At 49.2% G+C, this 63,397-nt stretch overlaps 1 long non-coding RNA gene across 2 annotated transcripts; it reads right to left on the reverse strand.

Annotated features, from left to right (window-relative positions):
• Positions 1-38,656: 38,656 nt before the first annotated feature.
• Positions 38,657-49,963, reverse strand: LOC117285371. 2 transcript variants are annotated; one of them, XR_004516388.1, is made up of 4 exons: positions 49,607-49,963; positions 48,587-48,703; positions 41,716-41,902; positions 38,657-41,025 (listed from the first exon to the last, which is right to left on the reverse strand). It is a non-coding gene; the product is annotated as an uncharacterized LOC117285371 (long non-coding RNA). The 2 variants fall into 2 exon arrangements; XR_004516387.1 differs by having other exon boundaries at positions 38,657-41,902.
• Positions 49,964-63,397: the final 13,434 nt, after the last annotated feature.

A 63,397-nucleotide genomic window follows, 5' to 3' on the forward strand; every position in this document is an offset into this window, starting at 1 on the left:
AAAAAGAAAAAAAAAAAAAAAAAGGCCTGGGATGTAGTTCAGTGCAAACGCCCTGGGTCCAATACCCTGGGTCCAAGCAGGGAAGCACAGCATTGCTGGCTACAGCCACCTGTGGAAGCGGAGCCTTTCTAGATGGGTCCCAAAGAAGAAACAGGTGAGGAGAGGGCGTGGCTGGGACGTGGTGGATGTGGTTTCGTGCTCCACATTCCCCAGCTGTGTGCTCTCCCGCCAGCTTCCTCTGTTTCCCGTCCTTCAGTGCGACAGGGTCCACGTCCCGCCCTCCCTGCCCCGTGTCTTCCTGGTGCTGATGCCCAGGTGGCAGGAGAACCGAGGGGTCAAGGTCACGGGCTTTGCATCGGGCCCAATGGGGTGCAGGCGCTGCCTTGGCTGCTCCGGGGTGAGTCACTAAATGATGAGGGCCCCTGGGAGCGGTGGGTATTGGAGCAAGGGATTCTGTCTCTTTGGTGAAAGGAGCCCAAGACGGCTCAGGCAGGGCGGTGGGCAGCACCTGAGGCCCCACGACGAGCCCTGGGGTCGCAGCAGGGTCCTCAGAGTCAGCGAAGGGGGGCGGCTTGGAGGAGCACGGAGCCGTGAGGCCAGGCGGTCAACCCCTCCGCGCCTCGCTTTCCTCTCCCGGAGAACCAGGTGGTAACAGTCAGGCCTACCTCAAGGTCTGCCTTTTGGAAGGTTTTGTGTTCTCCTGCTGTCGAGTTGTCTCTGAAGCCCGTGGGGGTTGGCTGAGTCCCTGGAGTACACGGAGAGGCTGGAGCGGGGTCAGAGACCCCAGTCCCCCGGGACCCCCCGGGTTCCTGGTCACCGGCAAGGCCACTTCTCCAGGGTCAGACGCGAGAGTGGGGCAGGGTGACCAGTCCAGGGGGACCCCTGAGGGGCCTTGGGCTCCCGGCCCCTGGCTGGATGGGGGGCCCTCCTCGATGGCTCTGCACCCCCCATCTCTGCAGCTGGGACCCTGGGGGAAAGAGATCCTAGGCTGCACGGCCCGATGCAGCCCGACCGCCCACCAAAATGACCCAGAGGGGGCACATGTCCCGCTGGCCTTGGTGAGGATCTTGCCCGCCTCTCGCCCCATTTGTACCTGTGTCGTGTGCCAGCTTCCTCCAGATCCCAGGCTGCGCAGGACTTTTGAACACGGCCTGAGGAGAAGCTGCTAGATCGCCCCACAGAGCCTTGAGAAAGGGTAATCACTGGCTATCCCAGAATGACAGAGGCCAGAAAAGCTTCCTTATTTTAATATTTTAAAAATGTTGTTCTTCCTCATTGTAGAAGTTTTTTTAAAAACTTGAAAAGATAATTTTTAAATCCTTTAAAGAGAGTAAGAGCCGAGCGTGGTGGTGCAGGCCTTTAATCCCAGCACTCGGAAGTCTGAGGCAGGAGGATTGCCATGAGTTTGAGGCCGGCCTGCATAGTGAGTTCAAAACTAGGCTGAACTACATATGAGACCCCCGCCTCAAAAAAATTTTTTTTAATTGTAAGTAAATAGTGATGGGCAAAGTCTGGGACTAGGTAGCTCATGACTGAGCAAACAGGATGGCCCATAAGCATGTGAAAAAAGATATTCAAATTGACTTTAGTAGATGGGAAAAAACAAGTGAATCCTGCAGAGTGGTAAAGTCTAGCGCCTCCTGCTGGTGGAAGGTAGAAGACGCGGCACTTGAGTCTGCACGTTGCTGGTGGAGACAGAAAATTTGACAGGCGTTTGGAAGGCAGCGGTTCAATTTCTTGGAATTTACCCCAAAGATATAAAAGACTCCGACAAAGAAGGATTTACATGCAGAAAAAGATACTGTCATAGTCATGGTCACCCATCGTATTTTGAGGCGGTTTTCTCTGGATTTGGAGAAGCCACGCCCCCGATTTGGCCTCCCCTTAGCCAGACACACACACATTCCAGGGGGCTCTCAGATCAGATGTGCGCTGGGGTCTCCCACAGTTCACTCTGTCGCACAGGGCCCCGTGTCAGGGGCTGCAAGGTAGAAGTCAGTGTACAAGAGGAAGGGGCTGGAGCAGGAGGGGGCTTGGTGGGATTGGCTGGGGCTTTGATCCTAGACCCTGAGCAAGGATCTAGCATCAGCTTCTTTGGCTTCTAAGGACGCTGAATGCATCACTGTTCCCAGGGATGGGAAACAGGGCACAAAAGATACAATGGATAAGGTAACCACTAGCCTGGTGCGGTGGCCCTTGCTTGTGATCCCAGATCTCTGGGAGGCTGAGGCAGGAGGATGGCAAGTTTGGGCCCAGGCTGGGCAACTTACCAACTTAGCAAGATCCTGTCTTGAAGTAAAAAATTAAGAAGGGCTAGATTGTAGCTCAGTGTGAAGGCCCTGGATTCAATCCACAGTACCAGGAAAACAAAACAAAACCACCGACCACCAGTCAAGGTAATGACTGTATAAATGGTTATGTCCATATGATAGAATATTATGCAGTCACTGGAAAATATTCAGTAGAGCTGTCTGAATTGGAACAATGCCCAGGAAGTGAAGAGGTCAAGGTGCAGGACCGTATATTATTTTTAATGGCTTTCTATAATATGTTACTATGGATTGGATGAGTCTGACTTGAAGGCCCTTATGCAAGGGGCTCAGTCCCAGCCTGTGGTGCTTTGGGAGGGGTTGGAACCTCCAGGAGATCAGGTCTCAGGCTGGGCCCCCAAACCCTCCTCTTCCTTCCTGTTTGCTTTGTGGCTTCCAGGAAATGAACACATTCTACCACCGAGATGCCCTCTGCTGCTATAGGCCCAGGGCTTCGGGGCCAGGCACCCAGGGACTGAAACTTCTGGAAACCTGAGCCAAAATAAGCGTATCCTCTTTTTAAATTTATGTGCTGTCTTTTCATGGTAACATAAAGCTGACTTTTTTCCAACATTCCCATTTAAAAAGAGAAAAAGAAACGGCGACAAGTTCTATATTCATAGATGCACGTAGAAGTAGACGGGTAGGACTGACTGAGAACGGGTAACGTGGAAGGAAACCCTGATAGTTGGCCTGGAGTGTGGGGTGCTGTGGGAAAGCAAGACACAGAAGAAGAGGAGCCGGAGGAGAAAGAAACCTGACTGGTAAATACAGTATTATATAGTAGGTATAGGTTCAAAGATTTTTAAACCAGAAAGTTGGTGGTGCAGTAGCACGGACAGACGAGAGGGCTGGAGTGGTGCCAGGGACCCCCCTCGGGGGCTGCGGTTTCCACACAGGCAAGACAAGACAAGATGGTGGCTCGGGCCAGCAGTGGCCGTGGACACAGAGAGAAGGAAGACTGTGAAGGGCACCCAGCAGATAAAGTCACCAGGACAGAGAAGGGCTCCGTGAGTGAGGTGGCAAGGAAGGGAGGCGCCCAGGATGAGGCCCAGACTCTGACAGGGAGAGCCTGCTTCCTCCTCTCCTCCCTCTGCCCCCCTCTGTCGAGTGGCCTCATACTGCAGGCAGGGGCCTCCATCCCTGCGGCCTAGGCAGCTTCTTTACACTCAGGACCACCCTGTCAGGGACCCCCACTGTGCAAGAAGGGCCTTCTGTGAGTTCAAAACACCCCACCGTGGGTGCTAAGAGCCCCAGAAGGGGCCGGCGATTTCAAGAAGAGGAGGGAGGAGACACTTCCCCCGAGAGGGCTTCCGGAAGGCTTTGGGGAGGAAGTTGGCTTTGGAAGGCTGGGTGCGATCTGGACACACGGATGTGGGCAGTTTGTTGTTCAAAAGGAAATGCTTCCCATTTTTAAAGGATCAACTTGAAGCCTGCCTTCCTGCCGACTGGGTCCTGCTGGAGGGAGTGAGTCTTGTTTTCTGAGCGCGCCGAGACCCTTCCAGCAGCAAGGCTGTGCTGGGGCCCCTGTGTCGTGTCTGCAGGCCTGGCCGCCTCCCTGCCCCGGAGCCCGCACCGCCGCTGCCGGTGTGCTGAGCTGTGTGCAGCGCACACCTGTGATCCCAGTTCCTTGGGAAGCCTCAGGCAGGAGGGTCGCAAGTTCAAGGCCAGCCAGGGCAACATGCTGACTCAAAATCTCCCCCCCAAAGCGCTGGACACCGATGCACAACCGGCCTTGCAGCCAGTTTTTTGTTTGACCTCCCAGCTCATCTCTACCAGTGGGCTCAGTGACATCCGCGTGTTTATCTCTCTCTGTTCCGGAACTCAGCAAACGTCTCTCAGGATCTTTATTTCCTGAGTCACCCTATGAAAACCCGTTTCTCGGAAACAAGGACTAGCAATTTGCATATGAAGCTTTTACCATGTGTCAGGCCCTGCACAAAGTGCTTCATGGACTTTATCTACATAGGCTTTTGATGTCCATTTCACAACCAGGAGAGGAGAGACTCAGCCAGACCAGCAACTTCAGAAGTAACAGCAGGGTTTAGATTAGAATCCCAAACACATAAGAGCTGCTCTTCCCATGAATATATAAAACTCTGTACACACACACACACATACACACACACACACACACACACACACACCAAGTCCCCACGTGTATAAAGTTAAAGGTTAGTCTTGCTTGAGTTGACAAGCCAAGACCATGAACATACATTATTCATTTAAATTTGTGCAAATGGTGACATCTCCTTTTCGAGGGCCAAATAATATTCTACACATACATATATGTGTGACTATTACATTGACTTTACCAATTCATCCGTTAACAAGCATTTAGTTTGCTTCCCTATCTTGGCTCTGGTGAATAATGTTGTGGTGATCATGGGGGTGTGAAAAATACCTCTTAGAATACTGATTTCAAGTCCTTTGGAGAAACCCAGTAATAGGATTGCTAGATCATATGGTAATTCTATTTTTAATTTTTGATGAACCTTTATACGTTTTTTCATAATGGCATGTTTTTAGCCAGCTTGTTTCATCATGAGGTTAAAATACCTGACATGCACAACTTTAAGGAAGGGAGGTTTGTTTTGGCTCCCAGTTTCAGAGGGTTCAGGCCGTGGACAGCTGGCTCCAAGCCAGGAACATCACAGCAAAAGCGCCTGGTGGAGAAAAGCTGTTCACATCATGACAGCCAGGAACTAGCGAGAAGGAGAGAGCCAGGGAGAGGGAGGGCCAGGGGCCAGGAGAGACGTTTTGAAGATCCAGCCCAGTCACACTTCCTTCAGCCGGGCCACACCTCCTAACGCCACATTCAGCCATGAACTCATCGATGATGGATTCACCCATCCGTGAGGTTGGTGCCTCATGATCTAATCGCTGTCCAAAAGTCCCACCTCTGAACATACGGGCTGTAGGGGACATTTTTGATCCATAACGTGATAACACTAACTTTCATTCCCACCAACAATGTACGTTGTGTTCCCCTTTGTCCAAATACTTGCCGACACTTGTTAAATTTGTCTGTTTTTCCCCCGGGGTTGGGAATGGAACCCAGGGCCCTGTGTGCATTAGGCAAGTGTTCTGCCCCTGAGCTGCATCCAGCCCTGTCTTTTGTCCTTTCAATTTAGCCATTATCCCCCCCCAATACCAGGGATTGAACTCAGGACTTTGCACTTGCAGGGCAGGTGCGGTACCCCTGAGCTCAATCCCTGGCCCTCGATTTAGCTATTCTAACCGGTGATCTCTTGCTGTGGCTTTGTCTTGCATTTCCCTGATGGTTAGTGATATGAAGATTTTTCATATTGTCTGTTGGCCTTTCGTCTGTCTTCTTTTGACAAATGGCTATTTTTAAAATCAGTTTACTGATATGAGGAATTTAAAATAGTCCAAGTCATGGACATACAGAATAGATCTCAGGTGATCAAGAGTATGAGAATCCTTTATCCTTTCTTTGTGGCAACTGTCAGCTGTGCTGAGGATCTTATGAAACAGGGACCTGAACGGGTCAACAGAGAAGCAATAAATATAAAAGTTGTTAGTGTGTAATAAATATTCCATTCCAACTGTGTGTAGTGGCACATGCCTGTAAGTCCAGTGCTTAGGGAGGCTGAGACAGGAGGATCACACTTAGGGAAGCTGAGTCAGGAAGATCACAAATTCTAGTCTTGGATAACTTAGTGAAAATAAAAACTTAAAACACTCGGGATATAGCTCAGTGGTAGAATATACCTTGGTTCAATCCTCAATTCTGGAAAAAAATGTCTACTTTTCTCTCTCTTCTTTCTCTTTCCCTGGGATGATTAAGAACCAGACTTTGAAACCAAGAAGGTCTGAGCTAAAACGCTCATTCAGCTACTGGCCTTGGGCAAGTCCTGTAACCTCTCTGGGCATTAATTCCCACATCTACAAAGTAGATGTAGCAGAGAACAGTAGCAGACCTATTTTGTTCCCTCTTAAATGAATCAGGAAATATGCATAAGGAACTTTAGCGGTGCTAACTGCATAGCAAACATTCAACAACTTGGTAGTTGCTGCTATGAATCCCCCCTGCTTTGAGAGTGGCCGGATGACCTTGGTAAACCCAGTCTCTGTGGGACCCAGTTTTCTTCTGTGAGTGAACAGGTCTGATGATGTCTGTATTTCCAAGGGTAGCACAGTGGACAATTTTCCATGATAAAAAGTGAACAGGGGTTACTTTAAGTTATGAGTACATTTTGATGTAAAGAGAAAAAAAAATAAGACTAAGAACACCCATGATTTCATGGACATTGTTTGCAGTGAAGCTAAGTAAAAAGCAATGATTTAAAATAATAAGCCTTAATTTAATGACAGATGAGGATGGGTGCGGTGGCACACACCTGTAATCCCAGCACTCGGGATGCTGAGGCAGGAGGATCTCTGTGAGTTCGAGACCAGCCTGGGCTCCATAGTGAATTTCAGGTCAGTCTCAATTACATAGTGAGACCATGTCTCAAAAAACCAAAAAAAAAAAAGACAGATGAGGTGCACAGATATGGCCGAGGTCGGAAAGGCAACCTGTGAGCAGCATGGGTTTGGGAAACCTGGGCCCGATGGTCTGGCTTTGATTACGCGGCTACCTAGGTAAACTCTGACTTGCAAGTGACTGGGTAGGGGGACCCCTTGCATTCCTTCCTCCCACTTTTATAAGTGGCCTGGCTCCTATGGGCCTCGTTGCCAGGAGTGTGGGCTAATGCTCTTTCAGTCCACGTTGCAAAAAATAACATAAATAACTCATCCCGGGACTTCAAACATGCCACCTCAGATGTATGGTGGGAGATTACAGGTTTCTGAGAAGCAGCCCCTCCGTCCTTCCATGGCTTACAGGCTTGCTGGAGAGCCGAGATCAATGCTTTGGTTTTATGGGCAGCTGGGACACGTGACTGGGCCCCAAATCCTTTGCTTTATGGGTTGTTTACACATTCCTGGTGAGAAATGGTTTACATTCTGGGCCCCCGAGCACACTCCTAAATCAGCTGCCGGGTTCTTGCAGTTGGACTGAAAGGGATCTGTGTGTCCCTGGGCACCAGGAGGTGAGGGAAGAGCAGAGGCAGGCGGCCGAGGCTGGGAGGGGCCTGCGGGGCCCCCAGGTTTCCTGTCCCTGGCACCTGGGAGCTGTTGCTGAGGTGAGGAAGCTGAGCGGGCCCTGCAGTGGGGAGCAGCTGAGGGGGACACTCGCATGGTTACACAAGGCGTCCTGGGCTCGTGCTCCCTGTGGACTCTTGGCACACGTCGGCTCGCTGAGTTTCCGCCGTGGCCCTGGCAGGCTGGAATCATTCCCATTTTCGGTTGAAGAACCAGAGGCTCAGAGGAGCAAAACGAGTTGTGCTCAGCTCCACAGCCGGCTTTGGAACGTCCACGAAGGATTCCACCTCTGCTGTGATCAAGGTGGTGGTGGTCTCACCACTCTGCTTTCTCATCCCTGGGGCTCGACAGAAGCCATTTGGGCTGGAATTCAGAAGACGTCTCCTGTCATGGGGAGGCAGGATTAGGAGAAGGCAGTTCCTGTCTGGTTTTCCCCTGACTTGGCTAAGTCACTGTCTGAGAATCCCATGCTCCACAGCTGACCTTGCGAAGCTGGTGCCTGGCTCCCTTGGGAACCATCTTCCGAAGCTCAGCGGTGCCCCACGGGCCCTGCCTGGCCCTCCCTTCCCTCCCCAGGCTCCTGTGTCTCCCTCCATCTCCCTTTCTTCTGCGGGTCTCCCTTCTGCTCCTTTCCCCTCCACTCTGAGAAGTCCTTGCGTCCCTTCTCCCTGGTCTGGCTCCTCAGCCTCAGCCCTGCCCTCGGCAGGTGTGCAGTCTTCTCTGAAGAAGCCACTCCGATGGCTGGGTGACCCTCCGCTCCTGGGTGTTCTCTACGCCATCCTGGAGCGTTCGGCCAACCTCCGAATGACATGGCTTCCAGCCCCTTCCTCACGCGGCAGCTGCTTCTGAGGGCAAGGCAGGGGGAGGACCCAGATGTGCACCGTGGGTTAGCAAGCAGGCTGGGCCGGGGAACATTCTCTCTCCCACTGGACTGTGTGCAGGCTCTGGAGCAGGCAGCCCTAGATTATCGTCCCGTTTCACCCTCAAGACATTTCAACTCTGTGAACCTTGTTTTCTCCTCTGGGAAACAGATGTAACAATTTTTATGGACTTCTGAGCTTTTCATTTTGCTGCATTTGACTGGGTATCGTAGTTTCCTCTTCTGCTCTCAGACTACATGGTTCAGGCACATCTCACCTTGGATCCAAAGACTAAAAGGCCCAGCACCTCCATTGTATTACTCCTCGCCTACAGTGATTGGCTCGGAGATGGACATGTGACCCAGCTTCAACCAATGAGAGCTCACCTGTGAAGGTACAGCCCGTGTCTCTTAACAACAGGTGTGACATGGAGGATGTGCAGTGTGGAGTCACTTTGGTGGTTGCTCTGAAGGAACAGCATTTCAGAGAAAGGAACAACCCACCCAGAGAGGCCAGGACATAGCAACATTATTTGACTGCCAACATTAAGCTGAGACATTTCAGATGCCTGAACCAATAAATTCCTCATGAAAGATTACTAAGAAAAGTGGCCACCCGTCTCCAACCGTCCCTGGACCCATGTGTTTGCAATATGAACTTTGTAGCAAGTCCCATCATGAAGTGGAATCCTTTTCCTCACTCCTGGAATCTAGGTTTGATCCTGTGATTTGCTTTGGCCAACCGGGGACAGCAGGAGTGATGATAGGCTGATTTGGAGCCCGGGCCTCAAGGGACACTGACATTTGCTGTTTTGCCTGTGCACAGAAGCCCAGCCTGGGTGGCCCACAGCCCACCAGCAGCAGATGCATGGAGAACCCCAGCCGAGGCCGACAGAGCTGACCACAGAACGCCCAGCCACCTGGGGCCTTAAGCATTGAATTTCGGAGTGGTCCATGTACTGAGAGCTGATGGATTCCCTGGTTTGCTTACACTGGCTGGGTTTTATGTTGGTTTTGATCAGAGGATCCCAAACTCTGCACCTGAGCTGCCTGTCTCGGCGAGCTTTGGAGATTAGAAAGGACCTTGGCAGCATGCCTGGCAGAGTGGGGCTGAGTGACAGCTGTCATCATACAGGGTCCGTGCCATGTGCTACCAGGCACTTGGGAGGAGAGCGAGGGGTCTGCGTATAGCTCCCCTTCTCCTGGAAGTGGACCCCCAAGTGTCCTCTGAGAAAACAAGCTGCTACTAGTTCTCTGTCGTTCAGTTATGGATGGAATCATGCACCATCCCTGCTTTATCTATTGAAGTTCTAACCCCGAGTACCTCAGGATTGCCCATGCTTGGAGACAGAGCTTCTAAAAAGGCCATTAAATTGAAATGAGGGCATTAGGGCCATGCATTCTTTTTTTTTTTCTGACAGGATCTCATTAGGTAGCCTAGGCTGCCCTTGAACTCAGGGCAGCCCTCTTGCCTCAGCCTCCCAAGTCCTGGGATTACAGGCATGCACCACCATGCCCATCTTGATGTCCTTCTAAAGAAAGGAAATTTGAGCACACAGAAAAGCATATGAAGAGAAAAGGCCATGTTAGGACCCAAGGAGAAGATGGTTATCTGCCAGCTTCAAGAAGCCAACTCCATCACAGCTCCGTCTTGAACTTTCAGCCGCCAGAACCATGGACAACGCACTTTTCATAGTTTTTCAACTACCCAATCTATAACATGGAGTTACAGCAACACTAGCGAGCTAATACAACTTCTTTAACGTTCATCTCTCACGAGTTATTTCATTTCTCTAAAGTCATTTCTCATTTGTGAAAAGAAGCTTAGAATACAGAATCACCAGGGAGGGCAGGGTGGGAAGGGAGCAGGAGGGCGTCTCCTACTGGGCTTCCCTGGACCCCACACAAGATAAAAACACAGATTGGATCTGCAGTCACTATTAGTCCTAATTCCTGTATGTGGAAGTTTTGTTTATTTAGCAACAAATGTGTTATGCGTTATTCACAAAATTTAAATATACTCAAAACTGCTTTTTAAAAGTCCTATTAAACAGCAGCCCCTTTCCCACACGTATGTATACATAAGAAAAATTGCACCTATACCATGCATACTATCCCTGACTTCCTTCCTTCACCAGTAATACATGGAAAATAGTTCCCAAACAGTTGTGCTCTTCAAGGCCCATGACAGTCCTTCTTGGCTGGGAAGGGGCCTTGTTAGGAGAAGCAAAACCAAGTTTCAGAGAAGGCGGGGAGGGAGGGAGAGAGAGAGAGAGAGAAAGAGAGGCCCTGCTTCCTCTGGGGAAGCCAACAGCCCCTCCTCTGGGCTCCCCTTCCGGGATGTGGTGGGAAGAGCCGCTCCCCAGCTCCCCTCCGAGGCTCCTGACCCCGCCTTCCCAGGTGTTAAAAGAGGGGAATTTCGGCCTGGAGGGAATGTGTACAGCTTACTCGAAATCCTTAAAAATAAAAAGTCATCATAAACCGACAGTTCCTTAAATTTAACTGTGCAAACAGTGCCGCTGTAATATTTGAGCTTCGCCTGAATGGGCGTTCTATCAAAACCACATGGGCTCCCACCTGGCTCCCTCGCTGAAGGCCCGATCTGCGGAAATTCTGGCAGGATGTTTGTTTGGGCTAAAGGCGCAGACCCTGCTTGCTCTGAGTCACCTTTATTACAGGGGCCTTCCTGTTTGGTTGGCAGGACCGCCTAAGGCTCCAAGGAACTCCTCCAGGGCCTGGAAAGCCGTAGTGGCGTGGCCTTCAGACTTGCTCCGTTTGAACCTGCAGAACCTTACCTGATTGAGCGGTGCCCCTCTGTAAGATCTGTGTGTGTGAGATGGTAACACTTCCTCCCTAGCATGAAGGCTAAAAGGGTTAATTCAGGGACCCGGCCCCAATGCCTAGAACACAGTAGGTGTTTGTGTACCTGTGTGGTCGTCTGTGTTCCTAGGAACAGAATTGCGGGGCCGTACGGTAAATTGCTGTATTTTACCCTCTGAAGGAAATTTCAGAAGAATTGCAAAACTACCTTACCGTTTTATACTCCAACAAACTCGCCGGAGAGTTCTAGGTGCTCCACACCCTCCCCAGCACACGATGCTATCTGTGTTTTAAATTTTGTGATTCTGATATGGAGCCTTTCATACTGGGTTTTTAGTCAGTTCCTTCCGTCTTATTGATATTGACCGTCTTTTCATACACTTATTGGTCGTTTCTCCATCTGTCCTGTTGTTCTCTTTGTTTTAAATTGGTTTGTCTTTCATTGCTTGATTGGAGTCTTTATATATTCTCCATATCTTCTCAGATGTGTATTAAGTTTGCTTTCATCCCATAGATGACCTTTTCATTTTTAATGATGTCTTTTGATGAGTAGAGGTTTATGTGTGTTTTTTTCCTCCTCACTGAGTTGACTGGTACATTTTAGGTATACAGTACAGTGACATTGATCATTCAGATCTTGTACCTTTTCTCATTTTTTTCCCCTTGGCCCTGCCCTCCCTTCACCCCCCCCTTCCCTATTTACAAATACTTTATTTCCATTGTTTCATTTTCTCATGCTTTTTTCTTTTCCCTTATTCCCCTTCCCCTACCCTTACCACTTCCCCTACACCTTTAGCCCTTTTCTTCCTATTTCACATGGTCAATTATCTCATTAGGATCTTATGTACCATTATGGTTTTTCACACCAGAGAAACTATTTGGTATTTACACGTGTGACTTATTTGTTTCACTTAGGAGTATATCCTCAATAGGTATCCATTTTCCTATGAGTGACTCTGATTTCTCATTCTTTATGGCTGAGTAGTATTCCATTTTATGGAAAAAACACATCTTCTTTATCCAGTCTCCAAAGTTTATGTGTTTGATGAGGTTCAATTTATTGATTTCTTTTTTGCATAGACCATTTTTAGAACAATTTTAGGTTTACAGCTAAATCAGGTGAAAAGTTTCCACGTGGCCCTCTCCCACCCTCCTACGAGTGACATCCCATACTATAATAGTGCATTTGTCACAATCCATGAACCCACATTGAGATTTTATCACCCTGAGTCCATAATTTAGGTTATATTACGTTACATCACGTTCCATTCTTGGTGTTTTCTTTTCTGTGGTTTGAGCAAATAAATAGTGACATGCATTCGCCTTGGTAGTGTCCTAGAGAACAGCTTCACTGCCCTAAAAACAATCTCCCTCCAAACTCCTGCCCTGGAAACCACTGATGCTTTTAGTCTCTCCATAGTTCTGCTCTTTTTAGACTGTGATGCAGTTACAGTCACACAGCATGCAGAGTTTTGAGAATGGCTTCTTTCCCTTAGTGATATACATTTTAGGATTCTCTATGTCTTCGTAGCTGGATAGCTTATTTCTTTGTAGTACTGAACAGTCTTCGGCTGTGTTTATGAACCACAGTGTGTTTATCCATTCACCTGTGAAAGGGTGGCTTGGCTGCTTCCGAGTTTGGGCACTTGTGAATAAAGCTGCCATAAATATTTATTTGCAAGTTTTTGCACGGACAAAAGATTTCAGTTCGTTTGGGTAAGTAGCAAGGAGCACAATCTCTAGGTGGCAAGGCAAGGCTGTGTTTAATTTTGCAAGAAACTGCCACACCGTCTTCTAAGGCGACTACACCATTTCGTATTCCCACTAGAAATGAACGGGGGTTCATACAGCAGCACGTTTCCATCAGCACTCCATGTCTGTTAGGGTCTACATTGAAAACGTCCTCCAAAATCTCAAGCTTTTAAAGATGGGGCTTTCCAAAGGTGAGTGGACCGTGGGGATACTGTACTCACATTGCGCTGATCCACTAATGAGCTCATAGATGAACGTTCTGCAGGAGGTTGGGCCCGGGTGGAGATGGGTAGCGGGGGCGTCGTGGGGAACGGCCTCTCTCTCACCCTGTCCCTCCCCTTCCCCTCCTTCCTTCTTAGCTGCTATAGGTTGGACTGCTGTCCTCTGCCACACTCTTCCACTGTGCCATTTCTCCCTGGGACAAAGCACCCATGGACTGAATCCTCTGAAAACTGTGAGCCCAAGTACACCACTCCTCCTTTAAGTTGTGCATGTTGGGTATTTTGTTGTCATGTCAGGAAAAAAGCTAATACAGTGTTCTTAGTATTTTTGGTATTCTGCTAGGTCTGTGATGATATCTCACTGTTATTTTATTTTTTATTATTTTGGTTTTTTTGAGACAGGGTCTCGCTATGTAGTTGAGACTGACCTGGAACTCACTATGAAGCCCAGGCTGGTCTCGAACTCCCAGCGATCCTCCTGCCTCAGCCTCCCGAGTGCTGGGATTAAAGGCTCACTGTTATTTTTAATGTGTAACTCCATAATGACCTCAGATGTTGAATATCTTTTTGTATGTTTATTTTCCATTGGTATAACTTCTTTGGTAAGGTGTCTTTCAGGTATTTTAAAAAATAAATTATATTTTATTTTATCCTATTCCCCCCCTTAATCCCTCTCCCTTTCTATGTACAAAAGCTTTGTTTCCATTTTTTCCTTCTATTTCCCTTTTTTTTATCCTTTCCTTCCTTTCTCCCTCCCTTCTCCCTGTTCCCCTTCCCATTTAACATTTTCTTCCTATTTTCTAAGATCTATTATACATTTTAGTCCTTATTTCCACTTTAGGTTTCTCACACCAGAGAAACAATACAGTATTTGTTGTTGGTGTTGTTGCTGTTGTTTTTCAGACAGGGTCTCACTATGTAGTTGAGACTGACCTGGAATTCACTATGTAGCCCAGGCTGATCTCGAACTCACAGCGATCCTCCTGCCTCAGCCTCCCAAGTGCTGGGATTACAGTGTGCCACACACCTAGCAACAATGTGGTATTTAAACATATATGTCCGATTTATTTCACTTAGGAGTACGGTCTCAAGGTCCACCCATGTAACTGTAAATGTCGGAAGCTCATCCTTCTTCATGGCAGAGTAGTATTCCATTGTGGGGAAAAAAACATCTTCTTTATCCACTCATTAGTTGATGGGCATTTGGGCTGATTCTAAGGTTTTTGGGTTTTTTGTTGTTGTTGTTGTTGTTGTTGTTTTGGTTTGGTTTGGGGTTTTTTTGTACGGGGATCAAACTCAGGACCTTGAACTTGTGGGGCATGTGGCAGCACCATTGAGCTAAATCCCCAGCCTGCCAAGATTTAGCTATTACACACTGTGTTACTGTAATCATGGGTGAGCATGTATGACTGTGGTATAATGCTTTTAATTCTTTTGGCAAGTTATTAAGAAGAGGTCATGGCTGGGTCAAAATGGGGCTTCTAATTCTAGTTTTTTGTGAAATCTCTACACTGACTTCTACAGTGGTTGTACCAGTCTACACTCCTACCAACAGTGGAGAAGGGTTCCTTTTCCCCACACCTCCACCAGCACTTGCTATTGGTTGATTTTTTTTTTTTTTTTTTTTTTTTTTGAGATAGGTTCTCACTATGTAGTTCAGACTGCTCTCGAAGTCACTGTGTAGCTCACCTGGCAGCAATCCTCCTGCCTCAGCCTCCCAAGTGCTGGGATTACAGGCATGGGCCACCACGCCCAGCATTGGGTGATTTCTTGATAGCAGCCATTCTTTCTGGAGTGAGATGGAATCTCAGTGTTGTTTCACTTTGCATTTCATGAATGACTGGTAATGTTGAACATTTTTTCAGAAATTTATTTGCTGTTTCTAATTCTTAACCTGAGAAGCATCTTCTCATTTCTGATGTCCATTTTCAGATGAGGTCTTTAAATTTGGGGAGTCTGAATTTTTGAGTGTTTTATATATGCTAGATAATAGTCCTTTATCTGACTAGCTGGTAAAAAGTATTTCTGCGTGCTGTATGTTGTTTTTTCTCTCTATTGGTGGTTTCTTTTGCTGTGAAAATGCTTTTTAATAAGATGAGGCTGCAGTCATTGATCCTTTGTAGTATTTCCTGTGTGGTCTGGGTTTTGTTCAAGAAGTCTGCCTAGTCCTATGTCTTCAAGCATTTTACCTATTCTCTCTCCCAGCAGATTTAGTGTTTCTGTTTTAATATTTAGATCTCTGATCCATTTCAGTCCTTTTTGATTAGTGCATGGTGAAAGATATGAGTCTGGTTTCATTCTTCAACATGTGAAAAGCCAGTTTTTCCAGCACCATTTATTAAAGAGGCTGTCTTTTCCAGTGAAAGTGTTTGGCTCCTTTGTCAAAGATGAAGTGGCTGAGTATTTCTGGAGTTGTCTCTGCATCCTCTAGTCTGCTCCATTGATCTGCGCATCTGTTGTTTTGCCAGTATTATGCTGTTTTTATCACATAGCTTTGTAGTGTAATTTAAAGTCAGGGATTGTGATATTCCCTGCCTTACCTTTGTTGCCTAGAATTGCCTTTGCTATTCTAGGTCTCTTCTGGTTCCAAATGCATTTTAGGATTCTTTTTTCTAAATCTGTAAGATATGCTGTTGGTATTTTGATTGGGATTACATTGAATCTGTATAACAATTTTGGAAATATGGCCATTGTCACTGTATTATTTCTTCCAAGAAATATCTGTCCATTTTCTGATATCCTCTTCAATCTCCTTTTTTTTTTTTTCCAGAGTACTGTTGTTTTCAATATAGAGGTCTTTTACTTCCTTTGTTCAATTGATTCCTAGATATTTCATTTTTGGGGGATGCTATTGTGAAAGGAATTATTTCTCTAGTTTCTCTCTCTGTGAGTCTGTTATTGCTTTGTTATTGGCTATTAATTTTTGAGTATTTACTTTGTATCCAGCTGTGCCACTGATTTGGCTATCAAATTTAAGTCTTAAGGCCCAGGGATTTAGATCAGTGGTTCCGCTGCCTGCCTCACAAGCACAATTACCTGAGTTTGATCCCCAGTACTCCCCCCCAAAAAATCAAATCATATGTAAGTCTTTTGGTGGAGCTTTTGGGGTCTTCTATGTAGAATATTATGTCATCTGCAAATATTGATAATTTAATTTCTTTTTCTGTCCTTATTCCTGTTATTTCTTTTTCATGTCTAATTGCTCTGGCTAGTGTTTTCACAACTATATTGAACAGGAGTGGTGACAGTGGACATCTTTGCCTTATTTCTGATTTTAGAGTGAAAGCTTTCAATTTTTGTCCATTTAATATGATGTTAGCTGTTGGTTTGTCATAGGTGGCTTTTATCAGATTGAGATAAAGACCATTTATACCAATGTTCAATAGGGTTTTTATCATGAATGGGTGTTAGACCTTGTCAAATGCTTTTTCTGACTCTATTCTTTCAGGTATTTTTAAATTAGTTTGTTCACTTTTTTATTGTTAAGTTTTAAGAATTCTTTCTATATTTTGGATAAAAATTATTTATCATATTCATCTTTTGTAAATACTTTCTCAAATCCCTTAGCTTCTTTTCTCATTTTCTTGAAAATTTATCAGTTTTTACCTAATACAGATTTTGTCTAAGAATTACTTGTTTTTCTAAAGTTTATGAAAATACTGTTCTAGCTTTATATAGTTTTTCTTCTGTATTCAGATCTTTTATCTATATAGAATTATTTAGGGATAATAATGCGAGGCAGGGGTCAAGATTCACTTTTTTCCACATAGGTATTCATTTTTTGCAGTAGAGTTGGTAGAAAATGTTTTTCCCCATCAGATAACCTTTATATCCTTGTTGAATTCAACTGAACGTGTGTGTGTGTGTGTGTGTTGTGAGTGTGTAAAAGTCTATTAATAGACACTAATCTGTCTTATCTATCCCTAAGCACAATCATATTGTCTTGATTTTTGTGGCTTTACAGTAATTCTTGAACTCAGGTAATACAAGTCCTTTAGCTGTATTCTCCTTTTTCAAGATTCATTTGAATATTCTAGGTTTATGTTTTCACATAAACTATTGTATTTATTTGTGCTTTTAAAAATCCTGCTGAAACTTTTGAATTTTGTTGTTGATTCTATATATAAATTTTGAGTGAATTAGCATCTCTACAATTGTCAGTCTCCCAACCCAAGAACACTATTACTTCCCATATATTTAGGTTTTTAATATATTGTATGAACATGTTATAGTTTACATTTGTTTTTGTTAATATTTTATAGTTTCTAGTACAACTAAAAATGCAACTTTTAGTAAATTTATTTCTCAGAAACTTATGGGCTTTTAAAGCTACTATTAATTATTAATAGTAGCATTTAAATTTTTTAATAAAGTATAAATTATATATTTTACCCTGAATAGATAAAATTAATCCTTTGTCCTGAGTTTGGTAGTTTTTTCTGTAGATTTTTTTTTAAATTTCTGCACAATTGTGTAATCTGCATAGAAAGGCAATTTTACTTTTTGAATTTTACGCCATGCCCTTCATTCATTTTTCTTCTCTTACTACAATGACTGGAGTAGCTCACAATGTTATAAACAGAAGTCAAGAGAACTTCTTGGCGTGGTTCACAATTTTGAAGGAAAAGCACTCCATTTCTTAATATTTATTATGATGTTAGCTGTAGGATTTTCACAGATTCCCATATCAGGTTGGAGAAGTTCCCTTCTTCTGAAAATTGTTCGTTTTTTAACAAATCATTTTTGGATGTAGAATTTTGTCATATACTCTATCTGTGTCTAGGAAGCTATGATTTTTCATTGTTTATTAATATGACAAGTCACACTGTTAACCTTTTGAAAGTTGAATGTATCTTGTATTCCTGGAATAAATTTCATCTGCTCCTGATGTATTATCTTATTTTTTAAAGTGGTGATTTTGATTTATGTTGCTGTTGTTGTTGTTGTTAAGGATTTTTGTGTCTCATAAGAAATCTTGATCTATTATATTTTTTCTTTTTTGTTACTTTTTTTTTCAAATTTTGGTGTCAGGATTATGTTGGGTCATAAAACATGATTGAAAGTGTTCCTTATTTGTTTATTTTCTGAAAGAAGGTATATATAAACGATATTGCTTCTTCTTAAATATTTTATATGAGTTACCAGTAGTATTATCTGTGTCTAGATTTTTCTTTAAGAAAAAGGTTTTAATTATAAATTTAACTAACAGACATAGGGTTGTTAAAATTTTAGACTTAAACTAGTTTGTTAACACAAATTTGTCTACTTTATTAAATTTGTTGAATTTATTTGGCAGAAAGTTTGCATTTTAATATCTTTAGGATCTTGAGGGATGTCTGTTATCATTGATGTTGGTAATTTATATATTTTCTTTTTTTCTAACAGTTTTAGCTAGGTATTCAATTTTATTAATCTTTTTAAAAAAAACTTTTGGCTCTTTTGCTCTTTCCTTGTAGTTTGTCTATTTTCTATTGTATTGATTTCTACTTCTATGTTTATTTCCTATCATCAACACAATTTGCATTTAATTTGCTCTTCTTTTTCTACTTTCTTAAATTGTAAGCAGAGGTGTTTTTTTTTTTTTTTTTTTTTTTTTTGTTTTTTTTTTTTTTTTTTTTTTTTTTGGTGTTTTGTTTTGTTTCTTGTTTTTTGGTACCATGGATCAAACTCAGGTCCTTGGGCTTGCAAGGCAGATGGCAGGACCACTGAGCTAAATCCTGGGCCCTCAGGTTATTTATTTTAAATCATTCTTCTTTTCTAATGTAAGCATTTACAGGTATAGATAAACATAAGTTATATATAACTCTCCAAGAACTTTAACTGTCCCACAAATTCTGAAGTTTTTTCTTATCATTCATTCCAAATTATTTTCTTTTTTCTTTTTTACTGGTATATACTTGCAGTACAAAATGCTTACATTCAATACATTCATTTTTGGGAAATTGACACATGTACCAATTGTGTCTTGATCATTTTTTATATCCTTTTTTTCTCTCTGTCTTCCTATCTTCCCTCTCCCTCCTCCATGGATCCCCTTCCCTGTCTCTTAGAAGTCTATTTCCTGGGTGTGGGATTTAGCTCAGTGGTTCCACCGCCTACCTTGCAAGCGTTAAGGACCTGAGTTCAATCCCCAGTACCAAAAAAAAGTCTATTTCCCTGTTTTCTATCATATTTTCCTTATTTTCCTCTTAATTCATTTGTGTTTTAGATTTGTCATATAAGAGGAGCAACATGATAATTAATATTCTGCATCTGACCAGTTTCATTTGACATTAGTCTTAAAATATATCTATTTTCCTACAAATGACTTAAATGTATCCTTCTTCGTGGCTGAATCATACTTCAGTGCATAACTCTACTAAATTTTATTAATTTATTTGCATATTTGAGGGCAGTAGGTTGTTTCCATAGTGTGGCTTTTGTGAATTGTGCTTCTATAAACACAGGTATGCATTCATCACTATAGTTTTTTGTTTTTTGTTTTTTTGTGTTTTACACCGTCGAACTTGGGTCCTTGTGCTTGGAAGGCAGGCAGCGGAACCACTGAGCTAAATCCCTGGCCCAATATAATGTGATGTCTTTAACTCCTCTGGGAAAACAACCAGGAGTAGTATAGCTGGGTCAAATGGAATTTCTATTTTTCGTTTTTTGAGGGCTTTCCACACTGTCTTCAATGGTAAATTCTTTTCAAATTTCTCTTATGACTTCTTTCTTGATCCATGAGTTATTTAGAAATATATTGTTCAAATTTCAGTTTGGGGAAATTTTCTATATATCACATTGTTATTAATTTCTAATTTAGTTCATTGTGATGGCAGGACATACTTTGTGGGATTTTAGTCCTTAAACATATGTTGAGAGTTTAGAGCTCAGCTGATGTGTTGCTACAGATTTATGTTCTTCAAAGGAATGTTATTCAGCATTTGGTACAGTGTCCTATAAATATCAAATGAGTCAATTTGTTTTGTCATTTTATTCACGTATTCTACTTCCTTTTTCCATATATATACATATGTATATATATATACTTGAATAATATGTATGAAAAAATATTTTATACTTGCATATTGTGGATTTGTCTTGTTTATCTCTGTCATTGGTTCTTTTTTTTTGTTTCATGAATTTTAAAGGTTGGCTATTATGTGTACACAGTTAAAACTATTCTATCTTTGTGCTACATTTAACCCTCTATAAGTGAAATAACACTCTTTATCTCTGGTTGTTATTCTTTGTCCTGCAGTCTTATTTGTCTAATATTAATGTATTCATACTGATTTTCCTATGCATTGTGTTTCTGTTTCATCCTGTTCTGTTTAAGTTGTCTTTATATTTCAAATAATTCTCTTCCAAATAATTTGCCTCTTGCTTTTATATCCATTTGACAATCTCTTGCCTCTTAACTGTACATTTAATGTGATTATTAATAAATTCAAAGTTAAGCTACCGTGTTGCTATTCATTGTCCATGTGCCCTTCATTTCTGTTTTCCTTTGTTTCTTCTTTTCACTTTACCTTGGTATAATTGAATACTTTTTAGCAACACATTCAACTTACTCTCATGGCTTTTTTAGCTATGCTCTTTATTTTTAAGTGATCGTGATACAGGGGGAATAGATGTAACTCCAAAAACCTGCTAGACATCTGAAACAGGAGTTTGTGTTCTCTAAAATCAAAGAGTGAATTCCAGAAACAACAAGGTTAAGAGTAGGAAAAAGTTATTAAGAGAAAGTTAACTTTTGTCTAAGAGAGACAGAAGGGGAAAGGAAAGTGAGTTGCCCAGGGACCCTGTTTCCCAGGGGGGGTTTATGGAGCAAAGCCACGAGATGAGGTAGGTTTAAGGTGGAACAAAACTGTAGTCAACTAGTAAGCTTGCAAATACAGTCTCTTAGGTAGTACTGATCCGATGGGAAATCACAAGGTGGGTACGATCAACCAATAAGATTACAAGTATAGTCGCTTAGTAATATTGATTACATGGAGATCAAATGGAGAAGCAAGCTTGGAAGGAGTGAAAAAGGACTTTCGGTAAGGGATGGGTCAGAGACCTTCCCTGGAGGGTGGGTTAAGACTCTTGGTCCCCCACTGAAATGACTGAGACCTATTTAGATTATCGATCATTGCTCTCCATCCCTGGGGGAAGCACCTGGGTATAGTAGCTTCTCTTACAATGCTACCCTCAGTTGGCTCCTCCAGAGGGCCGGCCCTGTTTAACTGCCTACAAGATTTCTAGTAGCTTACCTACCTGCAATAACTGCTCTAGAGGTTATAGGATCCATCTTTAGTTCATTACTCTCCTCCAGATATAGCGTTCTACTGCTCTGAGTACAAGGTGTAAGTATGCAGTCAGGCACCACACGTACCTATGCCTCAGTCAGCAGTGGGCCAGCCACACATGCCACAGTGGTCCCACAGGATGGCAAGACGCTAAACAATTCCAACTGCCTGGAAACAGTGTATGCCGGCTCCATTATCGGGAAACCTGGTGTAAACAAAACTCCTGTGCTGCTGGGTGTATCAGAGAGCAGCAGCACGATTACACACAGAGCGTAGTGCTGTCTCGTGATAATGAATGACTGTGGTTGCTCTGCTGTATTTCTTAGAATTATGTTATGGAGCATTCCTTCTCTTCCTGAAAAAGTGTACCATTAGGCAGTGTATTGTGCTACACCAGTGGCAACCTCGTTCATCTCAGGCGTCCTGGTTTTTCAACGACATCTTTTTCTCTTGGTTGAACCTCTTGTTTTGGGTAGAAATCCCGTCCAGTTTGGGTGTGTAGTAGGAACGCGATCTAGGTCTCTGTGAGTACACTCTATGAAGTCACTCAGCGCTAAAATCGCCTCATAACTCATTCCTCAGTGATGTGTGCCTGTCGTTAACTGACTCATTACGTAGTTCCTTTTCCATCCCCCCTCTTTTCCTGTACTTCTATAATAGTTTTCTTCTATATAAGGTATAAATCCCACAATAAACTTTTTTTTATGGTACCCTGGATCAAACTATGCAATAAATTTAATTTTGCTTTAAAGCTATTCAATTAATTTTAAATAATTTAAGAAAAAATAAAGTAGTCTTTTATATTAACTTATCACTATTTCTGAGAGTCTGCACTTCTTCTTATGTATTTTCATCTGCCCTGAATTTCTCTTAAGCCTGAAAAGTGTCCTTTGAACTTACCACGTAGGTCTGCTGGAGACAAATTCTGACAATGCTTGTGTATCTGAAACTCTTTACTTTGCACTCATTTTAGAAAGATGCTTGTGTGACTCACTATGAGATTCTAAGTTAGTTGTTTCCTCTCTCTCTCTCTCTCTCTCTCTCTTTTTTTTTTTTTTTTTTTTTTTTTTTTTTTTTTGGTACCAGGGAATCGAACTCAGGTCCTTGAACTTACAGGGCAGACAGCAGAACCCCTGAGCTAAATCCCAGGCAGATAACATTGTTTTATTGTCTTTTGGCCTTCATGGATTGCACCAGTGAAAAGTCAGCCCAACTGCTGCTCTTCTCATTATTCACTTATATATAACATTATTTGTTTTCCCTTTTGGCTGGTTTTAGGATTTTCTCTTTAGTTTTGATAATGCATGTTGGTGATTTTTCTTTGTATTTTGGGTTTGCTCAGCATCTTAGATTGGCATGCATTAAGGTTTGTTTGTTTGTTTGTTTGTTGGGTTTTTGGGGGGGGTGTTTTTGGGTTTTTTGGTGCTGAGGATCAAACTCAGGTCCTTGTGCTTGCAAGGCAGGCAGCGGGTACAAGGCAGGTGGCGGAACCACTGAGCTAAATCCCCAGCCTGCATTAAGTTTTATTCCAGCAGCATCTCAAGGGATGGCCAGCCACCCAGATCCTGCACGGATTAGTTTCAAGCTTAGTTAAGGAAGTGTGATGTAATTTTCTAGGGTGCAGCCCTTCGTCTCAACCCTGAGGCATGGTCCTTCTAGGCCTTTCTCCATCCAGGGCTCTTTCCAAAACCCGAGGGGGGAGACATGGCCATGTCTGCCACCATCTGCTACTCTCTGATGCTCTGTGCCAGGGATGGCGAACCTATGGCACGTGTGCTGCAGTGGGCTGTTAGCCCAAAAGCTTTAAAACGTTCACCAATGCTGCTCTCTGCACTTCAGGTTCTTCCAGTGGGGAAAGGAGCCCCACAAGTTGGTGTGGCTGGGCTGGTGCTCAGAGCTGTGAAGTGCGGGGTCGCTGGTGAACTTGGGTCTTGCAGCCCAAGGAGCTCCTCTTACCTTCACTTCCATTCACCACTGGCCTCTGGTCCCCTTTCAGGGTCCTGCAGTAATAGGGGGTGCACTCAGCCCGGGTGACTTGAGGAGAGTCGAAAAACCCGTGTCCACAGTGCAGTTCCCGTGGACTAGCAAGAGTGAGGAGCTCTTAGCAGCTAGGCCTGTGGGGCAGCAGAGCCCAGGGCGAGAAGCCCACAGGAGAACTGTGCTGGAGTCGGGGGCCCTGCTCCCAGGTACCCTGGCTTTTGGCAGAGAGGCTCAGCAACGCAGCCAGGAGGAAGTCAAGGAAATCCCCCCAACCCCTACTCCTGCTCCCCTAGATTGCTTGCCAAGGCTCCTTTTGTCCAAACCCAATAGGAAACCACAGATGAGCACAGGGCACAGAGCAGAGTGTGGAGACCAGGGGAGCGGTGTCAACCCTCACATTCATAGCCCGCACTGGCTCTCCTCCACGCGTACACTCTGCCCACTTCCCACCCCTCCGCTGTCCACTAGCCCTCTTTGGCTAGATGGCTACAGCCCCCCGCCCTTCGCAGCCCTGGACGGGGTCAGGGTTCCCTTGGACAACAGATTCACTCCCAGAACGGCATAAACAGTCACCTCTCGGAGCCTATGATTCCTCAGCTGGACAACTGGTAGTAATGAAACCTAACTGAAAGCATCGGGGGGCACCCTGGATGTGGATGGCGCTGACCAATAGGCTTGTAAGCTTGGATAGAATAAAAAAGGAAGAGAAGAAAGAAGCCTTCCTGCTCTTTGGAGGCGTTCCTCACTCCTCTCTGTGCCTTTGCCTTTGGATGTTGGTCTCCAGCTCCTCCAGCCTTCCAGGGCAAGGATTCTCCAGTTTCCCAACACAGACTCATGCTGGTGATTCTACAGTGAGCTTCCAGGCCTTTGACCCTCACCTACTCCCGGAGCCTCTGACTCTCCGTGGCACAGGGGCCCATTTTGGAGGCTCAGACTCACCAGCACACGAGAGGCCATTTTGGGTTCTTCTCTGAGTCCACAGCTGGCCCCAGGGATTCTCCTCTTTCTCATCCTGTGAGCCTACCTCATAAACTCCTCATAGAATGACATTTTTAGAAATGAGCTATAAGTAAGGAGCATATAACAACGCAGCCTTCTCTTGTGAAACTGGGGAGGCTGACAAATCAGCAGGATTTCCTGGCTGCAGGAACTTTCTGAAATCTCGGAGACTTGTTTTCCTTATCTGTAAAATTGAAATGGTCCCAGCACATATTTCGTTGGCCAGAGTGGGACTCGCACCTGCCGGGTAAGTGCTCCCTGAGTGCTGTGCAGTCCACACACACCGAATTTCTGCTTTTTCCCGTTGCAAAATGATTGATTGAACCTGTTGCTACAAAGGGCAACTTTATTTACTGACGCAGAGGTCTTTTGAAAATTTTGGGAGGTATTCTTCAAAATTATGGCAAACACCCAAACACCCACCTGCTAACTTGAAGAAAATAAACATTACTAGGGTAACTGGACCCTTAGGAGCCACCTGTCCTTATTTGTATCTTTCCTTCTCCTATACTTTGTCTATATTATTTGTATTTATCTAGAGAGAGGAGAGAGAGAGAGAGAGAAATTTATTTTAAAATTTTTAAACACTGTCATGAAACAGTTTTCAGTGTTTTGGCATTTCGTAGCCTTGGCCTCCCATCACGAATTCGCCTGTAAGTTTGTTTTTCTACAGTCTGTCAGGGCGCGTCCGCTCTGCTCTGAGAAGATCGTGTTTATTGTCTCACTACTGTACAGTATGACGCTGTGTGAATCTGACGCCGTGTATTCATCCTTTCTCTCACTGATGGACTTTAAACTGTTTCCCATTTCCGGGGCTTTATAAACAGTGCCGCTCCAAACCTCCGGGTAACTGTCTCCTTGTGGCAGCTACAAGTTTGCGGGTCTGATTTCCTTTCTTGCAGCCGGCTGCTGGAGCGACGCCCTGCTGGGCCGGGAAGGGAGGAGGCCGGCCAGGCTGGGGAAGGGATGGGAACGCTGCGTCTTCCTTAACAGGTTCTGAAGGCTTCGTAACCGACAGCTCTTCAAACGCGACATTTAGAAGACTTAAGTGCAAATGAATCCGACCCATATGGATTGCATCTGCCTTTAATCACGCAGGATTTAGGGCGGCACAGCGCCCTGGGATGGGGGTGTGGGGGGTTTCCTGGTGTTCTTTGGGCTGCCTCGCTGGCTGGCATCTCGCCCTTCCCTGTGATCAGGCTGCCCTTGGCACAGCCCCAATAGCTCCCTGATGGGGGCGCTGTGGAGTCTCAAAGCCTGGGCATCCAGATGCTGCCAGTCTAGATCCTGCTTTGCTGTGTGAACTGGGCCAGATGCCCTGCCTTTCTGGCCCTCGATCTCCGTTTTTTTTTTTTTTGTTTTTTTGTTTTTTTGTTTTTTGTAAAAATGAAATGCCTGAGAGGTGGTAGCACAAAGTGATTAAAAGCCTAGATTTGAATCTGACCTCCAACCGCTTTCTGATTGTGAGATCACGGGCGAGTTATTAATCAGGCCCCTTGTACCTCAGTGTCCTCGTACATCAAACAGGAGTGCTGCTACCGCAGTGGCTACCTCCTGGGTAGTTGTGAAGAAGGAATTAGCTAGTTCTCAGGGTCCCTGCCATCCCTGATGCTTTTGTCCCTGTCACTGTTTCGCAAGTATCGATGAGTGACTTTTCCTGATCTCCCAATCCCCTCTGCAGACTCTTCTTTCCTCAGCCCCACCTGTGATTATACACTTTGTAAGCTCCTGTTCTCATAACACATCCCTGACCCGTGACAGGTAGGAAGTGTGGTAAAGCACACCTGTAATCTCAGTTATTCAGGATGCTGAGGTGGGAGGATCCCAAGTCTCAGCCCGGCTTGGGCAATTTAAAGAAAGCCTGTTCAAAATAAAATTTAGAAAAAAGGGCTCAGGATTTAGCTCAGTGGTTCCGCCGCCTGCCTCGCAAGTGCAAGGACCGGAGTTCAATCCCCAGTACAAAAGAAAAAAAAAGAAAGGAAAAGAAAATTTTGGCCGGGCATGGTGGTACATGCCTATAATCCCAGCACTCAGGAGGCTGAGGCAGGAGGATTGCTGGAGACCAGCCTGGGCTACATAGTGAGGTCCAGGTCAGTCTCAACTCCATAGTGAGACCCTGTCTCAAAAAACAAAAATTCAGAAAAAGGCTAGGATGGAGCTCACCACATGGGTGGCTGGTGTGGAGATGGAAGGCTCTGCAGTGAACAGACAGGTCGAACCCTTCCGGCAGCACATCTCTGTTCCACGCACACTGCTGTGCCATTTTATTATTATTTTTAGTTTATTAGCAGGTAGCATATAATGTTTATGCTCCTTGTGTGGGGTAGGGGTGTGCACATAACACATCCCGGTTCCTTTTCTATAACCCTATCCCTTCCCTCCCTCCTCCCTGCATCTCTCGATCCCCTTCCCCTCTGAGGAAAATCTACCTCCTTCCTTCCAGTTGTCTGTCGTTTATTTTGCCCTCTATTTTCATCCTGGGTTTCTCATATAGGAGGAAACCATGTGATTTTTAAGCCATGTGTCTGATTTATTTCACTTAACATTGTACTCTCAAGGTGCATCTTCCATTTTTCTGCAGATGAGCAAGTTTATCTTTCTGCTCCACTGTGTATCGATTCCCCGTTTTCTTTATCCATTCGCCTGCTGAGGGACAGATAGGCGGCTTCCAAGATGTAGCTATTTTGAATTGTACTGCTCTAAATGAGCAAGCACGTACCTCTGTATCATGATGTCTTTAACTCTGTCCAGATGATACCTAGAAAGGGACTAGCTGAAATGGAATTTCTAGTTTTAGCTTTTTGAGGAATCTCCACACTGATTTCCACACTGGCTGCTCTAGTGTACGTTCCCACCAACAGCGAGAGGGGCCCCTTTTCCCCGGCGGCCTCGTTATTATTTGATTTCTTGATGATGGCCAGGGTCATCTAGGGTCAGATGGAATCTTGATGTTGTTTAAATTTGCATTTCTCTGAGGGCCAACGATGCTGAGCATCTCTTCGCGTATTTATTGGCCGTCTGTCTGTTTGTTTGGTACTGAGGATCGAACTCAGGACCTTGCACCTGTGAGGTAGGCAGGTGGCACCACTGAGCTACATCCGGCCTTCGTTGGCCATCTGTACACAGATGCTCATAAAGTGGATCATGCTGTGTTACATTTGGTTTCTTTCACCTTTGCTGCGTTGTAAATATGTTTTCCTGTCCTTAATATTCACTGACAGTGTTTTATATGTCTAAACAGGAGGGAAGCAGTTTTGCGTTACCATGTGCCAGGCACTGTTAAATGTTTCTCATTCATGTCCTTGTTTAATCTTCAAAACAGGAAAATGAATTTGGTTTTCTTATCACCCCCATATGAAATCTTTTTCCAGCACCTGATCCCAAGGAATACTTAACTACATCCCACCTACCCCCATTTTTTTCTGAGACCAGTTCTACCTAAGTAGTCCAGGCTGGCCTTCAATTCGTGGTCCTCCTGCCTCACCCTCCCAGGTAGCTGGGGGTACAAGTATGTGTGCTCGGTTGAAAAAAATTGTTATTAACATAGATTACCTGTGCACCTAGGGACACAGCCTGACATTTCAACACTTGTGTGTGTGAGGGTGTTCAGCGTTTCACTCTCTTTGTCATTCCTTTACGTGTGGAAGCTTTGAGGTTCTGGCTTCTGGATCTTCACAAGCTCTTCATTTTTAAGCTGAGGAAACTGCGGTTTGCAGAAGCTAGCTAGGTGTTCTAGATCTCCTGGCTGAGCGTTCATACTGCCAGCAGCTGTCTGTAGTACGGAAATAACATGACTAAGTGGCATCTGTCTCTTGTCCTCACACCCTCAAGTTTTCATTTTCTGGCTTCTCGCTTTGATCAACAGCAGGAAGATCTTGTAGGAAGATCTTTGCCTACATGCTGGTCACTCGGGGACAAGAAGTCTTGGAAGCAGGTGGCCCAGTGTTGAGGGCTTCTGTTTTAGAGCTGAAGAGAGGTGGAGGTTTCTCAGCGGGGCAGGAGGTTGGATGAGGAAGAAGTGAGCAGCCCAGGACTCCTGGCCCGGCCTCAGACACATTGCAGCCACCTCTGCAATGGTTACCCCAAGCCTTCCACTCACCCCAAGTCCCTTAGGAATCTCATTTATTTCCTTCCTAGTTTTGCTGACCGGGCTGAAGTCTCTGCTCAGAAGACTAGCTGTAAAACACATGCACACAACACACACACACACACACACACACACACACACACACTTCAAGGGATCAGGCCAAAAGAACATTCCTTCCCCCAGCCACCCACTGACCCCCTTTTCTATCTCAAGAAGTTTACTCCTAGCTTCCTGTCTTCTCTCATTTATTTATTAGGTTTCTCATACAAGAAAAAATGTGATATTTAACTTTCTAGGACTGGCTAATTTCACTTAACATGCTGGTTTCTTGTTCCATCTTTTATTCTGTGAATGACATGATTTCATTCTTTACAGCTGATTAATATTCCATCCTGACTACTACATATATATATTTGCGCGGGCAGGGCATTGGGAATCAAACTCGGGTCCTTGCACTTACTTGCAAGGCAGGTGGCAGAACCACTGAGCTAAGTCCCTGGCCCTTTACCATATTTTTGATCCATTCATCTATGGGTGGGAATCTAGGGCTTCTACCGCTGAGCTACTATGAATTGTGCTCAGGTAAACACGGGTATGCATGGATCACTGTTCTGACGATTCATTAGGGGAATTTATCCAGGGGAGCTGTAACTGGATCCAGTGGTATGCCTATGTTTAGTCTTTGGGGAAATCTCCATAGTGATTTTCATGGTGGTCACACTAATTTCCATCACCTCCGCCCTGTCCTCACCATCGTTCATTGTTTTTGTATTCTTTTTTAAATTATTACTATTCAGTTTGTTGGTACTGTTTAGGTAGACAGTACACTTACATTCATCATTGGGATCTGGTACCTTTACATGACAGATCTTGGTTCTCAGTTTCTCCCCACACCCCTGCCCTCCCTTCACCCCCTCCAACCTCCCCTGTTTACAAAGACTTAGTTTCCATTTTTTCCTTTTCTCATATTTTTTCTTTTCCCTTATTTCCTTTCCCCTACCCTTCCCACTTCCCCTACCCCTTTAGCCCTTTGCTTACTTCACATTATCAGTTATACAATTTGGATATTACTTTCACTTTTAGTTTTTTACACCACAGAAACTATTTGGTATTTATACATGTGTGTCCTATTTATTTCACTTAGGAGTATGGCCTCAATATGCATCCATTTTCCTATAAGTGACTCTAGTTTCTCATTCTTTATGGCTGAGTAGTACTCCATTTTATAGAAAAACGACACCTTCTTTATCCAGTCTCCAATTGATAGGCAATTGGACTGTTTGTAAATTTTAGCTACTACGAACTGTGCCGCTATAAACATGGATGTGCATGTATTGCTGCGGTATGACTGTTTTTGTTTTGTTGTGTTTTGGTACCAGGGATCGAACTCAGGTCCTTGCACTTGGGAGACAGGCAGCAGAACCACTGAGCTAAATCCCAGGCCCTATTTTTGTGTTCTTCTAATTTTGGGGGGTGCCAGGAATCGAACTCAGGGCCTGGTGCTCACAAGGCAGGCAGCGGAACCACTGAGCCAAATCCCCCCCCAACTCTGTTTTTATATTCTTGATGGCAGATATTTTGGGGTAAGATAGCATCTCAGAGTAGTTTTGATTTCCCGCTCTCCGATGGCTAGAGATGTTAAACATTTTTTCATATACTTTTTGGCTACTTGTACTTCTCTTGAGACGCAGCTACATCTCTGAGAGTATAACAGTATTTTTAAATTCTGGTTTCAGACTGGACACTGCAGCAGTGCTTTCCCAATGGTAACGCACCTGTGGCTTTCCTGGGCACCTCTTCCCGGTGCAGAACGACTCAGGGCCTGGGCGGGGCCGCAGTCTTCATGCTGACACCAGCCAGGCAAGGCAGTGCTGCCTGCAGCAGCGAGGACCAGGAGGTATGCAGTGTTTGGTCATACAGAGATTTTTCTGTCGTGAAACCATGTTGGCCGGGTATGATCCCGGATGTCCCAGCTGCAAGGGATCTTGGGAAGCATTTGCCACAGTCTCTGCTGACCAGTGGGAGCCGGAGACTGATAATGGCAGAGGTGAGTGGTGGCCCGGGAAGGAGACGAGGCTGCCTCATGTGTAAGCTCCTGGGATATCCGCACCTGCACAGTGGTATCAATTCCGCAGAGCCTCAGAGAGAACAGCAGGCTGCCAGGGATCCCACAGCGGGCGATGTGAGAGAGAGCGCCCCTGTGGCCACCTCCCAAACACCCCTCCTCAGGATGTTTGCTGTCATGGTGCTGGAGCACTGGCTCACTTTCCCTAAAGGGAAAGGCAGTATCATGTGAAAGAGATGACAGAAAATTCACTCCATGTAAATGAAGCAGGGTTATTAAAGTCGGGGCAGACCTTGTTACCCCGCAGAGCCTTCAGGCCTCCTTTTTTGTCAGAAGGAAAGATGATCCAGCTGAGAGAGGCGTTGAAGACAGGCCAGTGAAACACTGAGGCTTTCTTCACGCAATCCAAAAGATTGCAAGATAATCAAAGACAGGATGATTCTGTAAGATGTGAGTCCACGTTCTGCAAAAAGAAAAGTGACCTTTTTCCCATCCGCGGGGCAGGACAGCTCACCCTGAACAAACAATACACCTTTAGGCCCTGAGCCAGGTGTTAACAGCAAAAACTGGCTTCCTGAGAGAGGCACCTGGGAGGCCTAAGTGTGTGGTATCTGTACAGAAGGTTCCTCCGTCTGGGGTGCAGCCCACACGCGCCCCGGGGCCAGGCTGCCTGGAACCAGGCCCTGCTCCCTCCCCACAAGATACCCCACTTGCCTATTTACCCTGTGTGACCACTCTGGGAAAAGTGTTTGTTCTCATCCTGCTAAAACAGCTTCAAAGTGACTCCTGTCTAGACTGTGCCAAGATCGATTATGAGATCCCTAACCTGATCGAAACCATGGGGGGGGCGTAGTCATTTGCTTTAATTGCATTAAAGCAAAATACAGTAATGTATCTAGGCCAGGACACAAGCGAGGCTCCGGAGAAGATGGAGGAGAAACCAGCTCTGGATAATTTCTTGGCGGCTCCGAGGTGACTAGTTTCGACTTTTCCTGCTTCTGTCTCCAAGGCAACCTTGGGATCCTGACTGTCCTGTGCCCGGCTGAGGGCCACCAGGTAAGGGGGTCCTGGAGTTGGAGACAGCAGTCTGGGGTTGGGCTTTTGCAGAGTACAATCCGGGGAAGGAGGAGCACACAGCACAGCGAGGAGGGACTAGAGGGATGGCGAGTTTTCTAATCCAAGCCTGCAGGGGGCGCAGCAGAGAAGGGCCGCGGCCGGCCCAGGAGGGGACACCAGAAAAAAAAAACGGCTCTCTCTCCTCCAAGGGCCCCATCAAGGTGAAGGACAGATGCTTTTCCCGTCATGCGGCTTCTGGCCCGGGGCCGGCGTCCTGGAGGGGAACCCGGTGATCCTTCACACCGTGCTCTTGCCTGTGCCTGGGGCCGGACCGGGAAGAGAGCAAGCTTCCAGGGAATTCCTGGGTGCTTACTCGGGCTGTCCCTAGGGAGCCCCACGTAAGGTCCGCACCAGGGTGCTCCGCCACTGGGACCCAAGTGCCCCGGCCAGGTGGTCTGAAGAGCCCTCATTTACTGCCTCACAGTTCTGGGGGCTTCGGACCAGGACGTCAACCAGCTCCGTCAGCCAGCTCCGCCCCTTCCTCTGCGGAGCGAGTTTTTCTGTGTCCCGGCTCACTTTTTTTTTTTTTGCCAGCCAACACTTTTTTTTTCCTCATTGAGTTTATTGGTATTTTTTAGGTATACAGTACAGTTACATTCATTATTGGGATCTTGTTCTTGGATCACTTCTCATGGTCCCCTTTACACATATTTCTGGGTCCAGTTTTTGTGTGTGTGTGTGTGTGTGTGTGTGTGTGTGTGTGTGTGTGTGTTCCGGCCTTTGACCTACCTCTCCAGGCCTTTTTTGTTATTTTGTTGTCTTTTGTTTTTTCTTAATTTGAGACAGTATTTCACTAAGTCTAAGTTGCCCAGACTGGGCTTGAATTTGCCATCCTCCGGCCTAGGTCTCTCACAGTGCTGGGCTTGGAGGACTTTGCCCCTGGCCGAATTTCGCCTTTTCTCAGGGTACCGCGTTAGGACCTGCCCTAGCAGCCTCGTTTTAACAGGATCTCCTCTGAAGAGACTCCGTACTGGGGAGCGGGACTTGTTATTGACTGAATGTTGTGCTAGTCCTTCAGTTCACGTGGTGAAATTTTACTCCCCCGAGTGGTGGTGTCAGGAGGTGAGGCCCAGATGGTGGTGAAGTCAAGACAGTCCAGTCCTGCTGGATGGCGTTAAAGCCTTTATTAAATGAACCCAAAAGCTCCTTCAGCTCTTTCCGTCAGGCAAGGATACAGCAGAAAAAACAGCCATCTGTGAACAAAGGAAAGGGCCCTCACCAGACCCCAAACCTGCCGGCGTCTTTGTCTTAGACTTCACAGTCTCCAGAATGTAAGAAATAAGTGTTTGGTGGTTAAGCCTCCCAGTCTGGGATACACTTGTTTTGTTAGCTTACATGGACCAAGACAGAACTTCAGTATCTGAGTTTTGAGCAAAGAAGTAGGGGTACAGGTCAAGTTAGCCCTATCGTTGGTCATGGGGAGCCCCCACTGCTGCCTTGGGGAGGGAGGCTAGTGAGAGAAGGCACTGGGCGTTGGCGATGCTCAGCTCTGCCTGGCTTACAGCCTTATACAGAGCAGTTTAAGCCATGACTTGCTTGGTGGACCTGGGAACCCCACCGAAACAAGATACAGAAGAGGTAGAAGAATTCCACACGCCTTTCCTTTTTTTACAATTACGTGAATTTCAGAGCTGGAAAGCAGTTTGGAAATCCCATGTGCTCTCTCGTGCCTCTGTAGTCTCCCTGAGAATTGCTTTCCACCTCACAAAGTACAACTCCAGTTTCCATTCCTCCTACTCCTCTTCCTCCACCACTTCTCCTCTGCCCTTCTCTTTCTTCTTCTTCCGGTATCACTGACTCCCAAGGCTCATCATCACTTTTTTGTTGTTTATTGTTATGGCTGCTGCTTACCAAAGGCTTTGTTGTATGGGTATTGTACCAGGAGTTTTGTGATCTTCTCTGCTGTTTCCCCCAGGGCTAGGGATAGAACCCAGGACTTCATGCACGCCAGGCAGGGCTTCTACCACTGAGCTACACTCCTAGCCCTGAAATCTCTTTTTATCCACATAATCATCATACAGGCTAGGAACTCCTAATGCACCCATTTTATAAATGAATAAACTGAGGCTCAAAGAGCATGAGAAAGGCGTACAGTCTAATGGAGGAAATAGGGGGAAGGCTGGCCTCAGCTCCTGAAGGAAAGCATTCCTTGGGAGATGTCCAGGCCAGGCAAGGCAGTGAGGCCCCCACACTGCTGTGAAAGCAAAGCTTGGGAGATCAGAAAGCAGGAGTTGGAGCCGGACTCCAGCCCAGGACTAAGGAGGCCCTGGTGTTGGCAGCTCCTCACAGCTCTGTTGCCTGAACTCCTGAGGGTCTCTGATCCTCCTGCTCAGCCCCAGAGCCTGGACCTGGAGAGACTTGGGGGAGAGGGAGGAGCTTTTGCAAACTCCCAGGGCAGCACGTGTGCGCGGGACAGAGCAGGTGTTTGGTAAATATTAAATTAGCACATAAACGCCTCCATCAGCTGTCCCCACAAGACAGCCACCTTTGTTGCAACAGCTGCCAGGCCGGGGGCTCAGCTTTTGATCTCATTTTTTTTCTCCCTCCTCCTACAGTGAAAGGGCCGTTATTTCCCTGTTTTACAGCTAAGGAAGTTGAGAGGCGGGCCGTCTGAATTCAAAGTTCTGAACCTGTGTTAGAGGGGGTCAGACCTGGCCCCCCATAAGAGGGTGTTTCATTACTATGCCAACAACCTTGGGCCTCCAGAAAGCGTTCTGAATAACGAAAGCGATCCTCCCAGCCAACCTTGCCCCCTCAGCTAGAGGTAGCCACATAAACAAAGTCTCTGGGTCTGGAAGACGCCCCTACCCCAGTGTCTGGCATACAGTAGGTGCTCAGTAAATATTTGTGGGATAAGTGGCCCTCTGGTCTCTGAGGCAAGCTTTCCTGCCCATAAATTTCAGCTCTGGGCACTTTGAAGTTCCCCCGAGGGACAGCTGCTTCCTTGTTATCACTGCCCCTCCCGGCCCCCAGCCCCAGCCTCCCGTGGCCCCCTGGGCCCATCCAGGCCAGGGACCTAGGGCCGCCAGAGCCAAGAGATAAGAATGATGGATGGCCAGTTGCCTGGCTCCACTAAAGCCCGGAGTTTCCTGGGAGCGGGAGACAGTCTAGTGATTCCAAAGCCCCTCGGAATTCGAGTGGAGAGCGCCTGCTTCGGGCGGAGGCAGTGTCCACGCATCCCTATCTCCTCCAGATGCGGAGCCAGCGTTTCTGCACCCGCTGCCCGGCAGCCTTGATCTCCTTCCGCGTTGACAAGGCTTTCTTTCAGCATGTGCCAGACACCGGGACTCAGCACTGGGCTTCCAGGGGGAGGCAGAGGATGGAGTCCCCCTCACCCTGTCCCTCATCCCCTGCTCTGTCCACAGCCCTCCAGCCTTTGGCCCCTGGGTCTGAAGACAGGACAGGCTTTCTTCCCAGTTTGTACTTTAGGCTCCGCCAGTGGTTCCCTGGCAAAATGAGGAATCACAATGTCCAGGCCTTAGTTTCCCCTTTTGTAAAATCAGTGTTGGGAGAGTTGTTTCTTTTGGACTCTGCCGAAAGGGGATTCTAAGCGCCGAAGAAGAAACTGGCTATGGCTGAAAGCAGTGTGGACGCTGCCTAGATGTTCTTTCTTAGATCTAGACAGCAATTAAGATTGGTTTGTTTCAAATCTCTGATCCCCAAACCAAGAGGCTTCCTAGCTTTGGCTAGATGGCGGAACCTGGTCTCCTTAAGTTTTGAAAGCCTCCTAAAGGTTGGAACTTGTAGATTCATTTTTATCCTTTTCTTCCTTCTGGAAGTTTACTTGAATTTTTTTTTTCAATTTATCTGCAAATCAGATTCTTCCGTCGTCCTTCTACAAGATCCTGATAATAACCCGCCCTAGACAAGCTCCTCCCCGTCCTGGACTCCCCCTTCCTTTTGAGACGCGATACCAGCGTTTGGTGAAGCACCTCCCAAACTCCTTCGGCGTCTGTACAAACATCTGTCCTTCCTCTGACAGACGTACAGACGCGCCCTGTAGGGGACAGGCGTACATAGAGGCCTCGCCCACAACAGCCATGGTGCTTTACACCCACCTCTCTGCCCGGTGGCCTGGGCACCCATCCACGCCGGCCTCATGAAGCCGTCTCGGTCCCTTCTCCGTGGTGCAGAGAGGACATAATAGACTTGCCCCCCAGGGACACTCCAAAACAGTAGGGATTTGGTCTGTTTTGTTCACCACGGATTCTCAGGGTCCTGGCAGTAGACCCCCAGTAATAGAATGAATACACGATGAGGTGACCCAGTGAAGTGTGATGATGTAGCCCGCCCCCTGCTGGTAGATGTGCAGGTTGCGTCCATCCTTTCAGCACAGTAGTAACTCCTGAGTATACTCTGTTGTTTCCTTTGGAGAAGCCGTAACTGTGGGGGTCTCCAGAAAGCAATGTGTGGACTCCCGTGGTAAGGCCAAATCCTTCCCTTCAGAGATGAGCACAGAGAGGATCCACAAGAGGCCAAACTGCTTCCCAAGGGTGCCCAGCACCCAGTTAGCGGTGGACTAGAACCTTGGGGATCGCTTGAATTTCTCTTCTTTCCTTGAGCTTGATGATGCTTACACTTCCTCTGCTCCCCACCCAAGCTGCAGTCCAAGTCCTCAAGAGGATCGATTTAGGGGCAGAATTTCTGGGGTTTTTTTGTTTGTTTGTTTGTTTTGTTTTTTGTTTTTTGGCATAACTGGAGATCGAATTCAGGACCTTGTGCTTGCCAGGCAGGCACTGGCACCACTGAGCTAAATCTCCAGCCCTTAGGGGCAGAATTTGTAATTCAGTTCCATAGAGAAGGAAGATACCCGCCCCCAGCAGGAGTCCTGGGTTTTTGTCCCCATCCCGAATTGGGTAAGAACCCAAGTAAATCGCTTTTCTTCTTGGAGTCTGTTTCCCTAACCTGTAGAATTGGCCTAATGATTCTGGTTTTCTTCTTGGAATGAGGACCAGAAAAAGTTTGGACAGTGGGGAAAATAGGAGCCTAGGAGAGAATTAATGCAGCCTTCAAACGGAGAAATTTTAAAGATTTCAGGTTAAGAGATAAGATAGGTTTTCACTTTCATTGAGAGAAAAAGGAGAAGCATTCTGTCTGTGTAATTATACGGTGAATACATTTGTGTAATTACAGAAGAGGTGATAACAGTTACCCAGCAATGTTAATCAGCGGTTGTCTCCTAGGAGTCTCGGGTTGCAGACCGTAGGGGAAGGCTGTTAACATCTTGCTACACTCAGTTTTGTTTGATATGGTAAAGAAAAGACATTTACATACAAAGTCACTAACCTCAAGAAATAAAAATAAAGCAAATGACACATATTGCCCCAGGAAAATATAATAAAAGCTAAGGCCAGGAGTAACCTACTTACAGAAGTAAAAACACAAATAACTAGATGGGGAAAATGTTCCATCTCTATCAAATTGTAAGAGCCGCTATTAAGTACAGACCAGAGAGTTCTCCCCCTGGGTCTGCAGGGAGGCCACTTGCAGGGCTTGGCTGGGAGGGGGACACCCACGCCAGACGCCGCTGACAAGCCCATCCTGCTCTGCATCCTGGCTCCGATAGAGCCCCCCTTGCCAAGCAGAGAGGGCGGGCAGTCTCCCGCTCCGCTGGGCACCCAGCTCCTCCCCAGCAGAGAGACCAATCCTGTGCTCCTCTGCTCCACCCTCCCCGCCAGAAACACACTACCCTCTTCAGACCCAAATCCCCCCTCTTCTGATAAAGGAGTCCTGGGCCCCGTGACTAAACCCAGAATGATTGGTACAGTGCCTGGTGCCTGAAGACCATCCCCCGCTCCCCTCCCGGAGAACTGCTGAGTTCAGAACTGAGAATCCTGTTGGGGGTTCAAAGGTTATCTTGTTTAGCATCAGCCTGTAGCAAAACTACCTCCCAGGGCTTTGTTTGGGTAATTGTCTGGTTTTCTTTCTTTTTTTAATGATATTAGGAAAAGCCATTAGTTTTCTGAAGCAATAGCTTTATTTCCTACAAAGAAAGGGAAACTGAGGCACAGGGGGACTCTGAGAAATCCAGATCACACATCTCTTTAGATGGAGTTAGAACCAGTATCTGTTAACTCCCAGTCTAGAGCTCTTTCTGTCTGGATCCACCGTGGCCGTACCTTTCTTTGGGCCTGGGTCTGTTCCTTTAATCCCCGTATATCAAACCTCTCACATCTCTTAGTCATAAAGACCTCTCCGTCCACTTGGGGAAGTTAATGGTCCTAAGGTGTTATAAGTTTATAACATAGACTATATTTTTTTTTATTTTGGGAGGGGTACCAGGGATTGATCTCGGGAACTTGTGCTCGCAAAGCAGATGGTGGAACCACTGAGCTAAATCCCTGGCTCCCTATATATATTTTTTGTTTGTTTTGTTTGTGGCAATGGTTTAGCTTCGTTGTTATTGTTTTGGTCTCACTACAGATTCTAAGCTAGGCTTGTTTTGTTCACTAGGTAGCCCAGCCTGGCCTCAAACTTTCAGTAATCCTCCTGCCTCAGCCTTCAGAGTGCTGGGAATACAGACATGTGCCACCATGCCCACCAGACCATACTTCAAAGGAGAAAAGATAACAGTTCCAATATAGCAATGATAAACAGCAATGTCCGTCAATAAGTAATGGAATTTTAAAATCATTTTAAATAATGACATTTTAAAAAAAGAACGATAAAAGTCCTCTGCATCTATCCCAATGTACATATGCAGAACACAGGAAGTTGTTCCTGTGCGGGGCATAAAGCTTTGTCTCTGTTTGACCCTTACACCCTCCTTGACCAGGAAGAGCTGCTTCGCTGCCTGTCTACCCCAGGTCTCACTCTAAGCGCGTGCCTACCTCCTGCCTAAGAGCGTCCTGGTGTGAAGCCGGTACTCTCGAAGTCCTCGGGGAACAGAGGGGCTCAAAGTCAAAACAGGGCACCTTTTTTGGATAAAGAGCCAGGTAGAAAACATTTCGGGCTCTGTGAGACAGCTTCTCTCCGGCACGACACAACCCTGCCTCCGTGGCTCCGAAAGCAGCCGCAGGCCCTGGGCAGACCACACCAACGTCACTGTTCCCAGGAACATTTTATTTACAAAAATGGGCAGTCAACAGGATCCATCCCATGGCCGTAATTTGCCAGCTCCTGCTTGAGAGAACAGGGCTGGGACTCAGACCTGAGTCACCACCCCAGCTCAGCAGAATCTTCACTCCCATGACTCCGAACAGCTGGCTGCATTAGTTAGTCGAGCCTTATCTGGGGGACAAAGGCAATAAATATCCCTGGTCTCTCGACTGGAGCCGCTGCTCAGGGGGACGTGAGGAGGAGGCATCTGGGTCCTGGTGCTGAAATCAGCTTCCATCAGCTGCCCTCTCAGCTTCCACTGCCAGCTGCTTTCTCTCGAGACCCCAAACTCTCTGCTCCTCTGTAACATGGGAGGAGAAACGCATTTGTTTCCAGAGCATTGAGAGATGTGATCTTAACTCTCCCAAGAGCCTCTGTAGTTGTGACTGTCGCCATCTTACAGAAGGGGACCCTGAGTCACACAGAGAGGAAGGACCATGTGGCCAGCAAGAATAGAAACCAGATATTCAAACTGGGACTGTCACGTTTGAAAACCTCATGAGATTTCTGTTTTCTCCATTTAACTATCAAATCTGGGAAGTCAAGAGACCTTGGTTCTAGCTCCATCCAACCAGCCAGTAGAAATGAAGAGTGAGAGGTACAGAGCTTGACGAAAGTGCTCCTGTCCCTCCCAGGTGAGCTCCTGTGAGGCCACCTGGTCTGGCCGTCTCCTCCCAGCCCCCACCCAGCCTGGCTTCCACACCTGAAGAAGTCAGCACTGCCCCCAGAGCCCCAGTGGTCTCTGAAAATCCATCTCAACTCTGGGGCTCCCTTCTCCTACAGGACGCTCTTCTGAGTTTCGGCGACAGTCCCTGATGGCCATCACCTGCTCCCCAGCCCTACTCCCACAGTTGTGCAGCGCAGGCAGGGGGAGCCTCTTGCTGCTGCCCTGCCCTGGGACTGCTCTGTGTGGCTCTGTCTCTACGTTCCTGCCCAGCGGCTGAGATGTCAGCAGGGTGAATCAGCTCCTGGCCAGATAACATCTGTGTTCTACTGAGCTAGAGGGTTGGGTTTGGGACTCCGAGGAGCTTTCCCCTGGGGCAGGGAGCTGGGGAGTTAGGAGATGGGCAGGAACAAGGGCCCCACCCTCTGCAGACCCCCTTTTGAGGCAGGAGGGTCTCTGCCTGACTCTCACAGAAACTGGATCCTCAGGGACTGGAAGAGCTGGCCAAGCAGGGACAAGGCCATTGTTCAAGTGGACTCCAGGCTTTCTGAGCCCGAGAGCTCCAGGAGGGTCTGCTGATGGCCCTGGGGTCCCCAGCTTCTATTCCCAACTCTTGATAAAGTCCTGAAGTGCTGGAGCGATCCCCACCCGTCCCTGGCCCTTGGCTTGCCCGTCTGCGGGCTGACTGGCGGGGCTCCTTCTGCCTCCGCAGAGGCAGGGTGTTGTGTTGTGCTGAGAGCTCGGAACGCTGGACTCCGACAGAACTGCACGCGCACCGAGCTCGGCCTCCTCCCCTCCTGTCCTGATTCCTCTCGCCTACTTTGTCACCGTCCGGGGCTCAGCGTGGGAGGTCTGGTGTTGGCCCTCTCTGGACCCTCTCTGGGCCTTAGACACATCCAGTGGGCACGGGGGCGGAAGAAGAGGTAGAAACAGATTCTTTTCCTTCCTAGCCCTGGACATCTTCTCCCAGACTGAGTCAAAGAGGCAGTGGCCGGGTCCCTTGGGTCCCCTGCAGATGACGTCTCCAATCTGGATGGAAAGGTTGTCCTGGCAGTTAGGATCCCCCTGGGTGCCCCCACACCTTCCACAGCCATATGCCCGCGAGCCCGGGGTGGCCAGCTGTGGCGGCCCCAGCTTCCAGTGTCGCCAGAAAGCGTATGTGGAGACAAGTGGTTTGAATTTAGGGGAAGGGCACAGGGGAGCTCAGGAGAAGGCCTAGTTGTGAGGCATCATTATGTGCTTTGTACTGCTTTTTAGAGAATCAAATCTTAGAAAAACAGCACTGAACTCAAAATTAGGCAACCCCTTTGTCCCTGCTTCGCTACAGTTTCCGGGGCTTTGTTTCTGTTTTTTCATCTCTTCCCAAAAATTTGGCCCAAAGAAATGGGCAGAAACGGGTTCTGTTCAAATTTGGAGCCATAAAAGGCGTCCGATGGTCCCTCCGCTGTGGGTTGTGGGGTGCTCTGGCCAGTGGAGTCTCAGCAGAGCAGCAAAGGGAGGATTGTCCCCTGCCAGCCACCCAGCTCTCAGAATGGTGTCACAAGCAGCTGCCGTGTCTGGAGAGAGAAAAGAAAAGGAGTCCCGCCCGCTTCACCATCTAATTCTTGTTGCCAGATCTGCTTCCTCGAGAAGTGCCACGATCGCTTCTGGATGTGTACAGAGAGGCCTGGAATCTGTTTTTGGAAAGAGACAGAGTCGCTGAATGACACGGTACGCTTGCACGGCCGGCGCATGTGCACACACACAGACAGACACCTTCGCCCCACAGCCTTCCCCTGGGCCCCACGAAGGGAGAGCCCTGCCAGGCCTCCTCTTCTGGATCGGATTAGGCCCGGCCTCACATCAGAACTATGAGGAAGCAGCGACTCCACCATGATCAAGGAGATTTCAGAGGCCCCTTTGTGCTGACAACAAAAGCCAAGCGTCTTGTCTTCCCACCGTGCCGCCATCTCCCTCGGGAATGGCACCCACCTCTCCGTCTCCCACACTCCTGGCTCTGGGCCTCCACCCTGACGCAGTGAGGAGTGACAAGGCGCTTTCTGGGGCTGGACTGAACTCTCTCACCCCTCAAACGTCTGCCTGGGCGACCTGTGTCTGCCCCTCAGAACTTCGCCGGCCCGCCGGTCCTCATCCCGGGCACCTGCGAGTCCTGTGAAAACAGGACTCCTGTCCCACTTCCCAAATCACTCATGCTTTTAGGACCAAAGTGGAAAAATTCTAGAAAAGCGAAGAAAATTTTACTTCACTGAGGTTCAGATGCGCTCTCAGAAGGCAGAGGTATTTTGTATTTTCATCTTGCAGAAACTGGCCGAGCGGTCCCCCAGTGAGAAGAGGGACCCCAAGGAACGTAGAAAGCTTCTCACCAAGTCCTGCGGCTTCTCACCACAGCCCTGATGTCCACGGGAGAAACATCACCATCTCAAGGAGGGAAGACGGTCAGAACCCTGATGGAGTCAAGAGAGCCAGCCTCCTCGTGGACCAGCTACGAACTGAGAGCCTCTGCTCCGTGGACTGTTTGTCTGTGCAACGGCCTGACTCCTGAAGGCCCTCCTGGAAGAGAGTTAAGAGGAGGAAAGGGGTGTGGACTTTCTGGGCAGGGGCACCTGTCGGCCCCAGACCCAGAGTTTCCTCAGCCACTGCCCTGTCCGTCTCCGAAGTTCTCCCACCGCCAAGGGGACTCTCTCCCCTTCCTCCCGCTTTTCACAAGGCTCACGCCTCTCGGCCTGCACCCAGATGCTTACCTGCTGACACAGTCACCCTCTGAGGTTTTTATTCGTTTGACTTGTTTGTAAAGTCCATGTGCGCTGGGAGATGCTGGCTGTGCTATGGCAGGAGCTTCATCAGGGTCTGAAACAAGGTAGGGTTCACTGCAGGCGACGATGAGCGAGGGCATGAAGGTGTGGGGGCCTGGCTAGCGGCGACCGGAGCCCCTGCCCCAGCCGGGAGCCCCTCTGTCACTTCCGTCCTTCTCTTCCTTCCGCCTCTTCTTTGCTTCCCCTGCCGTTTGCCACGCAGCTGCTGTGTTTTGCCGCTGTCCTTCCCCGTCCCCCTGCACCCGTCCACCTCACACGCGCCCCTCACGGCCAGAGTGTGGCACCGCGCAGCCCCGTAGGACAGATTCGGCGCCCAGAGCCCTCTGCCCCGTAGCAGTGAAGCCGCTTGTCCAGCGCAGCTGTCGCGACTCCGAAGGTGCTGCCGGCCTCTATCTGTGGAAGGCAGAGCTGGCTGGATGGAAACAAAGCACGCTGTGGCCCTGTGCGGTGTCAGCAGAGGCTGTGCCACTGCTACCGGACAGGGAGCCAAGACCTCCATACCCAACAGAGGCAGGAGAAGGCGAGAGTCGGCATGGACCTCAGCCACGGGTTCCCACAAGCCACGAACTCCAGCCCTGGTAACGCGCTGCCTTACCTTCCGTCAGGATATATACGAATGTTTAATTTATTTTTACCTTTTTTGTACAGTAAACGATACACTGCCGCCCATCGCTCTCACAATATGCCCCGTCACTTTGAGCGCACCTATGCCATCGTTCTTGGTGCTTTCTGAAGCCCTTCTGTAAACCTCTTTCGTGAGCATTTTCAGTTGCGCCGTCACGGCTGCCTCGACTGAACGGATTAAAAGCGTTTACCTGAGTTGCCTCAAAACATTGCTCAGTGCGACTTTCAGGAGGAAGCAGAAGTCACGCAGGGCCAGACTGAGTGAATGAAGCCGCCGATGGTCATGAGATCCAGCCAGTGCTACACAGTGAGTTCAAGTCTGGCTTGAACTACCTAGTGAGACCCTGTCTCAAACAAACGCACAAAAGTGGATAAGGACACAGCAGAACGCTTTCACAAGCCTGCCTTTCCATGGATGGCCCTCGGCAGCAGCCACGCTCACTGTATTTTTTAATCACACCTCCTCAAGACACGCAGGACAGAGGACTTCCAGAGCTGCTGCGGAAAGTGGCAGGAGCAACGAGGTGAATGTGTCCAAAGAGAAATGCAGCATTGTGAGAGATGACAGTACAGTGTGTCTCTTCTTGCAATAAAATTTTTTTAAAAGGTAAACATTGTACATTTCAGTCACATCGAGTATTTATGCAAAGAGAAACCAAGAAGCATAGTGCAGTGGACACTGGCATGGCCAGTTCACGGGCGGCCATCTCAGCACTTTGTCAGCTATGGTCCTGTTCTGACTGCATGTTTTTGCAGAGCTGACATGACCGCTCTCTTCTGTTCATAGCCCATTGGCACTGGGGCTCCAAGCTGCTGGAACTTAGATTTATGTTCTCTGTTTCCTTTTACCTTCATTGCCCCTCCTGTCTCTCTCACACACACACACACACACACACATGCTCGCTCACAGAAAGGCGCATGTTATCTTAGTTTAATGTATACCTTTTTAAAGGAAAATGCATGTGCTCGTTTTCTGCATCTGTGCATTTGTGTTGCTAAAATGCGATGACACAAAACACACCACTCTGACCATTGTCACTGTGCCAGTCAGTGACAGTCATTACAGGCGTGACATTGCATAACAGTTACCGCTGCCCATCTCCGAAATTCCTGTACCGCTCCAAACAAATTCTGTACCCATGACATGGCAACTTTCCAGCCCCTGGTAACTACTCTTTTACTTTTTCTCTCTATGAACTTGCCTATTATACAACACAGCTCATGCAAGTTGGGTCGTATGATGCTTGTCCTTTTGTGTCTGGTTGATTTCACCTAATGATGTTTTTAGGACCCATTTGTATGGTCTCACGTATCAGAATGTCGCGCCTTCTCTAGACTGAATAATATTTCGTTGAGCGTATGGCCATGTATGGCTTACTCATTCATCTGCTGACAGACACTTGTCTTGTTTTTGTCTTTTGGCTACTATGCATTGTATCGCCATGAAGTTTGGTGCACAACATTTGCTTGAGTCCCTGTGCCTGATTATTTTGGTTGCACACCTAGGAGTGCAGTTGCAGGGTTGTTCTGCACATTTCACATTTCGCTGTTGTTCAGTTGTAGGAGGTTTTTATATGCGCTGGATATTAATCCTTTATCAGATATATAACTTGAAAATATTTTCCGCAATCCTATGAAATTTATTTTCATTCTCCTGGGTCCTTTGGGGCAAAAAAATTCAGCATTCATGAAGCTCTGCATGCACATAGGTGTGTGCGCGGCCTGCTTTTCTGATGTGCTGTTACAAATGTCCTGTTGAATGGGATTTGTCCTCTTGCACAAATTCACTTGTGCAGTAGACATGGCGGTGCGTGCTGTGATCCTGGGACTTGGGGGCAGAGGCAGAAGGATTGCTGGGAGTTTGAAACTTTGATAGGCACTGCACTGACTCTGTTGTGAGCACGTACTTTAAGTCATGGGATCGTCACTGTGTCGTTGCTTCATCTCTTTTTTTCTATTTTTATTTTTATTTTTTATTTATGTACTTTTGGTTTCTCAGGTAGGGTCTCACTGTGTAGTTCACGCTGGCCTTGACCTCACTATCCAGCCCAGGCGGGCCTTGAAGGCACAGTGATCCTCCTGCCTCAGCCTCCCGAGTACTGGGATTACAGGTGTACGCCACCTCACCCAGCCCTTTTCCTCTGTGTTTAAAAACTCAGCAATGGTCCTGTGGGAACATTTAGTCTATCATGTAACTTCTGCACGTATCTTCTGCCCCCGCTAGGGACACCACCGTTCCTTCAGTTCCTGTGACCACAAGCTTGAAGCACACCCTAGAAAAGCCTCTCTGTTGGAGAATCCAGTTACCCATGCAGTAATCATTGTTAGTTAACCCTTCCCCATTTATTAAGTGTCAGGTGCTAAGAACTTCAGGTGCACGCTCTCTTTCCGTTATCGTAACAACTCTGTGGGAAACGGACTTACACTGTCACCCTGTACACATGGAGGAACGAAGGCTCAGAGAATCACACAGTGAGGAATCCTCTGAGCCAGAATCCAGCCCAATGTGGCACTCAGGGCTATCCCACTGGGGGACCCCGAGGACCGGTCTACAGTCTGCCAGCTTCTCCCATGCTCACTGCTTGCCAACTGCCCCTGAATACGCGGCGCCAGAGATCTGGAGCACGGGGAGGGACAGGGACCAGCCCCTACACCCCCTGCGGCCACTGAAGGGCCAGTGTGGGCCTGGGACCCAGGCGTCCTGGCCACTGCCCATGAGCCACTCTGGCCAGCAGTCAGGAGGAAAAGGGTCAGGCTGTAGGCCTCGCCCTTGCCGAGAGGCCCCTCTGGCAGCCCATAAATCCAGCAGGGCCTGGCCGATCCTGTTTACCAGATTAGTGGACTAGGTGTCTCCAAGTAAATCACCCCAGGTGACCTGAGACACCCTGGGTGTCTCCTGTAAATCACCCCAGACTCGGCCCTACTGCTACGTGACTCCTGGGGAGCCCCCTCAGCCTATCCAGGTGACAGAGCCCCGCCGCCCCACCTGCCCCCACCGGAGTGTGAAATGGATCCTCCTCCTCCTCCTCCTACAACGCTTTAAAGGCTCCACCAGCCAAAGTTCTGGTGATTTTAGGAACAGCCACTGCCAAATAGTATAGCGGAAGAATGACGAAACAGGATAGGCCAATTGTGAAAGAACAAAGAAGGCAAAACTGGAGGGAAACGAGCCTGCAGTCCTTCCTGGGCAGAATGAGTCACTGACTTTTTGGGGTCCCAAGTGGGAGGGTGCACCGAACTGCCTCTTTTACGCAGATCGTCGTTTAATGCTACAGGAAACCCATGAGGGTCACTGTAGCCAATCCCCACTTACAGACACGGCCACTGAACGACTCATTGACTTGATCAGGGCCAGCGTTACAAAACTCAAGTCGCATTAGTGAAGGTGAGATTCAAACCCAGGCAAGGCCCGCCAGAGCCGCAAGCTGCCCCCGGCCTCGCCCCGTAGGAACAGCAGAGAGGAGATGATGAGGCAGGCGGTGGAGCAGAGTTTTGGGGTGACCACTGCAGTTGGAAAGGCCAGGAGTAAAGCCCTAGCTCTGGCACTTATCGGCTTGTGACATAAACAATTAATCCCCTGTGCCTCGGTTTCCCCATCTGTAAAACGGCAGTAACAGTGGCATCCCCCTCCTAGAGGAACGTCGCTGTACTCCCTGTATCCTGAGTCATTAAGGAGACAATGTATTGAATACGAGCTCGGCCCAACACCGAGCAAGCAGTTCAGCGCTCCGGAAGAGGCAGCCTGTTAGTAACTGTGCTCAGGCGCACGTGAGCTGAGGCTGGGGACCCACGTTCCCCCAGGCAGCTTCAGGAGAGGGAGCACAAGAGTGTAGCATGGGTAGGAGGGAGAGAATTCCCTTCCCAAGGCCTCAGCGCAGCTCCAAGGGGGACCCTGTGGCCTCAGCACAGCCGGCCTCCTGCCCGCCCGCATACCTCCCACATGTCCCCGACTGTCATCTGCTGCCGCCATGCAGCCCTGACGCTGTCTCAAGGAAGAGAAAGCTACGGCGGGTGAGAAGCCTCAGACCTCCCCTGGTGTGACGCTTGGTGCTGGTTATTGGGCAGTAGATGTGTCACGACACCTGCCATTGGAACTTCGTTTTCAGTACTGGAGATTGAACTCAGGCCCTTCACAGTGACCTGCATCCCGAGCCATTTTAAAAATAATTGCTTCTGAGTCAGGGTCTCTAAGTCACTGAGTTGCCACCACCCCCGGCTCATTTCAATTATTTTTCAGTGTACAATTCGCAGGCATTGAGTGCATTCAGACCGTCGTGCGCCCTTGCCACCATCCATTTCCAGAACTTTTTCATCACCCCAAACTAGAAAGACACGGACCCTCTCATTCTTCCTTCCGCTGGGCCCTGGTATCCACTAATCCACCCTCTATGCTCATGACATTGACTATTCTAGAAATTGCACTTAAATGAAACTATACAGCATTTCTTTTGTGAAGGTAAATTTTATATGACTGCCTGGCTAGTGTACGGTGCCCACCTGTCTGGCCAAACATCAGCGTAGACACTGCTGTGAGTTTATTCTAGATACCATTAACATTTACACCTATAGACTTCGAGTAGAGCTCACGCCTCTAAGAAAGCTTCATCCACGTACTAGAAGAACTGAAGAGCGAGAGCTGAGCCTTATTTTCAAAATGAGAAATTCTGAGCCGGATGTGGTGGCACATGCCTGTAATCCTAGCACTCGGGAGGCTAGGCAGGAGGATCGCTGTGAGTTCAAGACCAGCCTAGGCTACATAGTGAGTTCCAGGTCAGTCTCAACTACATAGTGAGACCCTGTCTCAAAAAACCAAAAAAAAAAAAGAAGAAGAAGAAATTCTGCCTCCAGCCAGCCTTCAGGGTAGAAATCTGTCTGAGTTTCCAGCTCAAGATTGCAACATCAGGACCGGGGATGTAGCTCAGTGGTTCCGCTGCCTGCCTTGCAAGCACAAGGACCCAAATTCAGTCCCCAGGACCCCAAAAAAAAAGATTGCAACATCAGCTTGTGCCTGGATTTCCAGGTCTCCAGAAAGATTTGTCAGCCCCTACACGTATATGACACGCACACATACGCATGATACACCTGCGTCCTGTTTCTGGGGAACCCTGGTAGGCCAGTCCTGCTCCCTCGACGTGGACCTTATTCCCAACTCCTCCACTAGCCCAGGCATTGGCGCCTTCAGGAAGCCTTCTGGAACATTCTCCCTGGGGACACAAGTGGCCTCGTTGAGGCAGCTGAGGCCTAGTGAGCAGGAACCCTGTGTCCTCCTGCTTCACACACCCTCCGGGCTCTGCGCTCCCTCCGGACAGTGGGACAGGGCGCTTTGGGGACATGGTGTCCATCTGCTGGTCCATCTGCTGAGGGCTGTTGTAGGGAAATGCATCCCTGGCTGAGCGCACCTCTGTCCTTACACCAGAAGTGTTGTGGCCAAAGCACAGCCCCACCACGCCCAATTTCGGGGACTGCCCCGCTGTCAGATGAGAGGCACCAGACAGGTCAAGGGTCCTGGATAAGGCAGTGCCTTCCCCGGCTAGCACTGGGTCCTCTGGTCCTCCACTGTCCGGAAGTAGCCTAGGCCGCCCAAGCAGAAGGTTCAGGACACTCCCGGGTTTCCCCCTCAGTCTGGGATCTGTCACATGGCTCAGGACCCCCCTCCGGCTTCCTGGCACATGCTGGGGCCCGTGAGAAGCAAGAGGGGTTGAGACTGCTCAGGCGACCCAGGCCTGGCCCAGGAGGCAGACTGTGAGGTGAGGTCCAGCTCTAGAGCAGACCTTTGAGTCTCAGCCCTGCCACTTACCAGTCACACCACTCCAAGAGAGCCACCGCGGCCTCTCAGACTGTTTCTCTCCTCAGTGAGAATGGGAACATTCACCCCGTGAGCACGTGGAGGTACCCCGCTTCTTCCTCCTGGATCCTTGAAATAAAGATAACAATGCATTAAGAATAATGCTCCACAGGGTGACTGTGGGTTTTATGTGAGACAAAACACAGTACAGGTCCTGGAGAGTCGTGATCCCTCAGGACCCAACAGCTATTATCAATAACCAATACTGATTGTTATCCTTGCTATTATTTGGGCTGGCCAGCTGGGATAGCCTGTGATCCCTCCAGCCCTCAGGAGCCATCTGAGGCTCTGGAAAGAGGAAAAGCTCATGGCCACCCTCCCCTTTGAAGTCCCCAGGGGCCCCAGGCTGTGATGAATGTCCCGGCCCTATAGGTTATGACTTGCTGCCAGATTTGACGTTAACCATCATGCCCTGGCTGGGTGTTTGAAGAAAGTGGCTAAATGCTGCTGGGGCTGATGGCGGAGATAGCAGCGAGGCAGGTCTTTGAAAGCCCCCCGGCTGGCCGCCCTGGCGAGAGAGAGGGAGCTAGGAGGAGGCCAGCTCCGCTCCAGCTGTTTAGTCTACCAATCACGGTGGTGACAAAGAGTCTGTGCGGCAGAGGGGCTGCTGCTGCGGCAGGCAGGCCGGGCGGGAGGGCCCTGCAGCCCCTGAGGGGTCGCCTCCTTTGCTTTCCTTCTTTTCTGGAGAGTGTGTGCGCGTGTGCATGTGCGTGTGTGTGGGAGCGTGCACACATGCACTTTTCACGCCTTTCTAAGCAAGCAAAGGCTGTAAATGAGAAAGAGCACTGAACCAGGAAGTCCCCAGGCCCAGGCTAAGCCACTCTCCTGCCACCCTTTTCTCTCCCCTCAGGAAGGGAAGAGGATCTGACACCAGGCTTCAAACCCAGTCAGGTCCGCCTGCCTTCTGGCTCAGCCCCTTCTTCCAGCGAAGTGTTGGAGCAGCTCTTCGTCCCTGAGCCTCTGTCCCCTCACCTTTCGCCGGCAGTGGAGAACAGCACTTCACAGGTTCTGAGTGACGATCAGAAGCAGGCGACTCATGTCCAGTGTCCTGCACGGACCTGTGCACAGCAGAGGCTCCGTGGGCGGGGCTGACCTCTAACCCAATTCTGGGGCCCAGGGACAACGTCCCAGTTTGTCTCCTGGCTCCTGTAGGTCCCAAGACAGGGAATTCCAGCTCCGACCTCACTCTCCTCTCACCCATTTATTTGTTCTGTCCAAGAACCTTCCTCCAAGGCAGGGCAGCATCAGAATGAGAAATCAGAGCCAGGCACCATGCAGAGCACTGCAGGGGTGTAGGTGGCCAAGATTAAACCAACTTAGGCAGGAAAACTAAAGCTCAGGAAAGAGACTCGCCAAGACAGTGGCAAGAAGAGCCCCTGGCCTGACTGTCTCTTGGGTCACACATGATGTGGCAAGGAAGGTGGTGGAGGACAGTGACTCAGGTTCTAGGCCACTGGCTAACCGCGTCTCCTCTGTAAAATGAGAACCACAGTGCTTAGTGTATAAAGTTGCTGAGAGCTTTAGCTGAATTAGCAGGAAATAGGGAACAGGACTCAGCAACGTCTTCATAAACACTAGCTGGGGTGATTGTTATACCTCTCGTAGGTACCGGCCTCTTCCAGGGCAATCAGAGAGAGACCCTGCCTTCAAGTCACCAGTGTCAGTCAGGACAAGCCAGGTTCTGCTGCGGTGACAACCAGCCCAGAATTGTTTCCTCATGTGTTACATGGTGAATGTGGGTGAGCCAGAGATTCAGTTCATCCAGTCACTGGGGGACGGACATTTCCCAGATCACTGACAAAGTGCAGTCAACTTGGAGAATGTCAGGCTGGCTTGTAGTTCCTGTGGCTGATATTTCATAATCACATGACTGTGTCTAACCTCGCAGGGAACAGGGGAGCATCATTCCACTCTATGGCAGGAAGTCACATGTCCCACAGCAAAGGAGGGGAGGCAACTACGTCAACTCTGGTAAAGGTAAGTCCTCACTGAGTGCTGTGGGAACTCAGAGGGGGAGGGACTGTGCCTGGAGTCTGGGGGTCTCCACAGGCCAGGTGATCTGGGACTTGGGTTCTTAAATTGGGGTCCAAGGATCCCTTGTTGCATGGTTGGCCCTTCAAGAATCTAGGAACTCCCTAAAACTGTAAAAATCTCATCTGTGGGTATGAATTATGCATTTTTCTTTTTAATTTTTTTTTTTCTGGTACTGGGGATTGAACTCGAGACCTTGTGCTTGCAAGGCAGGTGCAGTGTCACTGAGCTAAATCTCCAGCCCCATACTTCTTTCTAAGAAGCGAGTCCTTCATGTTTCTCACCTCAGACTTAGGCCACAGAGTTTCTACATTTCCTGCCTTCAGTCTTTCTGGCACAGTGAAGCTCAAAGTGTAGCTCTCATGCTGCCCAAGGCAGATATCCTGGGTGCTAGTCTAACGCACAAGACCCTCACCAGTGGAAGGAGGGTCTCTGGCACATCTCCAGACTCTCTGTACTTTTTCGAGTTCCCTAGGCAACCTGGACACACCTGAGTTTGAAAGCCCTCTGCAGAGCCCCGCCCCGCCCCACCTAGCCAGGCCTCGAGGGAGCACAGCAGGGGCTGGCCACAAAGATCACCTGGGGATCAGCCAGCACACTGCAATCTGCAGAGATCCTTGCTTGGCCTCACTGGGAAAGAGCAGTTTGGAGGCCCCAAACTCTTGGCTGGCACATAGCAAATGCTCAGCAAAAAGTGAAAGAGCAAAAGAAAGACAGTCAATGAAAAGGGAGCCAAAAAGAGCAGGTCAGCCTAAAAACTATATGTTATGGAATGAGGAAGCCCTGGATTCGCATTCCAGGCTCAGTGCTCACCAGCTGGGTGATCCCAGACAAGTCACCCGAAGGTCACCAGGATGGTACCTGCTGTACTGGGTCCCTGACAGCCAGAAATGTGGGCACCAGCCCCTGCAGCCCCTCTCACCCTGCTCCAGACACCAGACTCACAGACTCGCCCCTGGCCCAGCCCCCAGGACTCAGGGCTGAAGGTCAAATGACAGGCAAGAGCCCTGGTCCCTGTCCAGTGCACACACCCTTCCCCCAGCACCCCACTCCTGGCCATTCAGGTCCTGCAGATCCAGAGCAAGCTGCATTTCCACAGCTCCTTGAGCCTCCACTCGGACCTCCAGTTTGTTCAGAGTGAGTCCACTTGGACATCCTGTCCCTAGTAGTGATACTGCCCCAGGACCAGTTTTTCCCTCCTCAGGGGCCCCTTCCCACTCATGTCCATGGGGTCCCCCCACTCCAGCAGCCCAAAACTGAGGGAGCTCTGCAAGGAGTGAGGCCCTGTATTTGTAGGTGGTGGGAAAGCTCTGGGCCGAGACAGGAAGCCTGTGGCAGAGACCTCCACTCCCTGCGTCCCTTCCAGCTTCCTTGTCTGTGCATACAGAGCTTACTCCCTGGAGGAGTGCACAGGGCGTGCAGCTTGTGACGCCGGGACCTGCACTACACAGGCCCTTTCTGAAGCCCTAAACCTTGCATTCTCCCTTCCTGCAACAGGGCTCCTTGAAGATAAATCCACAGGGACGGGACAGAAACAGTGGCTTTGACAGCACCTGAGGAGAGAGAAAGCTGGCAGGCTCTCAGGGTGGGTCCCCCGCCTCAGGAAGGGAGACAGACACTCCAGAGGTGCTTCTGGAGCCCCCTGCTGCCTGCTTTGATTTCCCCACTTGCTTTCCTCTCTGCTATCAGCAGGGAGTGGCAGAGCCTGCTAATCAGTCCTGCTCCAGGCCCCTGGGATTAACCCTGCCTAGCCAGGCCTGGTCCGCAGCCCTGGCTACCAGCTGTACCCCACTGTTCTAAACTGCGGGTTGGGGGGAGGGAAGGGGGAGCACTCAGGGAGGGACCCGCCAGCAGCCAGAGAGGGAGCAACACTTCTGTGCCCTGCTCTTGCTGGGGACCCTACCAGCCGACTCTCCATGTAGAAAGCCTGCTCCTTGACCCAGCGCTACAGGCGGCACTGCCTGTCCACAGACCTGGCTCGGGCTTGGGACGCCCCCACCTCAGGCTTCCCCTCCCATACCTTCACCACACCCCAGAGAAGCCTTCCCCAACCGTTCTTAATGCTCTCCTCCTCTCCTCCACAGCCACCACACTGCCATCTTGCCTGCTCGTATTTTTCAATCAGAGTCTGGAAGGCACGTGCAGTCTCCTCCAGTCGTCTGCTCAGGCTTGGAACTTCTGTTGCCCAAAGTGCGTCTCAGAAGTGGGGTGCGATCTGATAGGGGGGCAGTGCATCTACTCAGTCGGGTTCTGGACGGAAAGACTGCTGCTGGTTTGGCCCGGGGCAGGCCTGGAGAAGTCTGGGGAGCTGGTCACTGGATTGCTGCCCGGAAATCCCCTCCGGGGCATGGGCAGCTCCATAGGTGGGGCTGGGACACCGGTGAACAGGGGTGGGGGGGTATGGGAGGGCTGGGGGAGCGGGCGCCTCCCTCACTCCCAGGCGGGCGTAGAGAGGCCCGGGAGGCCAGAGAGAGGAGCCCAGGTCCAACTTCTGCAGCTCACTCAGGACGGCTCCGGGCCTGCCCGCAGCCGACTCCAAGCCCGAGTCAGGACGTCTCCCAGACGTCGTGCCCTGCTGGCACCAGGGTGGTGGGACAGTCGCTTTGCCCTCTGCCCTGGGCTTCGGCCGGTCCGGCCACAGACAGGCTGGACGAGAACAAGTTCGTCCACCCATGCACCCCCGGCCCGGCCCTCCTTCCCACCACCCGGCTCCCCGGCCGCCTGACTCTGGCTTACAGCGCCCCCTGCCGCCAGGGATCAGAATGACGCATTCGCAATCCGGTCGGGACTCGGCCCCACCCGGGACCTCGCCGTCCTAGTCAGCCGAGTGGCGCTGGTCTCCCGGCTCGGTTTGGAGACTTCCGACCGTCCCCGAGGTCGGAGACGCCGCGGTCCTCCGCGGTTCTGCGTGCGTGCAAGGCGGGCCTCTTCCTCCCCAAAGCAGCGCCAGGCTCCCTCGCACACGGGTGCACGCGCTCTGGGCTGCGCGAACTCCCCTCACACTTCGTAGGGATAGCGCCCTCGTTCTTCTCAAACCGTCAAGGGAGGGACCTCGAGGGTACCCAGTGACAGAGGGTAGAATGCATGCGTTGTTCGAGCTCGCTGGCTGCAAATTCACTCCCTCGCCTGCCTTCTGTCCCCCGGGCTCAGGGGGACCCATCTCCCACCCTCAGCTTCCCTCTCCCTAACCAGTCCGCCAGGCCAGTTCAGAGGGAGCCATGGCCTGAGGTCACCTGCGCCGCAGTCCCTGCCCTCTAGGCGCCAGTGTTTGACTCCCACTGTGCCCCCCGCCCCTGCGTGCACCCTGGCGCCACGAGCAGACCTCGCTGGGCCTCGCCGGGTCTCCTCTGCGAGACTGGAGCAGGAGAGTGCTGAGCTCCTCGGGAAGGGGTAATGCGCTGGAGCCTGGCGCCTCCAGGCCTGGTCCCTGCAAAATGCCCAGAAAATGGCGCTTCTGGTTCTTATTATAAGATCCTTAACCTGATTGTTATGATCCGGTTTACACTTAAAATGGCAGAGCTGAAGGGACTGGGCGACTCCCTGATGCAGCCCTCACCAGAAGCTGGAGCTGAGCCCAGAGAGGGCAAATCGCTTGCTCAAAATCACGCTGCCAGCCTGTGTGGCAGCAACCGTGTCTAGAATGCCACTCTGTTAGACCAAGAGCTCTTAGACGGACACCAAAAGCGCACACATTTTTTTGCCGAGTCTTATTGTAAATTGCGCTTACTTTTTTTAAAAATTTAATTTGTGCTTACTTTTTAAAGAAAGGATGGAACTATGTTCCCGAGTGACCGTGTCATCTTGCATTCCTACAGTGGATGCCGAGGGCTCCCCCTGCTCCTCATCCTCAGGGGGCCTGGGTGCCATCAGCTTTGTGACACAGTCTTAGCCACGCCATGAGAGTGCAGGGCCATCCCGGTGTGGTTGTAATCTGCATTTCCCTGTGGAGGTTCTAATGATGCACATCCTGTGTGTGTGTGTGTCTTTGCCAATAGTACAGTTTCTTTGCTGAAGCACCCGCTCTAATCTCTTGCCCCATTTACATTTGGGTTTTCTTGCTGACATCTGTGAGGTCTTTCTAAGGGATGGTTACAAGTCACGTGTGGGATATACGATTTACAGCTATCTTCCCAAGAGTGGCTTGTTTTTTCATTCTCTTAACTATGTCTTTTAAAAGAGTAGTTCATAACACACACACATACACACACACACACAAACAAAGATGGGCTGGGGATTTAGCTCAGCGGTTCGGTGGCCTGCCTTGCAAACGCAAGGACCCAAGTTCAATCCCCGGTATCAAAAAAAAAAAAAAAAAAACATAAAAAAGAAGTTCTTAATTTCAATGAAGTCTACTTAATTTTTTTCTTTTACGGATTGTGCATGTGCGCACACACACACACACACACACACACTGAGCACTTGTCCCCAGGAGGTCAGTGGGTTGTTTTTTGTTGTTTTTCCTAGCTTGAGTCGTTTTTTCCCCTCCCTGTACTCTCTGCTCCCAGAGGAAGAACAAGGTTGTCACTGGCCCACTGGCACCTGGCTTGGGCTTGCAAAAAGAGTATTTTGATTGGAACTGCATTAAATCTGTATACCAGTTTGAGAGTATAAATATTTTCACTATGTTGGTTCTTCCTACTCACGCACAAGGGATAACTTCCCATTTTCTGATACCCTTTTTGATCTTTTTCAGAGTAGTGTAATTTTCAATGTTAAGATCTTTTACTTCCTTTGTGAGACTGACCTTATTTTTTTCTATGCTTTTGTGAAAGGTATTGTTTCACTAAATTCTCTCTCGGTGAGGTTGTACCTTCCCAGTTTTTTGCACATCTTCGCATTTTATCTTTTACCTGTACATTGTTCCAGACAGCATCCTTGGTTTATCAGTCACACGTGGTTGGGGGAAAAAGTGAGGAAGTATATAACCCTGCTGCCTCGCCTGGGCAGCCACCCCCTTGGCCACTCCACACTCGGGAGGAAGGCCCTGCTGAAAACTTCAGCTGAGCAGGCGCTGGGACCTCAGGCAGGTGGCTCAGCCACTCTGAGCTCCAGCCTCCTGACTGTGAGCTGGAGCGCAACCAAGGATTGTCAGGAAAGCAAGGCAGAGGCAGGCAACCAACAGCGTGTCATCTCTCCGGCTGGGCCAGTGGTCTCGGGGGACAAATGGCAGCTACTTGTGTGGTTCTCCTGAGCACCCTGAGGCTCAGGTGACCCTGGCGAGACAACTCAGATGCCTCTCCGGAAACTTCCCCACCTGGTGTGTGTTTAGAAGTGCAGGGGGGAGGAGTGGCTGGGGTCCTTCCAAACCTCCTGCAGTCATGCGCAGGGCTCTGGGGAGGGGGCTGGATCCTGCACCAGCTGGGCTCCTCCATGGATTCATCCAGGATGAGTCTATGGTTAAACTTGCTGTCAGGAGGTGAGTCTGGCCTGAGAGGCGGGCCACTGGGGGTCTGGCCTGGAAGGGCAACTCTCCCTCCACAGCTCCTCCCTTCCTGTTCTGCTTCCTAGAAACCATGAGGTGAGCAGCCTTCCTCCGCCCAGGCCCTCCCACCGTGCTGCTGACCATGCAAGAGCTGAAACTTCTAAAGCATGAGCCTCAGCTGAGCATGGTGGTGCTCACCTATAATCCCAGCACTTGGGAGGCTGCGGCAGGAGGATTCACTGTGAGTTTGAGACCAGCCTGGGCTACATAGTGAGTTCCAGGTCAATCTTAACTACATAGTGAGACCTTATCTTAAAAAACCAAAAAACAAAACCTAAAGCATGAGTCTCAGTAAACTGCTCCTATTCAAGTCACAGATGTCAGATATTTTGTTCCAGTGATAAGGAACATGACTAAGACACCAGGGGACCCCCTTCCAGCCACTAATGGTCTTCCTTGGCAGGTCTCACCTCTCTCTGGGTCCTGGCTTCCTTCTATTTCAAAATGGTATTGAGGCGCTGGGGTTCTCAGTGGGCAGCTCAGTGGTTCTGCTGCCTGCCTCGCAAGTGCAAGGACCCGAGTTCAATTCCCCAGTACCGGGAAGAAAAAAAAAAAATTAAGATGTTATATGCATGCACCAACTCCCCAAGACGAATGTAATCATTATGTACTGCAAATATATACTAATACAAAATTTTTAATGAAAATTAAATTTAGAAAAGTAGATAAAATGGCACTGAACTTCCAGCCCAGAGCAGGGACCTCAAGGCAGTGTGTCTGAGGGGTCTGTCAAAGGCTGCACCCCAGGCCAGCACTACAGATTCTGGGTCGAGTGCTGGACATGTGCCTTCTCACCTCACCTCGCACCCCATCCCTGGGTGTTCCTTCACACCAGGTAGTTACCCTTCTGGGCCTTCACGAGGCTGTTCCACTGCTTGGACATTTTTCATCAGTTTCCTACCCACGGACACCTGCTCATGCTTCTAAGCCCAGCCTCCTGTTTGCACATCCCGGAAACCTTCCCTGATGGTCACCTCCACCTCACTTCTCTCTTAGCACCCACAATGCACCACAGTGTCCTCTGAAAATTATGGACCCATTTTCTCCATGAAAACTAAAAAAGACTTTGTAATCGAGGCCTATGTCCCGTGGCCAGCAACCCTACCCTTTCTCACCCAGGCGTGTGCAATTGTATTTGCAGACATAGCCCTGATGCACCCAAGACCTAGAAGGTACAGCTGGTAGAACTTTATTTCACTTGAACATTACCATCCTCAACCCTTTCCTTGTAGCCTGTAAAGGAGACCCTTCCACATCAGGGCCCACGGTGCTCTGCCTGGATGACCCAAGCATCAGCGAGAGTAGATCCAGCGTGACTGCCCATCCCTCCTGGGGAATCCAACAGTCTCCCTTCACGTCCACCCCCCAACACACACTAAACTGTCCCCTCTCTGAATAGAGCACTCGCTCTGCAGTCAGACTGCCTGGCTGCAGATAGATTTGAGCGGGAATTCATTCACATAACATTTGAAAGCAGAGATTTCTTTTGCTTTTTTTTTTTTTTTAGCAGCTGGAAATATCTTGGTTTAATGACAGTGAGGGACTTCTCATTCTGTAAGTGTGATCGCTGTCTCCTGACTAGACTGTGTAAGAAACGGCTGCTTGGTTTTTGAGAAGGGCACAGATGAAGCCGGAAGCCACAGATACACCGTCAGAGGTTTGCTCTATGATAACAAAAAATAAAGGTGGGCAGAGATAGATGAGGTAACGTGGCAGTCCCATGGCTGCTGAAGCTAAGTAAAGGTTATGTGCATTCCAGTTGCACTTTATTTTTTGCAAATTTAAAACAAAGAACTGAGTTACATTGCATTAGGGCTCTCTGGGAGGAAGATGGCTTCAGCCTCTTACTCTTCCGGGTAAGCTCAGGGCGGCCCAAGGAAGCCACAGGCTGGGCGGGGAGTTACAGCTGTGGCCCATGGTGCCACGGTCCTGGAAAACAGGAGGAAGTGCCCCGATGGGGTCTCTCAGCCGCAGGTCCTGCTGGAGGGGACAGCTGTCCCTCCAGGGAGACACAAGCTTCTGCTGTGACTCCCAGCCTGACACCCCACCCACATTAACCCCCCGCTGGCCCGAGCCCTGCAGCCAGCCTGGTCCTTATTACACAGCCTTAGTGAATGATTCTTTTGAGCTAGAGCCACATTGAGGTCGCGTCTCTGACGACATCTCGGGTGTGTGGTCACATCGGAAATGCACACCATGGACCCGCAGGCTCCTTGAGCTCCCTGCAGCCCGGCAGAGCTCTTACTGGACCCAGAGGAGGAAAACAACTGAGCAGGAAGTAGCAGAGCAGGGAGGTGGGAGCCCTCGGCTCCAGGTATGATTGCGCAGCCTCCTGCAGGTGACCCTGGGCCTGGTGCTCAGGCCAGGGACACAGGGACCCTGCACAGAGCACGTCCCACAGGTGTGGATTGCAAGGGAAACAAATCTCCAGCCTCTCCCTCCCTCGCTGCTGCCCCTTTGGCCACCTACTTTGTCCCTCTGAGCCGTGATGGGCTGGGGGCTTCCTGGAGCTCACCCAAAGCCATTTCCCTGGCCTCCTGAGGGAGTCCTGCGCCTTCTCTGTTCCTACCCAGCACGTTCCACACCTGTGACTGCTTTCCTGCATCTCCTGCTGCAGGGGGTGGGCTCCTCTTCATGGGCCCTGCCCTCCCCAACCCCTCCCTTGCCTGTTGACGGCGGCTGTTGCAAGTATTGGCCAGATGGATGGATCGAGTAAAAGGTATTGGCCTTCTGCCAGGCACACAGTAAGGGCTCAATAAACAATTAGCTATTAATGATGACAATGATGATGATTAGAATTTCTGGGCTTTAGAGTGTGCCTAGAAACATGAAGATACTCTTACCTACACGCAGAGGTGTTCTGAGAACCCCAGGATTACTGTTCAGAGCGGCTTTGCTCAGCTAGGGTGTAAGGCCCGGAATTGCGGGTGTGGGCACACTCACCCAGGACACCAAGCCGCTGCCAGGGAGCTGCCAGGCTATGCAGGACGAGGATGAGGGGTGCAGGGCCGCTGACCACCCCGAGCAGTGGGGAGACGTCCCCGAGTCACGGTAACCACCATCTTCCTCTGCTGTGCTCCGGGCTCTCAGCGCACGTGTTAGCACTTCTACGCTGCTGCACAGCTTCTGGGGTCTCTTAACAGTTCTAGTGAGCATCTGAGCGCACAGAAGCAGGGGAGAGCTCGGGAGTGAAGAGGCAGCCTCAGCTCTGACAGGAGGGACTCCGGGCTGCTTGGCCATGCCCAGTGAGGTGCTGGAGACAAGGCCTTCCCACAGGGAACAGTGGAACCAGCATCTGCTCTCCCTTTCCTCCTCGGGAACACATCACAACCCTCAAATTATTTTTCAACATGCCCTGGTTAAAAAACTGAATTGTCTGGACTTCTCTGCATGTAGAAGAGACTGACAAGGACTTAGTCATGGAGTAGGACTTTCTGGAAAGCACTTATAAGATAACTGACTAGCATTAGGGCTTTGTCTTTTACGCTTCTTCTTCTTCTGGATATAATACTGGGGCTCAGGTGCAATGGCAGGAACTCCAACAGCCATATTGGACCATGACGTAGAACTTGTCTCAAAAAACCAAAAAAAAAAAAGCCAGCCTTGCTGCTTTATCCACACAGCCTTGCCCAGGTTCTGGGTGACTGCTCCCTCAGCATCAAGTGATGGAGATAGTACAGGCCCCAGACCAGCAGCAGGCTGGCCTAGACTTCCCTTCTTCCTCTGGGAGGAGACAGAGCCTCTGGAAGGCTCTTTCCATCTACAGCCTGCCCTGAGAGATGCCTCAGACTTGTCCCAGAAGTTCGTTTCCTGTGATCAGTGTAGTCCTGTGTTCTGAGTAGGTGCACTGTCTCCTCTTTCTGTCAGGTCAGCATGAAAGTTGGCTTTTATCCTAACAGACCTGGGATATCTGTCAGCGTAAGAGCAGCTCTGCACCCAGGCCCCGAAGCAATGCTTTTAGCCTCTGCACTTCACTCCCTTCCCAGACTCTTCTCCTCACCGCTCCCTGAGGGAGCCCCTGACAAGTGGAGAAAGCTCATGGGAGCTGGGACAAGTCAGGCTCCTCCATGCCTGTCGGTCACAGGCCTGACGCTGTCCCCAACCCTCCCATCTCTGGCTCCAGTGCAGTAAGCTCCTGTCCCCTCAGCACAACCAGGGCTGCTCTCAGAAACAAATAAATATAAAATGGTAGCAACTCATGCCAAGCAGGGGCATGGGCAACAGCTTTAGCCAATTAACATTCCTTCAGGGCTTGGGCCGCCCCCTTCAGCGGCACCTCGTAAATGTCAGGAGGGGCTCGTGAGCCCCGGCTTCTCTGCAGAGGCTGGCACCCTGAGCTGGGCCTGCTCCAGTGGCTTCCCAGGAAGAGAGGGCTGAGCAGGAAACCAGAGTGAATACCTTGCCTGTGGGTCCTACTCAGGGTTTCGCGGGCGCCAGGAGAGATTTCCAGGGCTGCCTGGAGGCCCAGAACCTTCCTAGCCACTGCTGGAGTGGGATGGGCCTCTTTCCACTATTAGAGAGGAATATGACCAAGTCTGCCCTCCCCACGTGGGTAGGTGTTTACAAGGCCCTATCCAGCCTCCCTCTGATGTGGCAGCCTGACTAGGCTACCGGGGACCACCATGTTTGGTTAAATGTTACGTAGACAGGTGTCTGCGAGGTAGACTTGAAGGACTGGGTGAAGCAGGTCCCCCTCCCTCACGTTGTTGGGCCTTATCCAATCCACAGGAGGCCTGAACTGAAAAGGCTGAATCAGTCAGAACTCTTTCTCCCTGCCTGACTCTCCCAGTGTGACCACTGTCTCCCACCGTCCCACACAAACTTGGACTGAAGCCTCACCGGAAGCTCTCCCGGGTCTTCGCCTCAGATCGTGTGAGCCTCTTCTTGGTAGTAAGTCTGTCTACACAGCCATGTGTCTGCTATGAGTTGGGTGTTTGCCTCCTCCGAACCGTATGTTGAAACTTAATCCCCAAAGTCATCTGACATTTGCAGATGAGACGGAGGGGAGGTCATTGGGTCAGGAGGGCTCTGCCTTTGCAAACAGATTAACCCATTTTCAGATTCATGGATTATGGGGCGGGGAGCTTTGTTGTACAAAAGCGCTCTCTCCACCGTGTTACAGTGCAGCAAGAAGGCCTCACCAGAGGCACAGCAGATGCCAGCCCCAGGCTCTAGGACTTCCCAGTCCCAGCACCATGAGCCCGATAAGCTTTTCCTCCAGCAGTTGCCCAGTCTGGGGTATTACAGCATCAGAAATGGACAAGGACTGCATCTTGCTGTATCTTCTTTCCTTCGCTCTTCATGTCCTTCCAGGCCCCTCAGCTTGTGGAGGGCACCTACCTGCCAATCCCTACATCCTGCTCTCTCTGAGCTGAGTGCTCCTAATGACCCTGGCAGGCTCTGCACCCCTCTGCTTCTCTCTCATTTTTCTCCATGTTTGCCATGATGCCTCCTGGGTTGTGGGTTGGTTATTTGGATTGGTACTGATTTGTGTATCGAGTCTCCACCAGTAGGCTCAGTCTAAGGCAGGGGCTGCGCCTGGTTTGCTCGGGACTAAATTACTTGGGGCTGGAGAAATATACCCATGGACAATGTCCTCCTCTGCGTCAGGGCGCCCAGCTGTCTTGTCAGACGCAGGATCTGAGGCACCGGTTTGTCCCTGTAGGAAGCCCCTTTTCTCCGGCCAGAAGATCTCAAATCTGCCAGTGTGTCAGACTCTCCTGGGGGTGCTGGTGAGACTATAGCTTCCTGTTCCACTGCCAGAGACCTGGGGCTGAAAAAAAGGGATTTCTGGCAAATGCCTTTCGAGATTCCCAGTCTGACGAAAAGCAGTGGGCCCTGGAGGGTAGGACCGGGGACGTCTGTGTCCCGGCTCTGCCATGGAGCACTGCCCGGCCCAGGCATAGAGAAGGGACACAAACTGAATGAACTAAATGGAGACTTCCGGGCTGAGCACAGCAGCGGAGACGGGGAAGGTCAGTACCGGCTCTGCCCTGTGAGGAGCCGCATGACTCCTGCAAACCGCTTCACCTGTCCAAGCCTCAGTCTCTGAGTTCGTAAAATGGGGCTGGAGGAACAACACCCCAAGGACTGTCGGAGTAACTGGTATATTTCACAGGAATACAAAGTCCACGTGTGTGGTACGTTACCTTCGTACTGTCCCTCGCTGTCACAGTTACTGATAGTTTTGGACAGAATAAAAGGGCTCAGAGTGCCCTAAGGAAGGTGTACATGAAGATGTAATGTCACAAACACGCGCTCCTTCATTCACAGGGCTACTCTTTACTGACTGCCTCCTGGGCTCCAGGCCAGTGTTGAGCCCTAGGAAGGCAGATTCTGCCCCTGACCAGCTGGGTCTCCTTCCCAGGCAGAAGCCACAGAGCTCAGGCACCGGGCAGCCCGTGGGGGTGGCCCACACGCGGGAGGCTGGAGTCCCCATCTGCGGAGGACAGCCACCCCCTGGTCCCACAGGGACAAAGTCAGGCCAAGAGGGTTGGAGCTCTTGATTTTGCAAAAGTAGCTGAGGATTTGCGAATGACTCTCCTGATTTTCAAACGCTGGCTGCTAACTCAAAAGGTGAAGCGTAGAACTGAAGAACTGAGGGAGAATTCTTCAGACCTAATAGGGTGGAACCCTACCAGCCGGGGATGGGGCGAGGTCACGCACACAGTCCCTGGGAGGAGGAGCCAGGCGTGGCCCAACTCCACCCAATACCCACCCCCTCCGGGAAGAACGCTGAGTCCCCGGACGCAGCTACGCGGAGACTTGGCCAGGAGTCTCCGAGGAGGACACAGTCGAGGGAGGGGGACCAGCGCACGGTCACACAGCAAGGAAGTGCCGAGAGGGAGCCAGGACGCAGCCCGCAGGCCCCTGCTCAGCTCGGCCGCTCTCCCCAGAAACTTCCGCGGGGCCGAGTGACTGGATGAGCGGGCGGTGGAAGCCCACGGCTGCACCTGCGTTCCAGCACGGGTCGCGCGAGGATCGACCTATGAACACGCTGCTGCGGACCCCGGTGAAGTCGGGACTTACTCTGAATCCCTCTCCCCATAGACAGAGCTCAGCCCGCAGCTGGGCGTTGAGAAACGTGGAGATCAAAGGCGTGTGGAAAAACTGCTCTCCTCAGAGGCGGGCTGCACACCCGCCCGGGGCGCTCGGGGAAGTGGGGGTTTCTCCGCGCCCGCGTGTTCGCCGCAAGGTCACTGTGACCCGTGTTGTTCCCCGAGGCCGCGCACGTGACAGCGAGGCGCACT

The sequence above is a fragment of the Fukomys damarensis genome, unplaced genomic scaffold (assembly GCF_012274545.1).
Source record: "Fukomys damarensis isolate Sample0158 unplaced genomic scaffold, DMR_v1.0_HiC HiC_scaffold_9, whole genome shotgun sequence".
NCBI classification, from domain to species: Eukaryota; Metazoa; Chordata; class Mammalia; order Rodentia; family Bathyergidae; genus Fukomys; species Fukomys damarensis.